The sequence below is a fragment of the Camelina sativa genome, chromosome 11 (genome assembly GCF_030686135.1).
Source record: "Camelina sativa cultivar CO46 ecotype springtype chromosome 11, ASM3068613v1".
Taxonomy (NCBI): Eukaryota; Viridiplantae; Streptophyta; class Magnoliopsida; order Brassicales; family Brassicaceae; genus Camelina; species Camelina sativa.
Window position 1 is genome coordinate 38,225,666 of NC_141890.1, and position 60,948 is coordinate 38,286,613.

At 35.0% G+C, this 60,948-nt stretch overlaps 10 protein-coding genes, 1 non-coding gene and 2 pseudogenes across 16 annotated transcripts; 4 read left to right on the plus strand and 9 right to left on the minus strand.

Annotated features, from left to right (window-relative positions):
- Positions 1 to 2,926: 2,926 nt before the first annotated feature.
- LOC104725284 (uncharacterized) lies at positions 2,927 to 5,140 on the minus strand. Its single transcript, XM_010443912.2, has 7 exons — positions 4,586 to 5,140; positions 4,261 to 4,434; positions 4,083 to 4,175; positions 3,928 to 3,996; positions 3,594 to 3,800; positions 3,357 to 3,482; positions 2,927 to 3,266 (listed from the first exon to the last, which is right to left on the minus strand). The coding sequence occupies exons 1-7, from the start codon at positions 4,826 to 4,828 to the stop codon at positions 3,111 to 3,113; spliced, it is 1,068 nt and encodes a 355-aa protein (XP_010442214.2). The 5' UTR covers positions 4,829 to 5,140; the 3' UTR covers positions 2,927 to 3,110.
- Positions 5,141 to 7,140: 2,000 nt separating this feature from the next.
- On the minus strand, positions 7,141 to 10,142 carry LOC104725285 (protein HEAT-INDUCED TAS1 TARGET 5). Of its 4 annotated transcripts, none has more exons than XM_010443915.3 (4): positions 10,009 to 10,142; positions 8,200 to 8,304; positions 7,657 to 8,027; positions 7,141 to 7,544 (listed from the first exon to the last, which is right to left on the minus strand). In XM_010443915.3, exons 2-4 carry the CDS (start codon positions 8,285 to 8,287, stop codon positions 7,461 to 7,463), a joined length of 543 nt encoding a protein of 180 aa, XP_010442217.1. In that variant the 5' UTR covers positions 8,288 to 8,304; positions 10,009 to 10,142; the 3' UTR covers positions 7,141 to 7,460. The 4 variants fall into 4 exon arrangements, with proteins under 4 accessions (XP_010442217.1, XP_010442215.1, XP_087326927.1 ...); XM_010443913.3 differs by having other exon boundaries at positions 9,893 to 10,039; XM_087470801.1 differs by having other exon boundaries at positions 7,141 to 7,566; positions 9,893 to 10,039.
- A 6,845-nt stretch (positions 10,143 to 16,987) lies between these two features.
- Positions 16,988 to 20,912, minus strand: LOC104725286 (chaperone protein dnaJ GFA2, mitochondrial-like). The gene is made up of 18 exons (XM_010443916.3): positions 20,613 to 20,912; positions 20,435 to 20,525; positions 20,277 to 20,351; positions 20,073 to 20,164; positions 19,897 to 19,980; positions 19,761 to 19,799; positions 19,535 to 19,651; positions 19,340 to 19,384; positions 19,163 to 19,250; positions 19,003 to 19,067; positions 18,835 to 18,909; positions 18,573 to 18,645; positions 18,390 to 18,481; positions 18,230 to 18,301; positions 18,022 to 18,078; positions 17,796 to 17,844; positions 17,539 to 17,605; positions 16,988 to 17,435 (listed from the first exon to the last, which is right to left on the minus strand). Exons 1-18 carry the CDS (start codon positions 20,697 to 20,699, stop codon positions 17,339 to 17,341), a joined length of 1,365 nt encoding a protein of 454 aa, XP_010442218.1. The 5' UTR covers positions 20,700 to 20,912; the 3' UTR covers positions 16,988 to 17,338.
- On the plus strand, positions 20,856 to 23,090 carry LOC104725287 (protein WHAT'S THIS FACTOR 9, mitochondrial). Of its 2 annotated transcripts, none has more exons than XM_010443917.3 (2): positions 20,856 to 21,111; positions 21,272 to 23,090. In XM_010443917.3, the coding sequence occupies exon 2, from the start codon at positions 21,290 to 21,292 to the stop codon at positions 22,556 to 22,558; it is 1,269 nt and encodes a 422-aa protein (XP_010442219.2). In that variant the 5' UTR covers positions 20,856 to 21,111; positions 21,272 to 21,289; the 3' UTR covers positions 22,559 to 23,090. The 2 variants fall into 2 exon arrangements, with proteins under 2 accessions (XP_010442219.2, XP_010442220.2); XM_010443918.3 differs by having other exon boundaries at positions 21,020 to 21,111; positions 21,279 to 23,090.
- Positions 23,091 to 23,164: 74 nt separating this feature from the next.
- LOC104725288 (uncharacterized) lies at positions 23,165 to 24,886 on the minus strand. The gene is made up of 2 exons (XM_010443919.3): positions 23,683 to 24,886; positions 23,165 to 23,478 (listed from the first exon to the last, which is right to left on the minus strand). The coding sequence occupies exon 1, from the start codon at positions 24,854 to 24,856 to the stop codon at positions 23,687 to 23,689; it is 1,170 nt and encodes a 389-aa protein (XP_010442221.1). The 5' UTR covers positions 24,857 to 24,886; the 3' UTR covers positions 23,165 to 23,478; positions 23,683 to 23,686.
- Positions 24,887 to 28,243: 3,357 nt separating this feature from the next.
- LOC104725290 (multiple C2 domain and transmembrane region protein 2) lies at positions 28,244 to 31,976 on the plus strand. Its single transcript, XM_087476485.1, has 2 exons — positions 28,244 to 30,454; positions 30,924 to 31,976. The coding sequence occupies exons 1-2, from the start codon at positions 28,298 to 28,300 to the stop codon at positions 31,884 to 31,886; spliced, it is 3,120 nt and encodes a 1,039-aa protein (XP_087332611.1). The 5' UTR covers positions 28,244 to 28,297; the 3' UTR covers positions 31,887 to 31,976.
- A 3,548-nt stretch (positions 31,977 to 35,524) lies between these two features.
- LOC104725291 (xyloglucan endotransglucosylase/hydrolase protein 20) lies at positions 35,525 to 36,876 on the plus strand. Its single transcript, XM_010443922.2, has 3 exons — positions 35,525 to 35,888; positions 35,988 to 36,181; positions 36,289 to 36,876. The coding sequence occupies exons 1-3, from the start codon at positions 35,607 to 35,609 to the stop codon at positions 36,659 to 36,661; spliced, it is 849 nt and encodes a 282-aa protein (XP_010442224.2). The 5' UTR covers positions 35,525 to 35,606; the 3' UTR covers positions 36,662 to 36,876.
- Positions 36,877 to 37,010: 134 nt separating this feature from the next.
- Positions 37,011 to 39,494, plus strand: LOC104728677 (protein ENHANCED DOWNY MILDEW 2-like; annotated as a pseudogene).
- Positions 39,495 to 39,859: 365 nt separating this feature from the next.
- LOC104725292 (salicylate/benzoate carboxyl methyltransferase-like) lies at positions 39,860 to 41,219 on the minus strand (annotated as a pseudogene).
- A 4,565-nt stretch (positions 41,220 to 45,784) lies between these two features.
- Positions 45,785 to 52,497, minus strand: LOC104725293 (laccase-15). 2 transcript variants are annotated; one of them, XM_010443924.3, is made up of 6 exons: positions 52,308 to 52,497; positions 52,069 to 52,220; positions 51,745 to 51,989; positions 51,510 to 51,638; positions 50,368 to 51,321; positions 45,785 to 46,078 (listed from the first exon to the last, which is right to left on the minus strand). In XM_010443924.3, exons 1-6 carry the CDS (start codon positions 52,386 to 52,388, stop codon positions 45,945 to 45,947), a joined length of 1,695 nt encoding a protein of 564 aa, XP_010442226.2. In that variant the 5' UTR covers positions 52,389 to 52,497; the 3' UTR covers positions 45,785 to 45,944. The 2 variants fall into 2 exon arrangements, with proteins under 2 accessions (XP_010442226.2, XP_019087787.2); XM_019232242.2 differs by lacking the exon at positions 45,785 to 46,078 and adding an exon at positions 50,064 to 50,228 and having other exon boundaries at positions 52,308 to 52,456.
- LOC147935120 (uncharacterized) lies at positions 46,677 to 48,227 on the minus strand. The gene is made up of 3 exons (XM_087476615.1): positions 47,801 to 48,227; positions 47,186 to 47,704; positions 46,677 to 47,108 (listed from the first exon to the last, which is right to left on the minus strand). The coding sequence occupies exons 1-3, from the start codon at positions 48,113 to 48,115 to the stop codon at positions 46,833 to 46,835; spliced, it is 1,110 nt and encodes a 369-aa protein (XP_087332741.1). The 5' UTR covers positions 48,116 to 48,227; the 3' UTR covers positions 46,677 to 46,832.
- Positions 48,303 to 49,328, minus strand: LOC147935121 (uncharacterized). The gene is made up of 3 exons (XM_087476222.1): positions 49,266 to 49,328; positions 48,977 to 49,033; positions 48,303 to 48,879 (listed from the first exon to the last, which is right to left on the minus strand). The coding sequence occupies exons 2-3, from the start codon at positions 49,006 to 49,008 to the stop codon at positions 48,303 to 48,305; spliced, it is 609 nt and encodes a 202-aa protein (XP_087332348.1). The 5' UTR covers positions 49,009 to 49,033; positions 49,266 to 49,328.
- A 6,378-nt stretch (positions 52,498 to 58,875) lies between the features above and the next one.
- On the minus strand, positions 58,876 to 58,982 carry LOC147935122 (small nucleolar RNA R71). Its single transcript, XR_015573386.1, has one exon. It is a non-coding gene; the product is annotated as a small nucleolar RNA R71 (small nucleolar RNA).
- Between the last annotated feature and the right edge of the window lie 1,966 nt (positions 58,983 to 60,948).

A 60,948-nucleotide genomic window follows, 5' to 3' on the forward strand; every position in this document is an offset into this window, starting at 1 on the left:
TGAGTCCATTAGCTAAGGATCGTTTCAACATCATGGATCATGGTAAGCAATTATTGCGGAGTCTTTTCAATGCATGCGGTTTCTGAAAGAGACACGTGAATTCCTCATGGATTTGGGAATTGTGTACATACGTATGAGGGTGTTTTGATGTGGTTTTGTCGTTTGCAAAGTGTCAGAAAAAGAATTACAAAATGTTAAGGGTAGATTCTCACCCCTAAAAAAGGCTCGGCTTAGAAAAGGTCCAAATAATCCCAAAGAAAAGGAAAAATATTTTGGTCTTCTCGGAGGACGTACCGACATAATTACCTTTAAATACAATGTACGGGGTTCGGAAAGAGGATCTGTGAAAAAAGAGAAGAGAGAACGGTTATGAAGACGACAAGCAATCGACTGCTCGCTCGTCCAAGTCTAAAAGTTGACGAGCTCATAGCTCATCCTTTGTCTTTCTCCTTATCACTTTAACTCGTCTAGTCCATTTTGTAACCAGATTTATTGTGCTCTGGCACCGAATTATAAAGACAATTTTGACTCCTTTTTCACCAAACTAAACTCTTTAATTGTGACCGATTTGGACATCAACACAAAGGCAACTATATATATCCAGTATCCATTCGTGATTATGAACAGCATGATCTGAACAAGTCCAACTTCAAGTGATTGACATCACTCAGCGTGCTCCCGAATAAACCATACATAGGCTCCGAATGGTAAAAGCAGTACAAGCGTTGCAGATCGTGCAAATCATGCAGATCATGTTAAACAAGTGTAGATCATGCAGATCATGTTGGAAAAGTGCAGATTGTGCTGATTGAGCAGTTCAAATTATATGCTTGAATGGTAAAAGCAGATCAAACAGTGTAAATCAAATATTAAACTGTAAATTATTTAAAAACACATCTAATTCAGCAAATTTATTTAAACAAATGATAAAATTCTTGTAAAATAAACATAACTTTTTTTTTAATATAGAATATTTTCTAAACAATTTCACAGTTTGAAAACATTAAACACAAATTATCCAAATGCAACAAAAATAAAAATTAGAATAGTTTGCCATTTGATCTCCATCAGTTATAGCCGTAGTCTCCATGTCACCTTCATCATTCTCTAAATTTGTGTCGCTAATATCAGTATGCTCCATTACTTCAGAAAATCTTCATCAAAATAATTTGAAATTCTGATAAAGTTATGTAGTCTCATTGTAGCCATCACCACTCTTTTTTGAACATGAGTGTTATATCTAGGAAACTCACAAAGGATCCTCCATTTCTTCTTCCAAACTCCAAATGTCCTCTCAATGATGCATGACAACGATTAAATAGTTCTTGTTTGTTTCTAGGAGGAGGACCATTGTTGAACTGTGACATATGATACCTAACAACCCCATTCCGTGAAAATCTATAAGGAGCCAAAAAACCTTGTTTATTTGGATAGCCAGAATCAACGACATAATATTTGTCTCCAGGAGGCAAAGGAAATTCAGCATCACTATCTTGTGCCATCGTGAGAATTGTTGTATCGTGACTTACAATAAATCTTATAGTAAATTTTATTTATGATTAAAATAAATGATTTCAAATTTTTTTTAGAACAATATTTTACAAAACTAAGTGAGACTTATAAATAATCTACAAATTAAGTGAGATTTATAAATAATCTACAAAATTATGTGAGACATATGCATATATATTCAGTATAAGAGACTTATATATATATATGTGTGTGTGTACTAAAAAAATTTCATAAGCTTTAAAAGTTTCTGAGAAAATAGATTTAAAATATTCTAAATGATTATCTATTAGTAATTATTGAGTTCATAGCACATTTTTAAATCTATAGTAAAAATAATTATCAATCTTTAAATCTGAGTAAATAAAGATTTATGTATATAAATTTTTCTAAACATGTAATCCTATACAATATATATTCATATTATATATATCTAATAACTAAGAAAATATTTTATCAAAAAAAACAAAGAAAAATATTAAGCACCACCATATATATATATATATATATACATATATACATATATACAAATATAAGATCAGCATTTTGATTACATAATTGGTTGAAAAATAAGACAGTTTACAGTAACTAATATATAACATAAATAGAACTACTAACATATTATATAGCATAAATATATTTATTTATGAAATAAAAATACTCACCTTTCAACAAAAAAATGTGGGAACAAAATGTGATAGAATAGAAGCTTTGATTGTCCTTTAAATTCTGCACAAAAAATAGATGTTACAATAAATAAATAAAAATAAAAAATAAAAAATATGTTTATTTATAAAAAAAATACCTTTGATGGAGAGAAGATAAATGGAAATAGAGTTGAGAGGAATTTGAAATATTTGTTTTGTGTTAGTTGTAAAAGGGAAGAAATGGTGTATTATATATAGAGGATAAATGTGTTGAATCTGTGGGCAAATTTTTTGATCTGCCGATGGACAGCTTCAAAAAACCTGTGGGTGAGTTAACCGATGTTTCTCCTGCATTTATGGCTAAAAGACAAAAAAAAATTAAACTGTCCACAGAACAACTGCGTAACTTTTTAGAAAGAAGAAAAATGTTGAATGGTGTTTTTGAGACAGAGGAACTGTATGCGCAGATCCCCTGCCTTTTTATCAGCCACGCCATTCAATGCCATAGTATGAGGTGAGGTTAAGGCAGGTGATCTGTGAATGAAATCTTGCACATGGATGTACAATCTGGTTTGAATCCCATGCGGCTACTGTCTAATCATTGGTTTATGGTCCACCACACACATTAAGGTTGAGCTTGAGCACAGCTCTACTTTTTGGAGGTGGCCTACCACAAAAGTATCTACCTCGTACCAGACATTCCTACATTCAATATGTTGCATGTAGTAGCGGCCATTTGAATACCAGGGCTTTAAATTTGTATGTGTAGGTTTACCTAAAAAATAAAGTAAAATTTAACCGGTTCAAACATACGTCCTAAATTTGACGGACTTCTGAGTTATCAAATGTCAAATGCTTCAGCAAAAGCAGAGTTTCAATCTTTTAAACTTTCAGAATCGAACAGGAAGTAGAACCCTTGCAGCAACTGATTGTGTAGCTAAAGACAACCGAAAGTTATGAAAATCCTTTCTTTCCTTTTAGATTGATAACAGAGAGCTCTTGTTCAACATACTCTCCTGCAGGTATCGCCGGATATTTGCTTGCCAGTGATGATTCCGCGAAATGTCCCAAAGGCTTCAGCTCCGCATCAGAGGCAATGTGGGCAAACAACTGCAACAAAAACAAATCCTTTTAGATAAATAAAAACCAAAAGAGTTGAGCTTTTCCTGGAAACGTATAAGGAAATTGGTTTTGACTTACAGTCGAGGAAACTCTCCATAGGCTTCGGTTTTGTTCTTTTGCTAATTTGATTGCATCCTTAGTCTTGCTCGTGACAACCACCTCATGCATTCCGGCAATGCATTCTCCAGCAGTCAGCCATTCTATCTGAACACCAACATTTTTTAGCACAGTTAACTTCAATTACATAATTCGAGATGTTTATTTGGCTGTTCACAGATGCTTCAAGTAAAACAGAACGCACTAACATCTCCGTACCTGTTTTCCAGTTTGAATCAAGAGGCATCCTACGGGAACTTTAACCGCAACCTTTTCCCCATTCCTTAACCAAATATACAGACCAGGGAATCTACTTCTTCCATGAATTGTTAGAAAATTGAGGTCGTAGTGGTATCCTGCAAATATCGTCCCCTCCTCATTGTAACAGCTAAGATCACTTCCCGTTGGAGCAAGAAGATGAGGACCCTGAGATTCACAAGAACAACGTACACTCTTCCACTTAAGAAATCCAAACCCATTCCCCCTTAACCATTCATCAACAAGTTAAGCTAACTATAGGACTCTTGCTCCCACAGAAATCTAATAAAGTTACCTGCTTCATGAGTGCTGTAAATGCATCTTTAGGCAAACCAAACCCGATCGCTGCCATTTCAGCAACAACCTAAACAATTTAAGAATCTAAAACCCATCAGCACATAATAATTAGTACAAGCATCAGATTCCAACTCTGTTGTAGCAAAGCCTCACCTCCACCGCAGATATCATCTTATAACCCCATGAGTCCATTACTTCTTTCCACTCTGGAAAACCTTCCGGTATAACAGGCTCAGCGTTGAGCTCCTAAACCAACGCCACTTCCAAATCAATATAAATAAACACATATACAATAGCAAATCTTATTGGAATGTATCACAAAAGATCACACCTTAAACCGTGTGTTAGATGGGCGAGGACCAGCTCTCCACATATATCTCCACTTATGATCTGGTCCTTTAGGAATATGTGGTTTGTATTCATCAGGCATAGTCTTGAATTTTTCTTGCATCTCTTCATCAACCAAACTTCTAGGAACTTCAACTCCCTCCGGCGTCACACCAACCTTAATAAAAAAAAGATTGAAACTTTTTCAAACAACAACACTAAGATGTGTGCCCTAACCATTGGGCTTAACTCAGGTTCTAGAAATTGAATTTGAATGTGATGGGTTACATCAAAGATTCGATTTTTTTTTTTAAAGGGGGAACCGAAACCTGATAGTGGAGATGAGGTCTCTGTTGGAGTCGTTTGAAATCATCGGACTTTTGGAAATAAGTCTCCATCATATCGATGAATCGATCGTTGTCTTGAGCGCTACATCGCGGATCTTTGACAAGGAGAGCTCCGGTTTCTCTGAGGATCCGGCTCACTTCTCGGCACGAATCGAGCAGATCAGTTCCCAAATCGTCGCCGGAGGATTCAAGGTAACGAGACAGATCTACGACGGGTAACTCCATTACCGACAAAAGAGAGGAAGAGACAAGAGTACAAGTCACCACCACTTGTGTCTGTGTGTTGTGTATATATGGCGGGAGTTTGAGATGGAGGACTAGATCTGATGAATGTTAGTAGTAGTAGACTAGACGCCACTCCATTGTTCATTGTATCTCAAGGAGAAAAATGGTTCAGGAAGAGATTGTTTACTTTTTAGAAAGTAAAAAGGTAAATATTTTCTGGATCAAATCTACTTTTTTACCCATTCAATATTTCTGAAAAATGTAGTTTCCGGTGAAATAGAGAATCTAGTTTTCTTTTTTTCAGTAACGCATGAATCAATATGTAGGTTTTGAACTGCTTTATCAAATGGTTTTTGATTTTAGTTTTTTTTTTTTTCTAAAATTTCATATCCTTTTAGAAAAAAAAAATTCATATCCTGAAAATAGAAAATCTAGATTCTAACAATTTTTACTATATTTCAACCCAAAAGAATAAAATAAATAAAAAAACAGCTTTTACTATTTGGTTATAACATTTGGTTCAAATAATCTTATCTTTCACAAACAGTAATCTGTATTTAAAAGTTCATGTCTTTTGAACTCTATATATATTTGTCTCACAACTAACAAATCATTTTTCTTTTAATACAATTTTTTTCGGGATTATCTTGGAACTAAGTAATTTGAATTCAATATCTAATATACAATATTATTCTATAGTTTTTTTTTTCAACCGAACATTAATTAAAACATGATTCCGAGATTGGAAGCCTAATCTCGAGGTAAATAAAGAATTTTGAAACAATATAGTAATATTTAATCAACTTTAAATATCATGGTTGCGTCCTATATGGACGTATTTTTTTATAAAATATATATTTTCAATATTTAGCTATTTAATATTTTATTTTTAGAAGTTGTGTTATAATTTTCCGTTGCTACATTTTCAATCAGGATTAAATATATTTTATTTTGATAATTATTTTATTTAAAAGTTGTATCTATTTATTGTAACTCTTTGTTCAATAGTTCATTTAGCGTCACGTCTCTTCATCATAATATTTTTATGAGAGTTGTATCTCTTTATTGTAATTGTTCATAAAATATCTTATATTTTTAATCTTTAAAAAATATTTTTTTTGCCAGGTTGTCTTGATTCATTATAACTTTTTATTTGATAATTTTTGACATAGTCTTTCTTTTGCCATAATCTTTTTTATCATAATTTTCATTTTTGATTAATTGTTGTGTTTTCGGAGAATGTATGTGTATTGTTTTAGCGCTATTTATTATTTATAGGATAATTTTAATTTTTATTTGTAACCTATATATACTTTCAAGCTATTTTATTACTTTTTTCTTCATAATTTAGAAATTTAAATTTAAATTATTTCATAATTTAGAAATTTAAATTCAAATTTAATTTTAATTTTAATTTTAATTTTATTCGTTAAAGATTTTAAAAATATGTATTCCTCCAAAGTTCGGAGGTTGAGTCCTAGTAACTTTAATATTAAATAATACTAGCATTTAATAGAATTCTGAAACCAATAAATTGAATAAGAATAGAATTTAAAAGCTTTCATTTGGCATATGCGATGTATGATTGGGCATGACTACCGCGATGTGGTGTTTTCACAAACTGTTTACACTTGGTAAAGATGGTGTTTTCTCCTTCGACTGGTTGACTATTCATCTCGACGACATCAAAATCGGCAGGGGGAGTCCTCTACTTACTCTCTATCTCTAATTTCTATGAATGCAAATGTAAATACGGATTATTTGGCGCGTAAAATGTGAATCTCAGCGCATCATGTCCTGTATGCAAAAAAACAAAAAAATTCCTTTCCAATTGGCTCTTTTGAATTAAAATTTTGTTGACAAACAAAAAAAATAAAAGAATTAAATAACACTGAAAATCTAAATTCTTTCAAACTCTATAAAAATCCTACATTTAATAGCCCTCTAATAATAATAGGATGTTATGAGACGTCTCTTATTTAACAGACGAACAGATGGATATTGATGTTGGTTTAACGTGAAGAAAATAACAACCTTTTCATGAATAAAAAGTAAATCACGGATTATGCAATTGAAGTTAGGTGCTAGTTAGGTAAAACCCATGTTTTAAATTATGGTTAAGAGCTAGTGGAGAGTTTTGAGATGGGTCTAGCTTAGAGAGTTTAATCCGAGATTAGTTTTCCTGTATTTTTTTCTTTACGTCGATAGCATCTTCTGTTATCTACATATCTGATTTGCCAAATCATTGCTTCTCTCTGCATACGAGGACTGGACTTTAACAAAACTAAACACACAATTCAAGGTATCTAAGATTAGGAGCTGAAATGACCATCCTTGATGCATGATATCTTATAATGACAAATCCATCATCCAAATTATATGTCTTTTAGAAAGTAGAGATCTCAACTTCTTAAGGGTCTTACATATTAGAAAAAAAGGTATACTGTAACAAATTCTTCCACTAGATAAGATATCATCTTTGCTTAATCGATGGATAGGCGTGGGACACAAAAGTCAACAAGCAGACCTGTTGGCCCTACCATGCGAGGCTGCCCTGCCCTTCCAGAGTTGTAATAAAACATCCTGCTCAAAGCCACTTTGAGTATTATGAACTTATTCTTGTACCATACCTTCACTGTCGCGATGGACTTTCCATAGATCTTCTCGACTCCAAGAATGATCCCATCTCTAAGTCCAACATAACTGGCTGGCTCACCTGACGACCCACAGTAAATTCCCGACCACACAAAACAAATGAACAAATATTAATTATAAATCAAATGTTTGTGATTACTCTCTCATTTTGTCTAGCACTAGCAGAAACTTACGTCTTGTTGAAGTTCAAGGTGTGGACTGAACACATGCAGTTTTGCTCCCACAGGTTGATGCACCAACAAGTCACGTGCTTCCTCAATATCCTTAGGCTCAATCACTTGTCCTTTCATGGAAACGAGAGCAGGTTTGTACGATGATGGGGGTTTTGACACAGATCCCAAGTGTGGCCAATCTTCTGCTTTCGGTATGCCTTTGTTTAACGCACACTCAAGGCAGTCTTTGACAGTGAGCTTGCGCCCGTGTGAGCCAGCATTGTCCACCAAATACTGAGCTGAGTACTCAGTATGGACGCTATCCAGCTTAAGTGCAAGCCGTGCAGAGCTGATCAGATCAGCCGCTACGATTGCAGCAGAAGCAGATTCATCTGCAAAGACAAGGCCACAAATGGAAAAATAAATCAGATTTGAATGTATTCCCATCTTACAAGGGATTAGATAAAAAAAAATGTTTTAAAACCAGCATAGGTACATTTGTTTGCATCAGTTGAAAGCCAAAAAAAAACAGAAAAAGAGTATATTCTAGAGTGACAAGTTTACCGTGCTCTTCTTGGTCATTCACAATCTCTGTCCCTCCGCCGATTCTGAATGCCATTGTGAAACTGGGATCATAGGGGGGGAGTGCCATCTGAAATTACTTCAACCCTGAAAATTTGCAAGGTTCAATGTTAATACATTATGAATGTGAACAGGAAATGGTAAGAGAGTTTTGGAGACCTTTGCTTAATTCCAAATTAGATCAAAGAACTAGCAAAAAGAATGAATTTACCAAAGAATGACTAAACTAAAGGAGGATTAAACGCTAAAAAACCTAACTAGAAGCTCCTCATTTCACTAATCTCACTGCAGAAGACAATTCACAAGCAAAAACCGTAACCAACCAAAGCAAGCTAAATAATTCCCAACTTAGAAGAAAACCCTAAAAGGTAACACGAGTCACACTGCAAAAGAAGACATTTTTATCAAAGAAATAGCAAAAAAAGACATTTTTATCAATGACAAGAAACAGATCAAAGATGAGTTTGTGGCTAAATGAACAAATGTGATGTGCTAGCTTCATTACCAAAGAATGATCAAAGGATTAAACACTAAAAAAACAAACTAAAAGCTCCTAAATCTTTCACTAATCACACTGAAAAAGGCAAAAAGAGGAAATTTGCTTACAAGTTAAATAAAAGATATAGCAAAAAGAAGACACTTTTATCAATGAAAAGAAACAGAGAGATGAGTTTGTAGCTAAACGCCTAAATCGAACCAGTGTGATAGCTTCTTTACCAAAGAATGACCAAACTAAAGCTCCTCATCACTAAGCACACTGAAAAGGCAATGGAACAAGCAAAAACCGTAGCAAAAGACCCTAATACGCAACTAAATCCTCCTCCTCGTTCATTAATCACACTGAAAAAGGCAAAAAGAAGGCATTCTTATCAATGAACAAAAAACAGATCAAAGATGAGTTTGTGGCTAAATCGAACAAATGTGATGTGCTAGCTTCTTTACCAAAGAATGACCAAACTAAACGCTAAAACCCCCATCATTGTTCACTAATCACACTAAAAATGAAATTCAATGCACAAGCGAAAGCCGTAACAAACCATGGCGAGCTAAACAAGTTCCAACTTAGAAAAAAACCCTAAAAGGTAACACTTATCAGCATGAAAAAGAAGACTGACTTTTTCATCAAAGAAATGGCAAAAGAAGACATTTTAATCAATGATAAGAAACAGATCAATGATAAGTTTGTGACTAGATCGAACAAATGTGATAGCTTCTTTGCTAAAGAATGACCAAACTAGCTGAAGGAGGATTAAACGCTAAAACCTAGCTAAAAATCTCCTCATTGTCCACTAATCACACTAAAAATTGAAGACAATACACAAGAAAAAACTGTAACAAACCAAAGCAAGCGAAGCAAGTTCCAACTTAGAATCGAAAGAAGGCATTTTCATCAAAGAAATGACAAAAGATGAAAGTTTTATCAATGACAAGAAACAGGTCAATGATGAGTTTGTGGCTAGATCGAACAAATGTGATAGCTGCTTTACCAAAGAATGACCAAACTAGCTAAAGGAGGATTACACGCTATAAAAAAAAACCTAACCAAAAGCTCCTTATTGTTCACTAATCACAGCAAAAACCGTAACAAAACCAAAGCAAGGCTAAGAAAATCCCAACTTAGAAGAAGAAAACCCCCCAAAGGGAAACTCGCAAAGGAGTCACTAATCGCACTTACAAAGGGGAAACTCACAAAGCAAGCAGAAACAGAGTAATAAGCCAAAGGCAGATCGAGTAATAAGAACATTTTGTATATATATACACAAGACAAGAGAATGGGTAACTCGGGAAAACCCTAGAGAGGAGAGCACAGGTGTCATAATCCTCTGTCATCAAGCGTATCAAGGGCTACGAAAAAGCGCAACTTTTTCTCCTCCGTACAAGCTTTTGCATTCATGATTCACCACTTCTCTCTCTGCTCGGTGTTTTATTTTTTGTTGTCGTTTTCCAAATTTGAAGATAACCGTTAAGCCTTATACGACGTCGCTTCCATATTGGGCTTTATCTTTAGCGGGCTACCTATACCTTCACTTCGTGACCAACAAAGGATATTCTAAACTGGGGAGGCTTCACAATAACCCGAGCACGATGTCGTTTAGTTGGTCTTTTATAAACAACATACAATATCAACTTAACGTGTCTATTAAAATATCAACTTTGGAAGTTCACGAAAATTCCCTAGATCTTTTGTAATTTGGAAAAAAGTATATATATATATATATATGTGTATACAACAATTACAATCAACTAAGTTATGAGTGTATTTAACTATTTGTTGATGATGTCAATGTACAAACAACTGTTTGATCCAACGAAGGAAAGAATTTTTTTTTAGTATCGTCGTTTGGTTTCATGTAATTACTACAGGAGAAAACAAGTAGAAACAAAACAGTTTGGATTAATCATGACAGAAATATTGGTTTTCAGTAGCATTACAAGATATCGTTTTGTATAGTAACTAGATTTTAACTTGTAGTATATGACAAGTCTATAATTTTTTTTTATTTACGATTTATATTCTATTTGCTTGTTAAATTTTGGATGTTTTGTAAATAGAGCAATAACTAAATTTTTCAGCCGCTTGAGCGGCTAAAATGTGAATATTGATTTTTAATCTGCAATACATTGTGTGACCTTTTTTTTTGTTAGATTTAGTTTGTTTTATTTAGTATTTGAGATTCTATTTAGTTTTTTAGTTATTACACTGTAAAATATATTTTTTTAACATGATATCCTGTAAAGTTATTTAGTGTTTGTGATTCTATTTGGTTTTTTAGCATTTAAGCATGAGGTTAATTTTTATTAGTACATATAACAAAATACAATAGTTGACTTTTTTAAAAAAATTATATGAAATGTTTTTATTACCAGAAAAAGTGATCTTCATCGAGGACATTTACAAGGAAAACAGGGATGTAATAGTAACTGGCAAAAGAAACATTGTTTGGTAAAGGTTCTTTGACTAAGCGATTTGCAACTTTGTTATTGTGTCTTCGTGTCCAGACGTATGCTACCTCCATGAAGTTCTGTTCCCAATATTTGACCTCACGAAAACCCAATTGTGAACTCGGAAGTTGTATTGTTTACCTGTAACCAGTTTTGTAATGGTTGCATTATCACCTTCAAAGACTACTCTTTCGTATCGGCGTATCCAAGCTTGTTGCATAGCAAAGCCTGGAGTTCTGCTTCCAAGATACTATTGCATAACATTCCTTTATTGTGACCAGCATTAGCATAGAAACCACTATGATCTTTTATAATCCAACCTGCTTGTGGTTCAATACCATCCAGAAGAAATTGGCAGTCATAATTATATTTAACAAAACTGTCTTTAGGTTGTGTCCAGTGAGAATGTTGTGACTGATGTTGTTGGTGTGTCGTTCACTTTATGTATCATCATACCAACAGTTTACCCATTTCATTGACCACTTTTGTGAGATCTTGTTGCCAAGTATTACCTTTCCTTTTATAAATTAGAAGATTTCTACTCTTTCATATTCTCCATAAAGTCCAAATAAGTAGTTGACGTTCAAGAGTAGTAAGATTTTAGTTGTTGTAACAATCTACAATACCTTAAAAAATTTCCTCAAAACTACTTGTCATACTGGTGATGTTTTGGTTAAGATTTTGGCTTCCTCTCCAAATCGACTGCACATAAAAGCAAGTGAAGAACAAATGTTATGTTGATTCTTCATGTTGACATCATCTCTTTTATTGGGTATCTGCATTAATTCTTCGGTGCATCAACTCTGTACCTGTTGGTAACGCCCTTGAGAGCATTCTCCATAAAAAAAAATATTTTAGTTTTGGGGCTATATCCATTTTCCAGATAGCTGTCTTGAATCTATGTAACCTCGGGGGTGGTCGTATATGTTCATTATCTAGGAAATGTGTATCAAGCCAGTAACCAGATTTAACCGTATATTGCTGAAACGATCCGACCCAATTTTTTTTGTTTTTAATTCAATATTAAACTAGTGATCTCATACTCACTAACATCCTAACCCTAATAAAACACAACGAAATAAACATCAATAAACCAATAACATCAACCAACAATTATCTAACAACCAATAAACCAATAATACTTCCATAGTAACTAAACCCATAAATCATTCCAAGGTAAACCAAGGAACCAACAATCCTAGACAATATTCTAAAGACTCAACTTTAGCAACCTAGCAGAAACCAGACAACAACCAATCGAGCTACTAAAACATCATCTTCTTCATTGCCTTGATTCCATGATCACAATTTTCCTTTACCTGCACCACAAACAACAATTGAGATGCATGAGTATTGTCATAAACAATCAGTGAGGTAATCATCCCATCTACTGGGCAATACACATAAGCAACTGAGAATCCAATGTTTAACAATCAACATAAACAAACAAGGAGAAACAAGTATCAGTGCCTGCTGAAGGGTTGGTGTCGACCGACACTGCTTCTTGGTGTCGACCGACACTGCCTCCCAGCATCGACCGACACCCCTCAACGACTCAAAAACCCTAGCAGTGTCGACCGACACCTCCATCTGGTGTCTACCGACACCTGCCCAAGTCCTCGCGCCGTCAACTCCTTCGTGTCGATCGACACCCTCCTAGTTTCGATCGACACCGACCCCGCATATGCGCTCTGCTCGAAGCCGAGAGTCTGTTCATCGCCTTCCACCACCTCCAAATCGTCCAAGGCTCACCTAGAAGCCACATAAGGCTGTAAAGACCATGAAATAACCACAACAAGCAAGAAAAAACCACAAACAGACATAAAACAAGCAAAACAAAGGAATCTCAGGCTTAGATCAGCCATGGTCATTCACTCACCTCTATAGCAGAAAGATTCTGACCAAAACCAATGAACACAACCTCCTAGAAAGCTTCTAACTCGTTCCTAACACCAGATCTCCACTCTACAGGAACATATCTCCCAAACAAAGCCAAGAACTCTCCAAAAACTCTAAAACCCTCAAGAACACTTTTTCTCCCTTCTGTTTCTCTTTGGAAAGCGATTATGAGTTGCTCCCCACTCTCAAAACTCGAGTTTCTACTTAAATACCTTGGTTTACGGTTTCCCAAACCCAACCGATTCTAATTTTGACGATTTAAAGCAAACCGGTCGATTCAAAAAATTTTGGTGTCGACCGACACCCTCTTGGTATCGATCGACATCCACACCCAAAACCGGCAAATTGGTTCGCGGATGTTACAATAGCCCTGAATCGTTGTACTGCCATCCAAGAAGGATTTTTTACAAGTTAAAGATCTCATTATGGACTAAAGTGAATTGCTTTGTATGATCGCTCATCTTCTTCTACAATAATACTTCGAATCAGACCCTTGTACCAAGTTCTCTGGTTAGCCATAATGAAATATTTAACTTGTAAAAAATCCATAGCAACCCCTTTTATACTCTTTGGGCCCTGGGTGGATGGGTTGGCAGCCAATGTGCAATAATGGACTTATTTCTACCTTTTAGGGAAAAATATTAAAAATACCTCATCTATTTTTTATTTAGAAGTTTAATACCTCGTCTTTTTTGATTGGAAGAAAAATATATCATTTAATTAAAATGTGTGATTTAATGCTCAAATTAATAAATTTTGTTAGTTTCATGCTTACGATTTTTTGACAAAAATAAAAAACTGTTTTTACACTTACTATATCAATTAAAATTTAATTTTAAATGACATGGCATTAATTTATAAGTTAATTTGAATTAAAATTAATTTTATTTAATATTTATTTTTATTACAATTTTGTTTTTATAAAAATACAAATTTTGTTTAGACAATTAAGTATTTTATAAGACCTGAAGCACTTTCAAATCTGCTTTCTTTCTTCGGAATCGTGTATTAAACAAAAATATAGGAATATATGATTTCATGTGATTCAATAAGTTGGTACAATCGATCATTGCCATCAACAACAGACCAACGTATTCATGAATCTGTGATTCCAAAAAAATTAACCAGAAATCTTTATTCAATGGACTTCATATATATCGAGTAACTAAAAAAAAATCAAATTGGAACAGTCATCTCCGCCGCATCACCGCCTATCTGTTCCTCATCTTCTTCTCTTAAAATCTCTTTAAGAAACTTCCCTTTAGATTCAAGAACCAAGATAGTGAAAACAATCCCCAAGAAATTTAATAGCACCAAGCATCAACCTTGTCTTAGCGGGAACGGTGCTGCAGAGAGCGATTAGTGTTTAAGCTTTGGAGACGGTGAAGACTTCGTGGATAGTGTTCATCGTTTCGGCGGCAGGGATCAATCCATCCAATTGCATTGTATATGTCTTTTTAGAATAGGTTGCTGCTGTAATAAGCCATGTTGAGGATGAACCATGTGGTGGTTATGCCAAGGAGGTGGTGGTTGTGAGTTCGTGACGGCGAGCGAGAACAGGAATTAGGTTTGATGAAGATGATTGTAAAAAAATAAAAATTAATATTAAATAAAATTAATTTTAATTCAAATTAACTTATAAATTAATGCCATGTTATTTAAAATTAATTTTTAATTGATATAGTAAGGATAAAAATGGATTTTTATTTTTGTCAAAAAATGGTAAGCATGAAACCAACAAAATTTATTAGTTTGAGTATTAAATCACACGTTTTAATTAAATGATGTATTTTTCTTCTAATCGAAAAAGACGAAGTATTAAACTTCCAAATAAAAAATAGATGAAGTATTTTTAAGCTTTTTCCCCCTAATTTTTATGTAGTGTTTTATATTTTCATATATTGTTTTTGTTTTTGATTTGTTTTTATTTTATTTTGTAAATATGGTCTAGAATAGCACATACAGAAACGTTATTGAAAGATTCGTGGGGGAAAAAGATTATTCATTACCGCCTTCGAAAAAAACTTGAATTCTAATGAAAAAATATTAAAATCTGGGATCCAATTAAAAAAAGTAGTCGACCTAATTTCTTTTTCTTTTACTCTCTTTATCTTAGACATTCTTCTTCCCATTTTGTTTGCTTTCTCTTTCAAATTTTGTTCTTCCTCTCCCTCTCTCTTTTTTCATGGTATCTTAATATTTTAGCCACTCGCGCTCCCCTCTGTCATCACCATCGATCTTTGTTAAAAACCTTAACCTCTCGCATATGTCTCATGGATCTCGCAGTCATGAGGCAAAACCTAGCCACCAAGAAAAGGATTCAGAATTTGATTTTACATTTGAACTTTAGATCTTGTCTTTCAACAAGGATCTCTTCTAAATTTTTGTTGGAAAAAAATAAATTCACTCTCGGTTAACTTCGGTTAAGCCTAAACCAACTATATTAAATCCAATTCAATTAGAATTAGGGTTTGATGACGTCTATAAATTAAGAGGCCCTAAAACAAAAGAGGGGAAGAGGGGAAGAGCCCGAGAATACTCCAAGAGCTTTAAACCTAGCTTCCTTGCCGAACATCAGCAAGATCACCATCACTAACGATCATCACCAATGACGTTATGATAGCCCACGAGATCGTCGTTGTATACGTCACTGATGAGATTGTTGTGATCTAGTATATCATGGTCATAACCCAAGAGGTAGCAACCAAGAGTTGGCAATCACTATCAAGCGACTAAATCTAATGGAGAGCCAAATTATTTATGAAGAAACATCCCACAACGGGTTCTGATATTGATTTATTGTAATTTTGAGCATTAATCAATAAAGATCTCTTTGCGTTCATTCTGAAGAACTGTTCACATACGAATCGGTTAAATGTGTTCAAACAATTTTGTCTTCATAAAATATTTTTTATTTATAATATACTCCCTCCGTTTCAATATATAAGATGTTTTGGCCTCCTTTTTCTGTTTTAAAATATAAGATGTTTTGTAAATTTCCATGCAAATTTTATTATATATTTAATAATCTGTAATCATTATTTATGCAGTCTTGTTTATGACTGGTTGAATCTTTTTAATTTAAATATATATTATACTTTTTAAAAGAGAAATAAACCATCTTAATATTTGTGCTTTTACCTTAAACACACTACATTTTGAAACGGAGGAAGTATTAAACAATATTTTTTTTATCATAAGTTTTATTTTGCTGGTTATGTTTTTACTAACAATTTATGTTTAATATTTATATAATTTTAATCCTACTTACTATTTTTCTCTTTTTTAGATAATTTAAATTTTATTTGTAGCACATACTTTCAAATTATTCTATTACTTTCAAAGTTTTCATAATTTATAATATAAATTTCTACCTATTTGTTTTTTTCAAATATTACACCCGTGATATCGCATGGATCTGACTTTTCTTAAATTTTCATTTGTTTTCTTAACTTTTCTTATTTTGCATGTAAAAACCAAAAACTAAATCTGTAAAACCTCTAAAATCTTCCAAACCAAATCCTATATGATCTCAATGGATTCATTTTCTCTATATCTAAAGAACTGAATTCAAATCAAAACCAAACCAAAAAAAGAATAAAACCGATCTAAAATCAAATTTTGTTGTACAATAAAGATGTATGTAACTCAAAATCAGTCTGAACTCTGAACTGATCAAACCATCCAATTTAGATCTTTAGTTTGAAATTTGAATATCGTCAACCAAATAATGCGTAAAACCGAAAAATTTGAACGGAAAAGCGGATTAAGAAAAGAAAAGAAAACGAATAAGGAAACGTATATAGATAGCCCATCACTGACATCAGCTAAACAATGTACCAAACGCATATATGAACTGGCTAATTCATTGACAAAACATCAGTGATAGACTTATAAGTTATATATTTCTAGGTACGCTACAAAATGGTTGGAATAAACATTTGCGAACTAGATATATAAAATGATCGACAAGAGTTAAAAAAAAAAAAATGAACCGTTTCACAAGTGTATGCACTTGACCTTCGTATCTTATAAACCTCGACACTTGAAGCAAATACTGGCAATAACAGCACACGCTTTTCCTTCTTTTTATCTTCTAGCATTGTAGAACTAGTTAAAAAAAGTAAAACCCAAACAAATACTCTTTATTACTAATCCTACGCAATATAATCTCAATCATGTCTGATTGATATATCCATTAAGAAGGAGGATGATCCATGGTTTAATGATAGAGCCACAAAAATACAGCTTTTTAGGCTTATAGCAGCATTTGCAGTTTTCACTGGGAAGATCCAGATGCCGTGCGCTGCTCGTATTCACCTTGTTCTGCTTTACTGAATTCCTCAAGCAGTTCACGCTGCCTCTGAGTTATATTTCTGCCAAGGAACATAAACAAACATAAGAGACTGCGATGTGGCGTTTGACTATTATGTCATTTGCAGGCACAATTTTACTTGGGGAGGTTTTGATGGGACTTACGCAGGGATGCTGACGTTGAAATGCACATATTGATCTCCAAATCTAGTCGACTTTCTTGCTCTTATACCTGTTTGTATCATAAACAGACGTATGTGATTTAAATAGTAAACAAACAGGAATCTGGTTCGGTATGGATTTGAGGAACTTTTGTTTTGGTTGGTGTCATGCTCTTCATATCCAGTGAGACACTAATTAGCTAAAGTAAAGAAGGCCATATTCAAAAATTTCTCTTATATCAACAGAACAAAAGAGCTCACCTTTATTTCTTAGCACTACTTTATGACCAGGTTGGGTTCCAGGACGGACCTACAACAAAAGAGTTTTCAAGTAAGATTGCTGGAGGAGTTCTAAGACAAGTCCTAAACTACAACAAGTTGTGAACAGAAACCCCCAAACTTTAGATAACTACAATTTAGTTAGCAACCAAAAATCTGATCTTCTTTATCATCAAAGCATTTTAAAAATGTGAAGAACTTTAGATACCTTCACGACAACATCACCAGTGAGGGTTGGAACTTGAATGGTTCCTCCAAGAATGGCCTGACAAAAGATGAAATGGACTTTAGTTATCAAGAAAAAAAACAAAAACGGTAAACGAACTCACAGATACTGCACCAGAACCAAAATAAATGCTGGAGGCAAAAGCGAATGAGATTTTAAAGACAGGATTGTCAAGACCAAATCAATTCACCTGGGTAACACTGAGAACTGCATCCACATGAATATCCGATCCTTCTCTACGGAACACAGGATCTTCACGAACCTAAGGAAGAATACAAACAAGTTACTGAGAACGCAATAAAGTGATTAACCATGAGTGTCATTAGAAAGTTGATTTCAGTAAAAGTCACCTTGAGAGTAACATATAGATCTCCAGGCTGGTCACCTTCAGGATCAGCCCCACCCACCCTTGCCACCTTTAATGTATCACTATTGTCAACCCCTGAGGGATGAAGTAAATGTGAGATCAAAGTGATGAAAACTAACACGATTTTTTTTTTATTACCTATTATAGATGCAAAAAAGAAAATTACCTGGATCGATATTGACTTTCACTGACTTCTGTCCTCGAACCACTCTACCTCCTCTACAGGATTTGCAAATACTCTAGTAATATCAACACAAGAAAAATGATGAGAAATTCACTGGTTACAGAAAGTAGAAACCTACTTTAGGGTCAACCATTAGCGATAAATTAACAGAAATGGTGTCTGTCTTCATGTATATGTAGACACACATACAGGTAAAACATTATACATGATATGAAAAGTGCAATTATCGAAATATATGACATACTGAGAACGTTTGACCAGCTCCACCACACTTCTGGCAAGTTTTTTGGATGCTTAATATACCCCTTCTCATTGTTGTCTGAAAAACGTAACTGGAGCACTTAGAACCACAATTAAACGTAAATTATATAATTACAGTGTTCAAACTAGAGTTTTGTAACATGAGACTGACCACCCCAGTGCCATCACAGGCTTTGCATTTTTCACGTTTGGTACCAGGAGGAACACCTTGTCCACCTAAATGTGAAAGGAAGAAAGAAAACAACAATTAGTAACTTGAGAGTGAGACAATAACAATGTAAATCACATTGATCGACATACTATATGCATACCACAAGTATTACAAGCCAACTCGGTTTGAAAAGTCACAGTTTTGGTGCATCCTTGAACAGCTTCCATGAAAGAAAGATCAAGCAAAACCTTTACGACAGTAAAGAAAGGAAGAAACGAGAATCTATTAATCTTGGATCACAAAAATAATTTCTGGGAGAAAAAGCAGATCGTAATACCTTGACATCTTGACCTCCGATATCTTGCCTGAACATGTTGAAGATCTGTTTTTCAAAAAAAATTAGCGTGCAAACCATGTTAGTTGATAAGTTATCCATTCCCATCTAAAAGGAAACAAGTTTTTGACTATCTTTGTAAACAATAATTTTTTGAGTGGAACCTATTAGATGAAAACCAAGAAGTAAAAGTATTACATCGCCATTGAAGTTCCCAAAGATATCAAATGGGTTAAACCCTTCACCACCACCACCGAAGCCTTGATCATTTGGAAACCCACCACTTGCATTTTGCTCAAATGCTTCATGCCCAACCTGCAGACATGACCAAGAAACTTATATCACATCTGAAATAGTTAATCGAGGGAGCCACGCTAGCTTGCTATAACAGAATTCCAAGGAAATTATTATGGTGCCTATTTACCTGGTCATAAAGGTCACGCTTCTCCTTATCTTTCAAAACCTGATTCAACAAAAGGTCCCAAAACCACAATTCCCTTCAGTATAAGATTCTAACAGATCATCATATAAAATGAAACCGTGTAAAAAGTCAATCTCACTTCATATGCTTTTGAGACCTCCTGGAACTTCTTCTCAGCTTCAGGGTCATCTTTATTCATATCAGGATGGAGTTTCTTAGCAAGCTGTAAAACGAAACAAACAATAGCATCAAACACTGAGAAACCAGAAATTTCAATCAAATGAATACATTCCATCTCAACCAAAATGTCCCTACCCCATAATAAGCCTTCTTGATTTCACCTTCTGGTGCATTCTTACTCACACCAAGAAGTTCATAATAGTCCTTAGCAGACATAAACGTCGAACCTAGTATTCAAAACCGGGCAAAAACATCAGAAAAAAAAAAAAACTCAATTCAACTATACAAAACTGTGATCCTAACAACTGCAAGAATTAATTAAGGAACCTCTGATCCTACCTGTTCCATGAAAAGACCTTGTCGAGCCAAAATCAGTATTAAAACCTCCAAAGCTGATCCATCTCCGATCATGCCCTACATTACAAGATCACAATGTTAAAACCCTCAAATTACACTTGATAAATTCATAAAATTACATTCTTTTATAATCCAATTACCAGATTTTGAAGCGTAATCTCCAACTTTGGCATGATTGCCAACGCCCGTATTCAATCTCCTATAACTCCCAATACATACTCCCCTGAGTTTCTGCAAATCAAGAAAAAGCTAACCAATTTGAAATCAATTGAGACAGAGAGAGATATAGAGAAACAGAGATGAGGAGGAGAACGAAACCTGATTGCCTAAATCTTGTAGAAGCGATGATGAGAGACATCGACGAGTCAACAAACGAAGAACCTTTGCGCCATTGGAAGGAACCATTTTTTTTCTCCCTCAAAGCTTATAAAGGTTCAATCTTTATAGCTTTCTACTCAAATTCAATGGAGTTTATACTGAAGTGGGTGGGGTTTAAAGTCCAAGGGATTGAGACAGAGCAGCCAAAGTTAAAACCCTAGCAAAAACCCTGTTTTGTTGCTTGCTTCAGAACTGTGTAGAAGATGCAATTTCTGTTGTTCGCCACACAATACCGGGTTTGACCTTTTCTTACTCAAACCCACCCGTCATATCCGATCCCACTCAACCCGACCCGGCCCATCTAGTGTCACCCTTTAATGGGCTCAGCAACGGCCCATCGAAAAAAAGAACAGAACTCTTTAGCTGCCGTCGTCTCTGTAACTTTGCCGTCGTTGCGCACCGACTGTGTTCGTCTCACCGAGAAAAGATGTAATTGCAGGTACCATCACGTCGATTCACATACTTTTCATGATATAGATTTGTATTGTTCTTCTAAAATTTCCATAAAACCTCACAAATTGCTTTAATTTTTTACATGAAAGATGCAAACTTTGACCGATTTAGCTGTAAATTTCGAAACTTTAAGCTGTGTTATATAGTACGCAGGTTTGGCTACAATGCGGTGGTTGCTGCAGGGAAGGGTTAGTTTGTGTAAATGTAAAGAAAGGTTTGATTTTTTTCAGCAGAGATGTGGTTTAGTTAACGTAAAGTTGAAATGGGTGAAAGATAAAGAACTTGATGCTGTTGTGATTCGTGAAAAGCATCTTAAAGCTGTGTGTAATCTCGTTTCGGTTATTTCGTCTTCTCCTGATTTGAGACTACCCATCTTCAAGCTTTTGCCTCACCGTGGTCAGCTTGGTTTACCTCAAGATCTTAAGCTTTCTGCTTTTATTCGGAGATACCCCAATATTTTCGTGGAGCATTGTTATTGGGATAGTGCTGGTACTCGTGTTCCTTCCTTCGGTTTAACGCGTGAGGCGATGGACCTTTATTGTGAAGAAGCTGATGTTTTAAGGGTGGATACAGGGGATGTTCTAGTGAGGTTGTGTAAACTTCTTATGCTTACTTGTGAAAGAACACTTCCTCTACATTCCATTGATCACCTCAGGTGGGATTTGGGTTTGCCGTATGATTATCGAGATTCATTGATTCCTAAGCACCCGGATTTGTTCTGTTTAGTGAAGTTGTCTACCGACCTTGTTGGTTTGAAATTGATACATTGGGATGATAGCCTCGCTGTTTCCCAACTGCAACTGAGAGAGGCCGTTGGAGATAATGATCATATGGCCTTCCCTGTGAAATTTACGAGAGGGTTTGGATTGAAGAGGAAGAGCATAGAGTGGCTCCAAGAATGGCAGAGACTCCCTTATACGTCACCTTATGTTGATGCATCTCATTTGGATCCAAGAACTGATTTGTCTGAGAAGAGAAATGTCGGAGTGTTTCACGAACTTCTTCATCTAACAATCGGGAGAAAGACGGAGAGGCAAAACGTTAGCAATCTTCGTAAACCGTTTGCACTTCCCCAGAAGTTCACCAAAGTATTTGAGCGTCACCCTGGTATATTCTACATTTCTATGAAATGTGATACACAGACAGTGATCCTTAGAGAAGCATATGATAGGCGGCATCTCATTGAAAAGCACCCTCTCGTTGATATCAGGGAAAAATTTGCAAACATGATGAATGAAGGGTTTTTGGATAGAAGTCGGGGGCTGTATCAGAGATCTGTTGAGACTCACTTGGGGAAGAACAGTAGCAAGACAGTTTATCCAGTTTGGTCAGACGAAGAAGAAGAAGAAGAAGAAGAAGAGTCGGACAATAATCTGATATCTGGATATGACTCTGATTGTCCTGGAGTTGAAGAACATAAACGCCTGTTTTAGTAGTGAGTACTGTGTTCCAATGGAAACAAATGACAGGCACAAGTTCTTTGTTACAGTGGTACAAAACCAAGACATTGCAGAAGGTGGTGTGAGAGTTAAAAGATCACATTCTACATCTCACTCTAGCAGCCTGAGCTTTCGGCATCAAATGGGGTTCTCCATCTAAAGTCAGTCACTGAATCACCTATGATGTAACGCAACAGACGACATTCTCAAGTGAGCTTTTAGCATTTTATAGCTAGCAAACAAAAGCTGGTTTATTAGTGCCACAACGAGGACATATAGCATTGCACTTAGGAATTGTCATGTTTGACGTGTGAATACACATTTAGTCAATTTGAGTCATGACATGGTGTTTTCGGGAAGATGATTATTGGTCTAAGGCATACATTGGATCGTTAATAGTAAGGTTGTTCTATATTTGTCGTTTGAATTGCTCCCTTAACATAGAACAGATTCAAACCCTGTTGTTTTTTGGTATCTGGTGATATTGAGGTTGTTCTATATTATAAAACCAGATGAATTTTCGAAATTAATTAAGAAAAATAAGTTATGGTTTTCTAACTTTTCATTTTTCAATGGAGTGAATAAACTCAAATAAAATAAGAACACTGATAGATAATATTTTATTCATTATTAATTATCACAACGGTCCTAATTGCTATAACAAATAACTTTAAAAGGTACATTTTGCTTTATACAAAGAAGAATAATACTATATGGGATAAGAACATGTTAATCCATCTGATATGCATGACACAATGTTATCAACAAGTCAGTCGTTTTATTATATATATAAACTCAAATTATGAAGGGATAGCTAAAGAAAGTTGCTCGGATGTTGATGGAGTCGCTGGGTACACGGCGCAAAGCTGTTTCATGGTATGACTATCCTTAGCATAAAAACCGAGCAATCAAATCTAGTGATACAATCATTGTTAGTAACAAACCGAGAAAAAGATTCTTAATGTGAAATTAAACAAAGAAAAAGATTAATCAAATTGTGTAACTTAGAAGAAAAATAAAGAATACCAGGACTTAAATGAGTAACATTAAGTATATATGATTGATATCACATATAGTTAAGGATGATGTTCGAATTAGAAGAAAAATATATAGAATACCTAGTTATGAAGAAACGTTATTTGTGTCTTTGGTACCATTGTACCATGTCTCTTCGGTGGGAGTTGAGAGGGGCATGGAAGTATATGCATGAGAATGATGAGATGGCATAAAAGTCGATTGGTCTCTCATGCATGCCGAGACATAATTGACATTAGCATCACCAGGTAGGTACGGATTATTTGCCCCAAGTATGCTGGTTGGTGCCAGTTTGTGTGATGTGGTGGTAGGCATGTGAAGTGGCAGTTGTTGGGGATGGTACGTTTGGTTATGAAAGAATCTTGATCCACCCTGAGGATACGGGTATGCGCATTGAGGATGACTGTAAGTCCAAGTTGAATTAGGGTTGAATCGCCAATTGTTATTATTGTAGTACTGGCTACAACTAGTACAACTGCCACAATTATTTTTCCCATTACAAATGTATCCCATGTAGTTATTGTGGTTGTTGCTGATCATGTTATTGTGATATTCTTGTGGGTAGCGTTCTTGCGGACCAGGGACGGGAAACAAGACATTTGGCAAGAAAGGGTGATATGTGTTGCTTAAGGATGGCTTGCTTTGTTTGGAGAGACGACTTTCTTCCATAAGCAACATGGAGCGAGCTTCAGTGAAAGAGGGAAATGGAGACTTGTGTTTGATTACATTGAGGATGTAATCATACTTCTCTGTGAGACCGTTGAGTAAGTGCATGACTAGAACACGATCTGATATGGGAGAGTCAACGTTTGTCAAAAGGTCTGAAAGTGACTTCAACTTTTGACAATACTCATGTACAGAGAGATCACCAATCGTCATTGTGCGCAATTCATTTTCAAATTGAAGTGCACGAGCCTCCTTATTATCACGAAAGAGATTCTCTAGGGAAATCCACAAGTCTCGAGCTGTGCACCCGACTTTAATGATGGTGTCTAGAAGTGAATCAGTGATGGTTCCATATATCCACATCTTAACAAGTCCATCACGTTCCTTCCACCTTTTCTCGGTCATTGGAGTCAGTGACGAGGATCCATCGATGTGACCAAGGACACTAAAGCTTAGGCAGTGAGTCTCGAAAAGTTCACGCCACACCTCGTAATTCAACTTATTCAAATCAAGAGTGACAAAAATATAGGCACGAATTTGGGTGATTCCGAATGATTTTTCGTACGCAGCTAGAGTAGTCTCAGCCATCATGAAACAAGGAGATAAACAAACAAAATAAAAAAAAAAGGAATTTGCTGGTAGAAATATAATAAATGATAAAATGAGAGAGGAGGTGTTTCACAAAAGAAACAAAATGAGTGTAGGTTAAGGTTATGATACCATGTAAAAGAATATACAACTGTTTGGATCTCTTTTATTCGTGTACATGATCAGTATATGGAATCTAGGTATATCTTGTATAATAACTATCTAAGATACACAATATATGCATATATATATATATATATATATAATCTTATTAAAAATACACTAAAATTTGTGAGAGGATTTTTAACTAAAAATAACTATCTTATAACAAATTGAAGAAATTATTTTTGTTCATTTAGAGATATTGAATATAATTTATTTGTTGTAATACGTATACTACCATTTTACCATTATAACTGGTTCCAAATTATATAAACAATAAACCAGGGAAATATAAAATAAAATAAACAATGAAATTTTAATATTTAACTAAAAATGTTAACTTCTAATCTCTATGTTTCATAGAGAGTGCCGTTTTAGAGTTATTTTTAAAATAATGTTGTTTCACATTTTCAATACGACTTTTGCAACTAGTTTTCAGGTTTTCTCCTCATACAAAGCTAATATTCTTTGTATTTAAGTTATTATGATTTAGGTAGGGATATATTAAATCGAAGTATGTTTGTATATTTAATTATTTTAAATATCTGTGAAATTGTCAAAATTACATTCTTACCGAAGGCGAGGGATATATAAAATACTTAAACTCCTCCTATATATTAATTTTAAAACTTAATATTGGTGGTGAAAAAAATATTGACCAGATACATTTTTTGACTTAATCTCAAATATACATATATACAAAGATTTACATATTAAAATTTGGCAACAGTATCCATATTTTTTTTGTTATAGCTTAACACTAAAAAAACCTCATTAATAATTTTTTTTCCTTCATATATTCACATTATTATGAGCAAAGGTTTACAAAATCCAAAATATGAGAATTATTGTTTAAAATAAAAGATGATAATTATTACAGTATTAGCTACAAAATCTCTATACTATTTCTTGGCAACAATATACACATTATCATGAAATGTATAAAATGTTTCCGTATAAGAATTTTTTTTTGCAGAATTCAAAAGATGACAATATTTATTAACCAAAAACATTTTATTTCTTGGTTTTATTTACAATTTTAAATTACATTAGTTTGGCACATTTATATATTTTTAATGATTTTTAGATAATCCTACTATTGGAAGTACATATATAGAACTAACCTTATCCCTTATCAAAATTACATCATCTTGTTACCACAAATAAATATCTCAAAGAACAAATAAATAATAATCATCAATGGTAAAATTATCAAATACTAATCTCTGCAATTTACTTACTTTATAAAAAAAGAAAATACATCAATACTTTTCAAAATATTTAATAACCAATCAAATTGAAAAAAATAATATTTTATATCTAACTTGCCTTATTAAATTTTAATTAATCATTATACTTCACCTCTCATCTTTCTTTGTTCTATTTTTTGTGTGAAACAAATAGTCATCACATCATGCAAATAATAAAGAGAATTTGTTAGAAATACTCTTTTTAGAATATCCCTTTTCAAAAATACCCTTTTTTAAACATTTTTATTTTTACTCTCTTTTACACAATTACAATATGTAAAATTCATTGTTAAATATTTTTTTAGGTTTGGGTTCTCTAAATATAGTTTTGAGGGGTTAGGGTTTAGTATTTAGAGTTTAGGACTTAGAATTTAGTTGTTTTATACATAGAAAATGGGTATTTTTGAAAATGGACAACATGAAAGAGTATTTTTAAAAAGTGACATAGGAAAAAGAGTATTTTTGAAAATCTCCCCATAATAATAAAAAAAGTAGACTTATTCCTCCATATGCCAAGATTTGAGTTTTTTTAAAAAAAAGACAAATTCTTCAATCTGTTTATTTTATACTTAATAATTATGATGGAACCCACAACTCAGAAAGTAAGATAAATATGTAGTTGAATTGACAATTGCAAATAATGTGTAGAATTGAATTTATGTTGTAATGCAATTGCAAATATGTGGGATAAATGATAGATTTTTATAATCGGATTTGCAAACATGTAGAGGTGTCAAACCTTATTTAATCACCTCACCATATGATTTTAACACTTTCATTTTTTTTTCTACCGTCTATCATAGCTCAGCTCTTAATTTTTAATTCGTGCGTCTATCATAACCCATTCCATCATATGACTTGGGAACTCTTAAATTATTATTTTTATCCTTAATCAAATTAAAATGTTAAAGAGGTAAATTTTCGTTAATATGTTTAATTTAAACCAAATTAGAGTTTTTTTAATATTTTAATTTTTGAGCTCGTAAATATTGATCATATTCCTATTTTTAAGAAAGATCAATGTTAAAACAATTTTTAAAAATTTCATGTTTAAATATTAATCTTATTATATATAATTATGCATATCACTTAATGAATAGATGAAACCGATTACAAATATCAAAATTTTGATGCATGTTAAGTATATGTTTCTACTGTTCAAAGTTTTTTTTCCTGTATTTCATTAGTTTGTTCTTTTTTGATAGAATATATTTATAGACTACCACTAATCTTTATATTCGATGTGAATTTTTGACCCATTAATACTTTTTATCTATTAAAATTATAATTATATATGACCAAATGTTAATATAATATGATTTTAAGATATAATAATTATATATTAAATATTGTAGGACCAAAAAAATATTTTAATATCATTTATTATAATTTTTATTTTAACATCAGTTTTTAGATAATAATAAAAATATTTTACATTAGTTTTGATAAATGATACGAATATTTTATATCAATTCAGTAAAACTGATTTAGAAGTAGAACTTACATCATTTATGTTTTGTAAGTGATATAAATTAACATTGATTACACCAATTAATGCAAATATTTACTTTGCATCACCACTTTCTAAGTCATTTTTAATTGATGCAAAAATTTAACATTATTTAAACCTGATACAAATATATAAAATGAATGATGTAAACCAACCTCTCTTTTTTTTATATAGTGATTATGCAAAAGGATTGATTGCTTTGAGCTTTGCATAGAAGTAAAAATTAATAAAGCCTTTTCCCCGCATTTGCTCGACTTGTAATCATTTGTAGCTTTATACTTTTCCTCCGTATTCATCTTCCTGTAAAGGCAAAAAAAAAAATCCTACAAAAACTTGTACCTCAATAAGAGACAAAAGCAGCTTCTTTATAATCACATTCTTTACTTCAGCTCATAAACAAGCTTCTTTCGTGCTAAGTATAATTAGAATAAATACCTTTCTTCCCCAACAATTAGGCTTCTCTCCTCTAGATTCTTCCCCTTTTAAACCTCCCTTGCACTCCAAGAACCCAAGAAACCCACAATGAGAAACATCAGAAAACTGGTCGTGCACGTGGTTGATGCTCAATATCTTATGCCCAGAGATGGCCAAGGCTCAGCAAGTCCTTTTGTAGAAGTTGATTTCCTTAATCAGTTAAGCAAAACCAGAACTGTACCCAAAAGCCTTAACCCTGTTTGGAACCAGAAACTCTACTTTGATTACGACCAAAGTGTGATAAGCCATCACAACCAACACATTGAAGTCTCTGTTTACCACGAAAGAAGACCAGTACCCGGTCGAAGTTTCCTCGGCAGAGTCAAGATTCCTCTCTGTAACATTGTTTACAAGGACGACCAAGTGTACCAGCGCTTCACGTTGGATAAGAAATGGCTTCTCTCTTCTGTTAAAGGTGAGATTGGTCTCAAATTCTACATTTCATCATCCGAACAAGACCAAACCTTTTCTCCTCCTCCTCTTCCTACTAAACCTTACACTAGCCCAACGAAAGTGTCTGCCTCTCGAACAGAAGAAGATACTGCTGGTTCTGAAACAGAAGACTCTCGAGAGAGTTTTGCATCAGCAGACCAAGAAGATCTTACTGATTCGTCCAGCGAGTGTGTGGAAATAAAAAAGATTGAAGAAGTTAACGAACTAGTTCAGAACCTACATAGACAAGAAGTTTTGTCTCGGCCAGCACCAATGCATTCCATTCGTCTGCGGTTTCGTGAAAACCCACATGAAGCCAAGAAGCCGCAATCTCGTGGAGCCAACCAGATTCACCCTCAAAACACCAATCACTTGCAGTCATATGGTGACACTGACCTAGATGACTTTAAGGTGAAAGACATGAACCTGGATCTTGGAGAGAGATGGCCAAACCCAAATGTTGGAGAGAGATTTACCGGCACTTACGATCTTGTGGAACAGATGTTTTATCTCTATGTTCGAGTTGTCAGAGCTAAAGAACTTCCACCTGGTTCAATCACTGGCAGATGTGATCCTTACGTGGAGGTCAAGCTTGGGAACTACAAGGGAAGAACAAAACATTTTGATAGGAAAACAACTCTTCCTGAATGGAACCAAGTTTTTGCTTTTACCAAAGAAAGGATTCAATCATCAGTTCTTGAAGTTTACGTGAAGGACAAGGACACGCTAGGTCGAGATGACATTCTTGGGAAGGTAGTGTTTGATCTGAACGAGATCCCAACAAGGGTTCCACCAAACAGCCCATTGGCTCCGCAGTGGTATCGATTAGAAGACTGGAGAGGAGAAGGCAAAGTAGTACGAGGAGAGATAATGCTTGCTGTGTGGATGGGAACTCAAGCAGATGAAGCTTTTCCTGAAGCATGGCATGCCGACTCTGCTTCTGTTCATGGAGAAGGCGTTTTCAACATCAGGTCTAAGGTATATGTGTCTCCTAAGCTATGGTACTTAAGAGTCAATGTTATCGAAGCTCAAGACATGATCCCAAGTGACAGAAACCGGCTTCCTGATGTTTTCGTCAAAGCTAATGTCGGAATGCAAACCCTCAAGACCAACATATGTCCCATGAAGACGACAAATCCACTCTGGAATGAAGATCTTGTCTTTGTAGTTGCTGAGCCTTTTGAAGAGCAGCTAGTGATCTCTGTGGAAGACCGTGTTCACACGTCAAAAGATGAAGTGATTGGCAAGATCAGCCTTCCAATGAACGTGTTCGAGAAGCGGTTAGACCACCGTCCAGTCCAGTCCCGCTGGTTCAACCTTGATAAGTACGGTACCGGAGTTCTTGAGCCAGACTCAAGAAGAAAGGAACATAAGTTCTCGAGCCGGATTCACCTACGTATCTGTCTTGAAGGAGGATACCATGTGATGGACGAGTCAACAATGTACATAAGCGACACAAGACCTACAGCTAGACAGCTGTGGAAGCAGCCGGTGGGAATGTTAGAGATTGGGATTCTTGGAGCAAAAGGGTTGGTGCCGATGAAACTGAAAGATGGTAGAGGAAGCACAAATGCTTATTGTGTGGCTAAGTACGGGCAAAAGTGGGTGAGAACGAGAACCATTCTTGATACATTAAGTCCTAGATGGAACGAGCAGTACACATGGGAAGTTTATGATCCTTGTACTGTCATCACTCTAGGAGTTTTCGACAATAGTCATTTGGGTTCAGCACACTCCGGAACGGCAGATTCTAAAGATGCAAGAATTGGAAAGGTAATCTCTTTCTGTCTATATAATCTCAGGGTGGCAACTAGCTATTAACCTTTTTACAGTTTACTTCTTCTGAAAGGAGAACTAATTTATTTATTTATTTTTATTTTTTTAGTTCGGTTTCCGTGTAAAAAATTTTCAAAATGATTTTAAGCAAAATCTTAGTAATAATGATACAAATAAGCAAAAAAAAAAATTAATATTATAAATTTTAAGTATATATGAATTTCTAGTATAGAATTTATTACAATTTAATAATTTTAAAATTAACTTATTCAGTTTCGATTTGGTTTAATTATTTTTTGTGGCTATATGGTTTAAAATTGGGTTTCGTTTTTGTTTCTAATATAGTATAGCATTTTAGCTCAGTTTGGTTATTATGGCCACCCCTACCAGGCTACCACAGTCATACGTAGAGATGCATTATATATGTTTCACTTCTAACTTTGTGGGTTCGAAACCTTTGGAACAGGTTCGTATTAGGCTGTCTACACTAGAGGCTCACAAGATCTACACACATTCATTTCCGCTTCTTGTTCTTCAACCTCACGGCCTCAAAAAAACAGGCGACCTACAAATATCTGTCCGTTTTACGACCCTATCATTAGCCAACATCATCTACAACTATGGCCACCCGCTTCTCCCAAAAATGCACTATCTTTTCCCTTTCACGGTCAACCAAGTAGACGGCTTAAGATACCAAGCCATGAACATTGTTGCAACCCGCCTTGGTCGAGCTGAGCCGCCACTAAGGAAAGAGGTCGTCGAGTACATGTTGGATGTAGACTCTCATCTATGGAGCATGAGGAGAAGCAAAGCCAACTTTTTCCGCATAATGTCGCTTCTCTCGGGTTATTTCTTGGTCGGGAAGTGGCTTGAAGATGTTTGCAACTGGAGATACCCAGTTACTTCGGTTCTGGTCAATGTCTTGTTCTTCATTTTGGTCATGTACCCTGAACTGATTTTGCCCACCATGTTTCTCTACATGTTCTTTATCGGATTGTGGAACTTCAGGTCCAGGCCGAGACACCCTCCTCACATGGATATGAAACTCTCATGGGCCGAGGCTGTTGGCCCTGATGAGCTCGATGAAGAGTTTGACACATTCCCAACGTCTCGGTCACAAGAATTGGTGCGGCTGAGGTATGACCGACTCAGAAGCGTGGCAGGTAGGATTCAGACTGTTGTTGGAGACATTGCAGCCCAGGGAGAGAGAATTCAGTCACTTTTGAGCTGGCGAGATCCCAGGGCTACAAGCCTCTTCATCTTGTTCTGCTTGGCTGCGTCGGTGGTCCTTTACGCAATGCCGTTCAAAGCAATATCACTGGCTAGTGGGCTATACTGTCTAAGACACCCAAAGTTTAGAAGCAAGTTACCTTCTCTGCCAAGTAACTTCTTCAAGAGATTACCGTCTCGTACAGACAGTCTTCTTTGACCTAAACTCTTTCTTGTATTACAAATAAATGACTTTGTTAAACTTTTTCTTCCACTCTCAATATACAATAATTAATGTTACGAACAGAAAGTACCCAAACAAATGATAATATAAACGTCATAGAAGCAATGTTGTATTCTAGTCTTTTCCTACGAAACAAACAAGGGAAGTTTACTCTAATAGCTTAGAAAAGTTAAGAAATGACTAGATTGTCATTTTTTTTTTTTTTTGCAAATTTTAATGACATATGAACTGTGTTAGGAAAAAATAAATTACAAGTGTGCTATTAAAAAGCGATATCATGTATCTGTGTTTTACACAACTGTTTAAATTCCCGCTCATATAATTTAATTAACGGTAGATATATTTTTTCCGACAAAGTTATATAAATATTGGCAGATTTATTCGATAGAGTTTTATAATTAAGTAGATTAATTTGGCAGAGAAATATTAGTGATGACAGACATAAAAAAAGCCGGCAGAGTTATGGTTATCGGTAGATATATTGGATAGATATATTGTAATGATGATAGAATTAATCTTTTTTTATAGAGATATTAGTATAATGGTGACAAATATAATAGGCTTATGTCGAGTAGCAGTTTTGTTTGACAGATTTATATAGTCATTATGGTAGACATATACACTGAGATAGATTTATATGACAGATATAGTTAAACGCGATAGTAGATATTTCCATACGGATAGACATAATTAAAAGCGATAGAGTTATGAGTTAACGAAGTGGTAGACATATTTGTTACTGAAATAACAAAAGTTAAGTAGAGTTAAACATATAGACGTGATAGAGTTAATTGGTTTGACAGATTTATACTATTGCTGTTTTAGGTAAACATGTTGTGTTTTTTTAAATATTGGGTTTATATACTATCTTAATTTATAGTAATATTTTAAAACAAGATAGTGCAGTGGTTAAAGTCTTTTATAAATGTGTTTCATGACTATGGTTCGAAGCTTAGCGGTTGCCAAACATTGATTTTTTATAGCGAATTTTGGCTTGGTCGTAGCGTCAATACCGGAACAAGTTCAGATTAGCTGGCTTCGCCGAATTATTTACTGAAAAAGTTCAAAAACCTCCTCGTTTGAAGCCACCATTCCAAAGATCTGAAAGTTAGTTCGAGTGGAGGAGACCTAAACCTAGGCAGCTCAAACCAATTCACCACCCACCGTAAGAACTAAGAGCCAAGGATGGCTATGGCCTAAGGATTGACAAGTCATGTAATGTTCTGAGGATCAGAAGAAGAAGAGACAATAGTAGAAACAAATGCCATCTAAATTTTAGATCTTTAAATTTAAACAAAATAAATTCACACAAAAATCCACCGGAGATATAACAAGACAAAACCAACAACCGGTGTTGACAAAACCACCGAGGTCGAAAACATAGCTGGCCGTCAATGTTAATGGAGCGAAGATCCACTGTAGACAAAACAAGATAAAGGTGATTTTTTTTACTTTTTATTTGTTATTTATTTATTTTTTAATTGTAATGGCATGATAGTAAAAAACAAAAAAACAAAATGCTTTATAGTCTTTTTTCAACTTATATATGTTATTTGAGTAAAAGTTTGGTTGGATGTGCTATTAGAGTAAAGTGGCAACTTTTATGTGTTGTTTGAGTAATTTTCTCAACAAACAATGTCAGGTTTGTACGTAAAACAGTAACCAAAGATAAAAAGAGTTTAAATATGAAACGAATATGAAGGCTTTTATTTTTATTTTTATTTTTATTTTATCAGACTATTGCTTTGAACCACAAAAAAGAGTGTCTCCTATATCAGACTATTGATTTATCATAAATCATACTATTTTGAACCACAAAAAAATCTTAAAACTAATATAATGGCTTTTTATTTTATTTTATTTTATTCAAAATGAATTGAATTCAGATATCTTTTTTTTTTCTAATATAATGCATTTTCCGTAGGTGTTTTGCAAAATATATCCTGCTATGTAACGATACTACTATATATGTCATTAAATTTTTACAAGTTTTAACATAGATATGTGCATATGTCTGATTATATGTATTTTTGTTTTCTAGATTTAGGATAAGATAATTAACACTATCTTTCGTGTGTTTGTTCCTAATATATGTTTGTTAATTAATAAAAAGAATGCTTGAAAGTTGTTGCATATTTTTACATAGAGATATATTATATAATACATAAAATGATTAGGAAGAGAGTAGTGGGAGAGTGGAGACCTTTAAAGATTTTAACCGACAAAATTTTGCAAATCAAATATCTAAAACAATAATGCTTTCTTAATAAGAATGATTAATGGTCAAAATAGTCGGCAAGTATTGCAAGTTTGCAGGCCATAGGAATACTATAACAAACCATAGGATGGACACTCACCGAGTATGTGGGTAACGTAGCGGAAGAACACAACAAAGCTCTTCAACACAGCTAGTATAATAAAAACGATTAATGCTCCTTATCCTCATTGATTTCAAAACCTTTACAGAATTGTAAATAAGAAACGATAGACATCAAATTATTGAAACTCTTAACACAGTAGAAAGAAAGGACGTAAAACCCAAAAAAGTTAGATGCTACATACACGTCGAGAAGTTGAGTTTTCCAAAATATGCAACGATTTATTTGGCTTACTTTATTCAGTTACGTTTTTCAGGTAAAGCAAATGAATTTAAATATTGTGAAATATGATTATTATTTTTGGTTAATTAAAATTTCATTTTTCCAAGGTATAAAATACTATATTTAGACCATTGGATGATGTATAGGAAAAATAAGTAATTTGAAGGTAGATGTTTATAGAACTAGCCATTTCCTAAATTTTCTATAAAAACCACTTACATTACGTATACATGCTTCAAATCTTAGCTTCGTAAACCCAATTCTGATTTTTCTGTAACCTATATATATATTCTTACATATAGTTTGCTAATTCAAATGTATTTTTGTACGAAAACTGACTATAAACAGTAGTTTTGCTAATTCAAATTATTTGGAGGAAATTGTGAGACTGAAATCGGACATTAAGTTTTTTGACCCACAAAATTTTGGAAATAAAATATGTAAATAAATCATGCTTTCCATACAAATATGATTTATGGTCAAAGTCAGGCCCGGCCCACAAGGGAAGCAAGTGAAACCAAAGATTCAGGCCTAAATTTTAAAAATCTTTTTCATTTAAAAATCTGTTAAACAAAAAACTTTCTTTTTAAGAATATGTATAAAGTTTTTTTTATTTACATGGCTTTTTTATTTGTAGGATATGTAAAATATCAAGTGGTGATAAATGAAAAAGACACATTTTTTTAATTTTGCCTATGACCCTCTTTAATGTTGGGCTGGTCAAAGTAGTCGGAAAGTATAAGACAATCCATAGGGCACTCATAGTTGCATGTTGTATGTTACCATTTTACGAGTATATGTGGGCCTGATTACAATTTACAAAATTAACATATAGTAAGGTCATTATTAAAAACGCGACAAATTAGTGTTTCTCATTTGTATTTAATTAACAAGTACTGGAAATATATTTTCTTGTTTCACTTTAAAATAACCAATAAAATATCAAAAAATGAATATATTATCAACCCCACTAGAACTATATATTTCTCTCTCTTTTCTTTTTCAAAAGCCTATATATTGTAACGTCCCTTACCTTCATTTTCTCATCATTCATCCATCTAAGGGAGTATAACTTACTCTTTCAAAAATCAACTAAATGACATCTTTTTATGGTAGATGTTTAGCGTTCTTGGTCGTCTATCTCTTTGCGGCACAATATGTGAGCGTCTATGCTGGTAGCTTTCACAAAGACGTTCAAATACATTGGGGTGATGGCCGTGGAAAGATTCTCGATAATACCGGCAATCTTCTTTCTCTTTCGCTCGACAAATTCTCTGGTTCCGGTTTCCAGTCCCACCAGGAGTTTCTTTATGGCAAAGTTGAGGTTCAAATGAAACTTGTACCTGGTAACTCTGCTGGAACTGTGACAACATTCTATGTAAGTAACATATAATTTTAAAGCATTTTTTTGCCATGTTTGGCTATTTACCAAATTTTGTATATTTAGACTACAACTTGCTACGATGTCTTTGTGTAGCTGAAATCTCCTGGAACTACGTGGGATGAGATAGATTTTGAGTTCTTGGGTAACATAAGTGGTCATCCATATACTCTTCATACAAATGTTTACACGAAAGGCACAGGAGATAAAGAACAACAGTTTCATCTATGGTTTGACCCAACTGTTCACTTTCACACTTATTGCATCGTATGGAACCCCCAGCGGGTCATGTAAGTGCAGTCTTTAAATGGAGTTTAGCCCCGTTGCACATAGTATCATCATCTTATATTTTTGGATCATTAACGTAACATTTTTTTTTTGGTTGATCCTTTTTTAGTTTTACGATAGATGGTATTCCGATTAGAGAATTCAAGAACTCTGAGTCTGTTGGAGTTCCATTCCCAAAGCACCAACCAATGAGGCTTTATGCAAGCCTATGGGAAGCTGAGCATTGGGCCACAAGGGGAGGATTAGAGAAAACAGACTGGTCAAAAGCTCCTTTCACAGCTTTCTACAGAAACTATAATGTGGATGCATGTGTATGGGCTAATGGGAAATCATCATGCTCTGCGAATTCCCCATGGTTCACTCAAGTACTTGATTTCAAAGGAAAGAATAGAGTGAAATGGGCACAAAGAAAGTACATGGTCTACAACTATTGCACCGATAAAAAAAGGTTTCCTCAAGGTGTTCCTCCAGAGTGCAGTTAAACAACTGATTGTTTGATTTGCGAATAAGTCATGTGGCATTGTTTTTGTAACCTAAATGATCTTAATTTATAATTTTGTAATAGATAAGTATTCGCGCTACACGAATATTACTTCTCTATTAGTAAGTTTTTTTTTCTTCCTCTTTTTCAGTTGTTTCATTTATATATTATTTGTATGTGTGATTTGCATTTAAGTTAACTATTTACTTGCTTCAATTACCTTTTGTTATTCGTAAAGTGTCTTTTACAATTGTAACATTAAAATATGAAAATTAAATAAATGCAATATTGGTTTTAATTTATATGATATGAGCTAGTTGACCCAAAATTTGGATATTGACAAAAAGCGCATGACTGGTTCTTTGTGAAAATATAATTCCTTAGGTTCAGTTTTTTAAAAAAAAGCAACTAAAAACTTCAATCCTATGGAAATACTACAATATGGTAGTATATTCGAAGTGTCTTCTTCCGTACAACCGCATTCTTATATATTGTTTGTAAGGTTTTGAATATTCTAAACGGTTTAGAGTGCATTTAAAGTAGACTTTTGTCTGCATAATGTATGGCGTTTCATAACATTTTGAATATGGCCCATGAGATAGAAGGTTCTATTCTTACTCCAGCTAGAGACCACTTAATTTTTCCTGATATATCTGGACAACGAAGAACACAAAGTCACGGGCTAGCACACTTCAAAGAGGATGTTCCGAGTAGGGAGAAGGATCCGAAGCATCATGAGGGTCTGTGTACTCGTCTTGGTATTTGTGACCCTTATAAGGAAACAAAGCTAGATTTTAGTTTTCAGAATGTGGAACAGAGGTGATGTTCTTTTTGGCCACTATACAAGAAATTGTTACATTATTAGTAGTTTCAACTAATCATTTTATTTTTCTGTTAAGACACGGTGATGGGTATAATTGATGAAGTGGAATCCTCGTTTGACTTTGAGGAGTTCGTTAAGTCTCGCCGGCCAAACCATATAAAATCTTATCACTCAGGACATGATATGAGTAAGAACATCACAACAGGATTGGTTAAGTCTCATGTCAATGTATGTCACTGCGATTGTGTTTAAATCATAGATATAATTTGACTAGCAGCGTTGTCTCCCTGAATCTTAACAACTGTTCTGCAGGCCGCCCGGGCTGCCTTAAAGATGTTTGAAGAAGGGCGTGACAGAGATGCAAGAGCTATATTTGATCCAGATATCCTACTTGAACTCATGAAGCATAAGGTTATAACCGTAATCCTTTTATCCCTTAAAGTATACTAGAAGATTGTATGTCATTCTATGAGAATCACTTAGTTTTTGGGTGACGAGATTCCTACACGTAAAAGAATTTTCATTAAGGGAAAAGGTTTCACAATATAAAACATTCATGTTTTTGATATACTGCAGAGGAAGCTTGAAATTTATCTTTCGCCTTTTCTCCATGGTATGCGCTACACATCATTTGGTCGTCACTTCACAAACCTAGAGAAGCTTAAAGAGGTGAACTACATATATATATATATATTGTTTTCTTAACTCAGTTTTACCTTGATTTATAGAAGTGTACTAGTTTAGCGATGCTTCGGAGAAATCGATTTAATAGGAATTAATAATGCAGATTGTAGAGAGGCTCCACTGGTATGTTGAAAATGGCGATACGGTAAGTGTGCTATTAATTCTTTTAATCAATACCTCTGCTATTAGGCAAATTATCATATATAACATTCTCGATAAACTCTCTCCGTGGTTTCAGGTAGTCGACTTTGGCTGTGGCTCTAATGACTTCAGTTGTTTGATGAACGAAAAGCTTATGAAAACGGGGAAAACATGCTTCTTTAAAAAATTTGATCTCATTCCACCTAAGGTACATCACCCACTCTTTTACTCTTCTGTTTGAAGCTTTTTCTAAAACATAATGTTCCCATGGCAGAACAACTTCAACTTTGAGAAGAGAGATTGGCTGAGCGTGAAACCAGAAGAGTTACCTGATGGCTCTCAATTGGTAAGAAAGCAAATGTAATCCTAAACTTGAGTTGCATTTGTTGAATTCACTGACTGAGTTTTCCTTTTGTCTTGGGATAAAAACAGATAATAGGATTGAACCCGCCTTTCGGTTACAAAGCCAGTCTTGCTAACACTTTCATCAGGAAGGCCCTCGAGTTTAAACCGGAAATTTTAATCCTCATCGTACCACATGAAACAAAAAGGTATATATGTATATATAGCAAATACACAGTCTTATTCATTGACAAACATTTCATAACTCTGGGTTCCTCTACATAATGGGGTCGATTTGATTGCTGATTATGAGTTGATTTGGGAGGACAGAGATTTACTTTATGGCATGGTACGTACATGTACAAATGACTCCAACTATCGTTTTATATTATGATTAGCTTTCAATCACACTCTTTCTTCTTGCTCTGCAGTCGTTCTACTTGCCCGGGTCGGTAGATGTGAATAATAAAACGATAGAACAGTGGAATAATATACCGCCACCTCTTTACCTTTGGAGCCGAAGGGACTGGGGTAGAAGCCACAAGACTAGAGCACTTCAACAGGGTCACATAACGCAGATGCAACAGTCCACCTATAACGAGTATTTTCACCACGTAGAGACCCCTCGAGGTGATGCTGATAACGGTATGGTACAAGACATGGAGATATCCCCTGCCCGAATATATCCACGCAAAGATCCGTTAAGGTGGTGCTGACTCGGAGTGTGAGAAAAGAAATATTACCACATGTTTAGCTTTTGAAATATTATGAGATGAAACCTTAGTGATGTCTATGAAATTATGAAATTAGTATGGAGCGATGAGCACATATTTTCAAAACTTTATATTTATCATCTCAGCAAATGAAGAGTCGTCACTTATCGTAGAGTCACTGCTAGTTCCTGCTTCCTCCTCTGTTTTTGGGGTAGCGTAACTGCAGCCAATTTTAAGTTCGATGGATCCTGAGTAGCCAATTGTTCTTTAATATATATAGTGTAATAAAACTATGCTCTCAAAAAAAAAGAAGATAAAACATACAATTGCGATAAATAAAATAGACAAATTCTTGTAATCAGACAGACACATAGACTTAAATAGAATAAAGTATAAACAGCCACTCATTGGTTCTATATCACCTTATTCATTATTACCAGCAGTAAAACGAAACCATTTCTTGACCCAAAAGAAGAAAAGAAACAACCAAACCTTTTTATTTTCTAGTCAACGACACGACAAAGTTGATGGTTGTTTTGTTGCAGCCTCTTGAGACAATGTAATATTGGGCTGCATTATGTGCGTACTTCTTAAACAGGCGGTCGATAATCGCATCTCCAAAATGAGCAACCAACATCGGTTCCGTGATTGATCTTTTCCTGTTTGCCATCATTTCCCCAAATCTTAGTCGACATGTTTCATCGTCAGCTTCCCCACTATCTTTGTTGGAACTACATGTTCATGCGTCTCGATTTTGTTAATCTCGAAAGATCCTTCGTTTTTGATAACTTCCCTCACCTCTTCTTCACCCGCATCGTAGAACGGCAAGTTGAATGAATCCACCTCTGATTCTTTTACAACACCCTGCCATAACAAATTGTGACATATAACTATTCTCTAGCTACTTAACAATAATAATGATATATATATATATATATATATATGATATGAACTTCAAGTATATAAACTTAGATTTTAAAAAGAAAAAAAAGAAAAAAAAGATCTAGTTTTAGTGATTATACCTCAGAGACTAAGTCGAGGAGGGAATCAGTCAACAAGGACCAATAGTGACAACTCACTCTATAAAGAGGATCAGAAACATTTCTGCCTTTGAATGTGAGAACCATGCGTCCGTTAGGCATCACTTCTTCAGAACGTACTTTTAAGAATAATGTAAAGTCTTTTTGAAACTGATCCAAGTAACCCTTGGACACATTTAACGGGCAAGGACTTCTAATATACACGTTCTTCTTGTTATCCTCAATCCCTTCAGGGACTTTAGAGAGCCAATGGATACTACAAGCTGAATGAACAAAATGAAGAGATTTTCTCGGGAAAACCCTCGAGTAAAACGAACCAGGGACTCCTGAGACAAAGCACCTTCCATAATCCATCTTTAGCTTCTCTTGGAAATAAGAGGCCCACTTGAAAGTCATATTAAAATCATTCATTGGAAGATCGTTCAGACAACAATCTATTTCTGGTGGGCATCGATATTTTTCCTGATACAAAGTTATGATCGTCTTAACGATTTCAGACATGGCCATGAAAGTGTTTTGTCCGGAAGAACAGCCCAACTCAGCCACTTTAATGCATTCAGGAAAGGCCAAATTTACTAATGTTTCTCTCATATTCTCTACCACCACGTTTGTGCTTTAGAGAAAACCGTTTTCTGCATAGCCAAGTATACCAAAAAACCATATAAAGATAGAATCTTGTATGTACGTAGGTTAAGTTCCATTCTAAATTTTGTCACAGCTTAATAGCTAGATGCATGATTAGATACTAACCTGATGACCAGAATTAGTAGCATAGCTATGTTCTCCATTGCCTCCTTTCATACTAACAACATTCATCAAAGAGTTCCTATCATATAAATATAAAGAGGTGTCATTAAAAAATCAAGATTAGGACAACATGCATATAATACTACAAAGAAAGGTTACAAAGTAATTAATTTCTGTTTAAACTCGTGTACCTATTTTATTAGCATTTTACTAATACACCGAAATTTGAAGAACATATATAAGAAAACAATTTGTACCTTGGTGGAGAAGACATGATGTGGAGAGAAATATATTTCGATCGATTTCTTACAACATCAAGATATGCTGCTACCCTATGTTAAATTAGATCAAGATCTGGTTTCTAATGAGCTAGGAGCCATACTATTTATTTGTAAATCAAGCGTCATCAATCTCACAATATATTTTCAATTTTATGTTTTTAATTGAAAAATTATTTGTAATTTGAAATTAAAATATCTAAGTTATAACGATCAAGTGGGTCAAGTGGACTTGATTCTCGTTGATATTAATTTCTTTTGCTATTAGTTGTTTATAGATTATACAATTTCCTCTATTATAGTTTATAAAAAGACCGCATGCATGTGTAATAGTTAGTATACGTCATCATGCCCTTAATTTTATCGTTATATGAAAAAATGTAATTAGGTACAAACGTTTCTCTCTTGTTAATTACTAAATAATGACTCGATTAACGTTAATATATCTGAATAATTTACACTCGTACAACATATGTCTTTTTGGCTAGTTATGACTCATGCATGTCATGTCATGTGATTGGGACATGGTAACGAGAAGCAATTTGTCACTTAACCTGGCATCCATAATGGTCTTTCTTTATTGTCTAATGGCATTAGGACGTAATAGTATAGTTTTTTTTTTTTTTTTTTTTTGATGTTGTAATAGTATAGTTTCATTAGATAAAATAGCATCTTTTATATAAAAATAGTGTCCTAAAGTAAATTCATATTCTCATAATTGAAGTCATAATTAAATATGTTGACCTGAAAGAAGACATGACGTGTATATATAAAGGTTAGGTTATTTCAGCACTAGTAAAGAAAGCTGAAGACAAAAGAAAACAAATCAGATTCTAGATAGAACTGTTGATATCAAAGATGTGTTGCATTAGGTTACCTCTCAGGTAAGGGAAGACTCACTTATGAATCCAGATTGTTGTTTTCTCCACGTATTAATTTATGGGATTACAAGACATTATGGAAAATGTATTATAGGAAGCATGCATGTCGTCTACCACGATTATATAAGGGAGTTCATGGCAATATATTCATCTCTGAACCATTTTGTTAAATTAGGGTTTTATCGTGTACTTCTTTTAGTAATGGGTCTAACTTACTCCCAAAAACTAGCTAAAAAAAAGAGGTTCGCTTCACATTATATATATTGCCCAATGATTTAGTTTTCTTCCGACGTGGCGTGGGACTCTAACAGCTTCCAACTCACCAATTGGCTATGAGTGTTACTAATATATGTGGGTGATTCAGTAAGTGAACAAGGTAAATGATGACATCATGACAATAATCAAATATAACAAAAGATAAGAAAATATCTAGATAATCTAATTTCAAGGAAGCCATAGTATTGGATTATTGTGGATTGTTTTTAAAAGACTTGAGCATAGTTTTCTCACGTACACTACATATTTTTTGTATAAAAGTTGGACATGCTTTAGGCGAGACTATCGTAATAGTCAGATTAAAAGAAAACTAGAAAAGTAAAGAGTTAAAACAAAAGAAAAATAGAAAACAGCACACTTGGCAGCATAAACTAAAAAACAAAAGCAAAAAATGAGATGTGCACATATGATCATATACAAGCAACTATATCTTCTAGGTGGATGTAAAGGTCAGTATACATTGTCGTAATTAGGGAGGTTAAAAAAGGTTTTTAAGGTCTGTCCAGCCCTGACTCTGTATACATTAATCCTTTTAAAATCTTGAATATAAAAAAAGTCCTGTAAAATTGATATTAAAGGATTGAACCTTCCTTAACCTTGGTTCTGTAACTTTTTTTTTTCATTTTATTTCAAAACTCAAATCCAACAGTTCTAAAAATACAAAAACTTATCAATATCTAAAACTCATGCTATGTAAAACAGTTCTAGAAATTCAAAACTCAAATCTACTTCAAATCAAAAGAAATCCTAATGCAAAATATAACATCGATATGCTTCAGATTCTTCTGAGTTTCTGACTGTCTTCAAATGCTTCTAAGATTCTTCAGTTCAGTTCTGCTCTGTTCCGATGCAACATTCCTATAATGCAAAATCATAACTTCATAAGAGTCATGAAACATAATAATCTATTGAAATCTACCACAACAAAGTTCACAAGTTATTGAAATCTAAACAAGCTTGCGGCAAAATACCAATCTTGTTATGTGTTAGACTCTCCAACTCCTGCTATTTTTGTATCATTATTATCTTCATCATCAAAATAATCTTCAATATCTCCTAAATTATCATACAAGTTAGTCAAACAATTTAAAACATTCTCGCAAAGATGACTTGAACAATTTAAAACATTGAAATTTTACTTTCAAACTCAGCAAATCCACGCAACCAGTTTCTAGTGCAAACTAATACTTGAACATTTTTGGGAAGAAGTCGGTTTCTGTAAGGATTCAACACTCTACCAAAGATGACTCTGATGCTATAGTGGTGATTGGAATGCTGAGAACATCAGATGCCATGGAAGCTGAATCACCATATCAATGCTGATTATTTTTCCAAAAACTTAACACTTCCATGTCGGTAAAAGTCTTCATCTCTAGTTTAGGTTCATCCAAATAGATCTCCAAATTTGATTTGGGGTTTCTTGAACTAGACTTGAGGCCACTTTCAAGATCAAACAGATCTTATGATATGAAATACAAACAAATTAGTTACAATGATGTGTGAATATGATAATGAACTTATAATCTTAAACATAGAAATATACTTACATCATTCAAATCATCCTCAAGTGGTGATTTAGAGAGAAGCTCATCTGGAGTAGGTGTTGTTGAAGACTTTGAAAGACTTGCAGATTTAGTATTGTATTCTTCATAAAGCTGAACAAGATTCTTCCTAACAATTTCAACTTTTTCCTTGGAAGTGCTTGAATCGACCTTTTCATAAGCTGACTCAAGTATTTGCAACTTCAATCTCGGATCCAAAGCTGCTCCCATAGCAAGAATAATACTGTATTGATTCCAATACTTTGCAAACTTCTTTCGCATCATTTGAGCCATTGCTTTCACATAAACATCATCACAAATAGAATATTTCTTCAGCAACAACTCAATTTTCTACACTTAAATGAAATAAACATTGGCTGTTGGATACTTCACTCCTGAAAAGTATGTGGTGATGGTATGAAATGGTTTTAACATGTCACATATCTTCTCACCTCGATCCCATTCTTCCTCTAATGATAATGAATTGTAATATCTCTCATACAAAATCAAAATACCAAATGCTTTTCTGAATTTTAAAGCTCTAGCCAAAATCTCATATGTTGAGTTCCAACGAGTTGCAACATCCAAAAATAACCCAGCTCCACTTTTGATTCCTAAGCTCTCAACGCATGTTGCAAATGATTCTTTCCTCGACTCATAATTTTTTACAAATTTGACACTATTTCTAATATTCTCCAAAAGACTACTGGCTACATCCAACCCTGCTTTCACTATCAAATTCAGAATATTCGTTGAACATCTCACATGCAAAAACTTTCCATCACACAACAGCCCATTACCAAGACGATGCTTAATAATCTTCAGCATACTATCATTGGCTTTAGCATTATCTAGAGTGATAGAAAAAACCTTCTTTTCTAAACCCCACATCTTTAAGCAATCATAAATTTTCTTAGCAATTTCTTCACCATTGTGTGGAGGTTTGAAATCACAAAAAGCCAAATCTTATTGATTAACCTCCAGCTATCATCAATGTAATGTGCACTAACACAAATATAACCCATGACTGTATAACGAGCAGACCACAAATCCGCTGTTAAAGACACTCTGCCTTGGTATTTCGAGAAAAACTCTATCAATTTTGCTTTTTCTATCTCATATCTCTTATACACATCAGCTCCAGCAGTTTTTCTAGATATATGTTGACAGTCCGGATTGAGAAATTTATCCCTAGCCCTAACCTTCTCATATTCAACATATCTAAAAGGCAATTATGATTTATGATGATCTCGGACATCATCTCTCTATCAATTTTGTGATCATACTTAGGCCTATCCACAGATAGAGGTTTATTAGGACAAAGACCTAGATGGTGAGTCAATGTTGATGTTCCTAATGTCTTAGTATCTACTACTAACTTAATACCACAATGGTGACATCTAATCCTTTCTTTTCCATCTTCCTCTATTCCTACAGAAGTAAATTCTAGCCAACATTTAACTCTTAGTTTTTTTGGACGTACCGGTTGAATGCGTGGAATCCTTCTCGGAGTTCGTTTGTGTTGTGGCCTAGCTGATTGTGGTGTTTGTGTTGGTTGAGTCATGTTTTGTGCTTGACTTTGTCCCTGAGTCATGGTTGCTTGACCTTTGGTTTCTTTCAAAGTTCAATGGAAAACAAAATCAACCCATTATTTCCCATAGTAGTAACGATGAATATTATTGAGAAAATTCAATTGTGGATTTTGTTTTTAAATCTAGTTAAGTACATCGATACAAATACAATATGATAATGATTTACATATACTCAAACTGGTAACACAGTTGAACCACCAATTTGAGAGAAACGACAGGTGAAATATTAATGACAAGGCGGCAAATCATCTGGTGGAGGCAGCATCTGTTGATTTGGCCATATTCCATTCTTAACAATGAACACAACATTCATACCCCACGTTTGATGTCTATCGAAGTGACAGTGCATGAACCAAACCCCTACAAAACACAATTCCAAAATTATAATTACCATCTTCAAACCTAGAGATTATTCGATTTTATTTATTTCGATTAATATATATTTTGGACGTTGGATACATTATCGATCGATTTAATTTAATTTTTATTCTATTTTCTATCACTACAACAAATATGCACATTGTTAACCAGAGAAAAACGCTATCATAGGTCTTTGATAGCGTTTTCATGAGCGCTGTTTTAGGGCACTGTTATTATATGTACCCCATATACAATAGCACTTATTACGTATGCTATGTTATAAAAATATAACATAGCTTTAAGAAATTGCTATATTATCAAGATCATAATTTTGAAAAAATTTATACAACATTTGTTTTTTCGTGCTATGTTATAGTTTTATAGCATAGCTCTAATAAACTGCTGTATTATCAAGATTATAATTTTGCAAAAATTTATACAATATTTAATTTTTCGTGCTATGTTATACATATCTAATATAGCTGTTGCGAAATGCTGTTTTATCTTGTTTACTGTGCTATGGTATATTCTTTTATCATAACGTTTACCTGTACTTTTATAGCATTTTCTGATATGTGATTATAGCACACATAACCTGTTTTATAAAATCTCATAAAATCTGATTAATAAACGTCTCAGATCCAAAATACATAACAAAAGTCTCAAGAACATCAGTTTACCATCAAAGTCTCAAGAACATCCAAAATAAACAAGCAATCTCAAGTACTTAACATTACACAATAAAACCATCAGTTTAAGACATAATGACCTTGTTCTCTGGCCAAGCAATGCAGGAGCTAAGTGCATCTTCAATAATCTCTATTTCATCGGATGGCCTCCAAACTTTTACATTTTTCACCTTCACAACATCTATCCACACTTTAACTGCATTAGAACCCAAGCGAGTAAAGTGAACCTTATGTTCTGGATCATTTGTTCCCCATCGTCCTTCAGCCACAACCCTATTCTTTTCAGTTAAATCCATCAACTTGCACTTCTTATTCTCCTTGGAAATAACTTTATTAATGCGCTGCCATGTTTACAATATAAACCATCAGTCATCATATAATTAACAAAAACAACTTCATAACATATGAAAACACTTACTGGAGACTTCCTGAGAGGAGACTGTGATGGTAAAGTATTCTTTATTGGTGATATTGGACCCGTTGCATCATCAACAGGAGACTCAGAACCAGATGCAGACTTAGAAGACATAGATGCAGATTTGGCCTGCGATGCAGCCTTTGAAGCTGTTGCTGAAGTTTTGGACTCTGTAGCAGACTTAGAAGCTGTGGCTGCAGACTTGGCCTTTGATGCAGACAAAGAAGCATGTGATGTAGCATTCTGACCAGTTGGAGTTGAGGGATTTTCAAAATCAACCTTACTCAGGGGCCAAGATACGTAAGCCATCAAACAGTCCTCAAGAAATGACATTTCAGCTGTAGGTCTCCATAGTGATGTATCAGGCTGCTTTACTGAATCCACAAATACTTTAACTGCTTTTGGTCCAAGAGGAATTCCGTTAACCAACGCACTTGGTTCTTGTGTCTCCCAACGCCCCTCAGCAACAATGACGTCACCCTTAGACAAATCCAATAGTTTACATTTGTTTCCTTGTATACCCTGTTAAACACAATCAGTAAACAAATCCAATATAATTAATTAGCATTATAGACAGGGGTAATACATTGCTAACACATTGCTAGAAATTATAAATACCATAGGGGCAATGTCTTCCATTTGGATGTTGTTGTCTACCAGTCTACACTTATCAGTTGGCCATGCGATTATATGTCCAACAGCTTCTTTCATATGAAAGATCTTTTGTGCAGGTCTCCATAGAAATGCATCTGGTTTATATGCAGCTTCAACTAACACTTTGAGATCATAAGGGCCAAGACGACAGTCATTCACTATGTCATCCGGATCAGAAGAAAGAATCCGACCCTCACCAACATTTTCATCAATGTCAGACCAATCAACAAACACACACTTAGGATGTGCTCTTTTGTTTACACTCTGCAACAATTTCATGAGCAACTAAGAATCATAAACGACACTAAGAAGAATCACTTAGCTGATATGAAAAGAAGTAAGAATATGTTACTCTTGCAGCTGAGTTTTCATCCATTTCAGCTTCTGGTCTCTGTAACATAAACAAAAATAACATCAATTTATATTACTCTAACTGGCTGATGAATAGTAGAGAACTCTTAAGTATCTAACCTAAGAGTTCATTGAAGACATTACCATCTGGCAACATGCTTGGCAATGTCTGAAGCAGTTCATTGAAGCTCTTATCCGACCAGCCATTATGTGTCTTAATCCTAAACAAAGTCACAATAGCCGATAACTTGCTGTGGTTTGAACAGCTAGGGTATAGTGGGGTTTCAGCATCCCGGATCTTTGCAAGGAACTCATCCTCTTGTTGGTCCTCACCCTCTGCAATCTCACTTAAGTCGCCCACAGGTTGGTCAGCTAAGTCACCTCTAAAAGCCAACTCTTGATCAAAAAATTCAGCAGCTTTATATAACTCAAAAACTTCCTCATTCCACTGAGTTGGTTTACTTTGAAATTCATCTACTGACTTCACATCTCCATGATGATACCAATCACTATGCACCTTGTATGCCTCATCCATCCCTCTTATTACAAGATGCTCAACCACAACACTGTTTAACTGTCGTACTACATTACGACAGTCTTTACAAGGACATATTATCATTTCTATGTCACCTAAAGCCGCAGACACATCCCTTACAAATTTCCAAGCTCCACTTTTATAACCAGGATCAGCTCTTCAATGGATAATTAAAGAAAAAAATCATAACTAAAAGAACATCTTAAAGTATCCAAACCCAAAATAAAACCTAATTATGAAATATAATTCCTTACCTGCATAGATGCACCCATGCCTTGTCCAACATTATATGTTATAATATAAATTTTAACCTTTATAGATAAAATAGAGATACATATTATACAAAGCTCACATTAAGCAACAATTCAGACAATACTGCACTACTTCAGACACATACAGATGCTCTTAAACCAATATCTAACTGTGTAAAATCTCACTAATCTAATCACTATTTATACGAATCAGACTCAAAGGACAAAACATAGCAATCACCAATATTCGTGTGTAATAATAATGTTTAACTATTGGTTGAGTGATACTAACCTGTTGTGTGAGTACAGAGAAATGAGAAGCTTCAGTTCCCCAACATTTCAATCACCAACACTTGGGAAAAAAAAAAAATCGTTCAGTTTATGAAGGCGCAAATACTCAAATCCAAAAGCTATTTTTGAGTCAAATCTGTAAATAATCGAACCCTAACAAAACAGATGGATTCGAAACTCCACATTCTCAAAATCTGTAAATAATCGAACCCTAAAAAACAGATAACGAAATAAATCTAGATAAATCGAACCCTAACAAAACAGATAACTAAATCTGACCCTTATCGAAATCAAAAGCTGTTTGAAATCACAAATAATCGAAACAAATAACGAAATTAGGAGGAAGAAGAAAGACATGCCTCAAAAATGGATTCGAGCTATCAATTGCGATGGATATGGAGATTTAGGGCGAAATTGGGGCTTTTCACAAACGGCGAAATTGGGGCTTTTCACAAACGGCGATAAAACTGAAGAATTGATAAGAAATTTAGAAGAATTTGAGCACACACAGAGAATTTAGAAGAAGAAATCTTCTTAGGTTGAGCTTAGGTTGTAACGAGAGAGAGAGAGAGAGTGTGTCGAGTTTTTGGGTTTTTTTTTTTATTTGGCGATTAAGTGAATAATTTCACTAAGTATTGGCGGACAAAAGTCACTTTTGTTTCCCGCTACATAATTTTCCTATCATAGCGTTAATAAGATGCTATTAAAAAGTAAGCGAAAAAAAATCTCATCTTTCATAGCAGTGACGGAAAATGAGCTATATCCGTCTGCTATCAATGTACATATTTGTTGTAGTGTATTCAATAATAACTTTGCGTCTATTCGATTTTCGTATTGTTTTCTCGTATCTATTCCTTTCCCGGTGGTTGTAACATTTTAGTTAAAAATGTTGTTTAGTTATGTCTTTTGGCTCTTCTAAAAACATCTTCTAGCGTGTCTGACAGGCTGGTAACAACACCACAATCTAAGCAACAACCACACAGATTCAAACTCTAGTCAAAGCTTAGAATATGACACTTAGGAAGCCACTACGTTATCAAGTACTATCTTGTCTCTTTATCCAGGTTCTATGTAAAGATTATGAATTAATGTAAGGTACGTACCGGGATTGACAGCTGCGAATCTGATAGCGATCCAACCATTCCTAGGCACGGTCATTGTATTTTTGTATGGTGGGTCGTCGAGATTATACCTTGAGGACGGATCTTCGTCACTTATGTTATAGTTCCCAAGCCCTACTCCAACAACAAAGAAGCTGAAACCATGGAGATGCATAGGATGATCAAGTCCACCACCAACCAAACTAGTCCCTTGAATAACAAGCTCAACCACTTCCCCAAACTCAACTACCTTTACCTCGGTCGCGAGCCTCGGAGTTTGCAAAAACAGCGGTTGATTTTCCGCGGTGAAATTGAAAATCAGCGGTGGAAAGTCCGGAAAACGCGTTCCGTAGACGCCTTTAATGTGAAGGTAATAAGCTTTTAGTATATCCACGTGACTTGGTGTGACAAATGATATGTTGTTCATACTCGCTGCTAATCTTGAACCATTTGGACCCGCGCAGGAGTTTTGGGGACACCTGAGAAGATTTATTGAAATCGTCGTGATTATCCTACGGGAGATTTGGACGGGAACTTGTCCGGAGAATAGGCTTTTGATCTTGGTAAAGAAGCCGAAAGCTGCTGATGTGTCATTGTAAAAAGGAAGGTTTGGGTAAGATCCAGAAAACAATGACGTTTTGGTTTTTGATGAAGAAGTGTAACGTAAGACTCCAATAGTGGTGGAGTTGTTGAATGTGATATTGCCAGTTTGGTAAGCTCTAGCCGCCATGTAATAAGTGTTTTCGGGGTTTTGGTCCGCTTGTAATAACACGTCTAGCGTTTCGCCAGGGGATATGGTGATATAATTAGCGTTTAAAGGTTTCGTGTAGTGTCCGTCAGCCCCGACTACTGTAAGGGTGTGGTTTGCGATTGCGAAGAAGAGAATTAGGTTCATCGCCGCGTTTACCATCCGGATGCGATAGGTTTTGCCCTCCTCTACCGCGAGATGGAATGTATCTGTTCATGTAAAATTAACATAAATTTATTTAGTATGTTAACAAATTTCATAACGAGTAACACAACTTGTATAATGAAATACAATAATAAATATAAATATAAATATATATATATATATATATATCACATCACAATCAATGCCTTTAATTCACAGTTCATCTCCATATACGTAATTTAAAAAAAAAAACCTGATTTAGAGCAAGGATACAAGAAACCAGGATGTCCATTGATGGTCAAAGCATCAGACACATTAGGAGCACCTCCGGTCCTTATGAACTCCTCCACCACTTCTCTCACATCCTTCTTCCACCACTCCCCTGTCCAGTTTTATGACATTACTTTACTTGTAAGAAAAAAAGCAACTTTGTTTATAGAAATATAGAAAAGACATCTGAAAATATGTATATTTTGTCCATCAATTACCCAAAATTAAGGGGACTTCATGGTCCGCCTCTAGGAAAGGGAGAGGTTCGGCGAGCAAAGGATATATGAAGATAAGACCGTGTACAGTGGCACGTGTCCAAGAGCTATGCGCGTGCCACCAAACAGTCGTGTCTTCAATGGAAAATATGACTTTGTATGTAAAATCTGAACCAGGTCGAATCGGGCATTGGGTGATGTATTCAGGACCATCTGACCATGGGTTTCTCGGCTGCTCTACACCATGCCTGTATTTTTAAAATACAAACACATTCAACCATGCATAGTTATATACTTGTACTTAAAGAAAAAGGGGTTTTAAATTACCAATGCATAGTGATATTTTCGCTAGCTCGGTTACGAACGGTAACATAAATGGTGTCTCCTTTGTAAGCCTTTAAAACCGGTCCAGGAAACTGACCATTAACGGTTAAAATCTTCTTCGTGCTACACAGTTTCGTATATGGAACTTCCTTAACCTGCCATTAATTAACTTTCAATAGTTTTCATCAGTTCGAGTTTGTTTACTCTTGCCTTATAATCGATTAACTGATTTTTAAACTTACCGTGAATGTGTAGTGATGCGCAATGCAACTGTTGTAGAAGAAAAGAGAGATTAAGAAGAAATTGAAGAGGGAGTGTAACATTTTGAGAGGATTTTAGTAAATTAAGTATTCTGACTGAAGTTAATCAAAGAAGAGAGATGCGTATATATGTATATTTAAACAAGAAAAAAAAAACAAAAAGTAGAGAGACGTCTTTCTCAAGTTAGTTAATTTCGGATTTAAGATTTACAAAATATATTTTTGGAAAGCAAAAACCATGTAACTAGCTTACGTCTCTTGGTCCTATTTGACTAATGGGTTCACATTGTCCCAACAAATATGTAACAACTTTTTTCGGTCGAACGGATCTTTCAAGTTAACGAAAACTTATAGTTAGTCTAGATTATGATTTTTTTTAAAAAATGTTATATTTTATAGTAAGAAACATAACATCAATCCAATAGTTTTTGAAGACTTTTTCTACTTTTTAGTCAAACAACATCACTTGTATATATATATGAGTTCGGTTAGGCGAAGCTTTACTTTGTTTTTATATATATCCAAAACCAAAAGTATTCTCAAATTCGTTACGTTTTGTGTTAATTTAGTTTCTTAATTACGTGTACAGTTTACAGTTTGTTTAGAACTTATCTTCTGAATTGCCTAAGCGTGACTAATTAATATATACCACTCAGTTATATGAAAATTGAGTTATCATCCAATTGGTGAGCTACCATTCCACCAAAGCTCTATGTACGTACCATTTTTAACTTGTTTTTTTGGTAACCAATCTTGATTAGATTTTAGACAGTGTGATAGTTTCTTCGTGTTAAACTTTAAAACATGTTATTTATTATTTTAAGTATAACCATAATTTTGAAAGTTCACTAGTTCTGGATGGTCGATCTGATCGTCTTGACTTTGAATGATCTCATCCAAAAATATAAGGTAGGACTGTCTCAACTTTTATGAAAATCTTGTTATAAACTATTTTAAAAAACTAATGTTTCACTTTGAATTATATTTTCCCGTTTAAAATTTTATGAAAACAGTTACATAATTTTTTTTAACTCTACTATAAAATTTACTTCCATTCTAAACTTCATTAACACATTCAGAAATTTGAAGTACAATAATTTTTATTTTTTTTTTCTGTTAAAAATTTGAATTAATAAAAAAATTCATAGTATTGTTTTGTTTTTCTACTATTTATTTTTATTTTTTATATTTTACTTAATTAAAATTTCTATTAATAATAAGTAACATAAGATAAAAAACACAAAGAAAAACAGCACAAGATAGCACACAGATTATTATTCATTTATTAGATTATTATTATGTATGAGTCTCATGCATGGGCCAAGGGATATTGTTCTTCATTCTAATTCCCTTCTTGCTCCAAAAGGAAGGAGAATGCTCCAAGGAACAAAGAAGAAAAATTGTCTGGAGCTGGTCGGAGTCCGAGAATCTCTGCAATAACATTGTAGACCTGAACATTCTCGAACGACGGCACTTTCTTTCCCCTCTTAAACCTTGGACCATATCCAATAAAGATAGATCTGACACTACAACAAATATCTACATTGATAGCAGTAGAGAAATGCTATAATACGTCATTCATAGCTTTTTCACAAACGCTATGTTAGGTCAATGTTATCGTAGGTATCACACATAAGATAGTGTCATATAAGTATGCTATGGTAGAGTCTTCTACCATAGCAATAACCAAATGCTTTGTTATCAGATTTTTAAAATTTTTTAAAATAATGTTATAAGTCATTTTACACGCTATGTTAGGAGTTTCTAGCATAGCTATATTATAGCTTTAATGGAATGCTATTTTATATAATGTCATATGGTTTTTTTTTTCCAAAATTTATTAATTAAATTTATTTTTCATAAAAGAATCAACATACATAACTTTAACATTACATTAACCAAAATAAGTCTTACATAAGTGCCACCAAGTCTTAAACAAAATAAAACTAACATTACAAAGAACAACAGAAATAAACTTTACATGTACATGTAACCCATCCAAGCCTTTCTTAGCTGCTCACTTTGCCTTGAAACAATCTAATAAACAGCCACTAGTTCACTTTGAATGTATGAAAAAGACTTATTCTTTATGTTCTTCGTACTGTAAGACAGACCAAAATGCAACAATAAATATGCTTAGTTACTTTTTCACTAACTGGCAATAAGCAAAAAGGTACAACAGATAGTAATCCATAAGCAACAATTCAGTCTTTTTGAAACACTTGTTTTCTCAGGGTTTACTTATGCAATGAATGGATGATGTAATCAAACAAACAGACATAAGTATGGATGATCAGAATGTGTGCAGGGTGTTTCAATACCCTTATGTAGTTGTAGCATAAAGGATGTCAATCTATAAAGTGTGTATTGCATGCAATCAAGATGTAACAGGGACTCAAGTTAAGCCAAATATGAAAATGGTTGATTTCTAACAATCCTAAGACAATAATGTAAAATGCAGAATGTAAACAATGCTGAATGTAAATTAAACAAGAGCAATAACTAGATAAGAGCAATGAAACAAAACAGTAAAGATGCAGGAAGTAAACTAAATGAAACAAAAATGAAACAGAAAGTAAAATGAAGAACCCGAAGGTGCTCGATCAAGCACTCGACCGTGTGTCTGGTGGAGTTGAGCAATACAAGTAAAAGATGCAATCTTGACAACTTTAAACAGAACATAATGCAATGAAACAAGATAAGATGCGATAATAAACAATCAAATGACAAAGAATGCTTCTAGAGATGGATTCATGGGCTGGTGTTCAAGCTGTGGCTATCTAAACTGGTTAACAAACCTCAATCAAATATTAGCTATCTCTAGACACTGATCTTAAGGACTCACTAATCCAATCTCATGACAGAAGTGATCAAGTTTAAGTAACATCCTAACCCAACTCTCATTAGTGAAACCATACTAAACAGGCATTAAGGACCAGACCATTACTTGTCAAAAATCACCTTATACAACCAATTTCTTGGGAAAAGCATGATAATCTCCAGTATTAGCTTTATTTAACAACCTAAACATTGGTATGATGCAAGGAAGCTTAAGATCTGTTCTTACCCTCTCAGATATAAGAACAGCTTAGAACACATCTAACCCATAAGAGATATGTAAACAATCAAGCTTTACCAATCTAAACAACCACAACCTTAAACCAGCCTAATCCATCTCCAGAATCCTAACTCACTACTCAGATGGACAAAACATGATGATGATGAACATAAACCCAGAAAATGAAGAAACTAGCATGATAAGATAGATGAGATGATGAACAACAACTTAATATAAAGAAGCAAACTCAGATTCTTAATATCCAGAAAGTTATGAGACTTACAAGATATTAAAATCTGAGAAAAACAGTAAATAAAAGTGGCAAATGATATTAAAAAGCTAAAAACCCTTAAGGGGTAAGAACTAAGGTTTTTGGTGGCTACAGATACTTTTTTGCCTAAAGAGGGTCTCCTGGCGGCCATGAGGTACAAGGGATATATATAGTGAGGAGAGGAAGCCCTGATTTGGCTAGCTGACAAAATAGAAAGTCGGCTCAATGCACTCGACCACAAGCGGTCGAGTGGTCCATCCTTCTGCTCCCCACCGGTTGAGTCCCTGAGTAGGACACGGTCGAGTGCTTCAGTAGCACACGGTCTAGTGCACGAGTAGTGGTGGTCGAGTGCTTCACGCTTTGTTGGTCTTCTCCTTGATTCAACTCCTATCTGCTTCAATGGTTGCACTCCTCTCATCCCAAATGCTAATTCCATGCTTCTTGAGTCCAATTCACTTATTTAAACAAGAAATAATGCAAATGCAATGCAAATCCTACTCTAATGCACAAACATCCCTTAAACTATATGAAAGTAACAAAACAAGCTAATAAAACATGTAAAAGATGTGAATAAACTATGGTTAAACAAGGTAAAATATATACATATCACTTTTCTCAATTACACATACTTACAAGGTGTGTAATCACTTCACAATAGCTACCAGTGTGGAATTGATGAGACTTGAGCTTTTCACGCAAAACCTTGTGGTTGTATATCTCTCCATTGACCTGACATCGTGAGCACATTTTATTTACTATTCAGATTATACAATTGACAAAGGTCTAAAATTTGACATTTCTTCACACATGATTGACATTGTTTCAAGTACCGTGACAACGATGGTCTTTTCTTGACATCAGGTTAGACTCTCTAGAACCAAATATACAAGGCCATAAATATTGCCATAAACTGACATCAGGTTATGGCCGTATTTATGGCCTTGTATATTTGACATCAGGTTAGTAATTTGACATCAGGGCCGTATTTATGGCCTTGTATATCCGGTTCATCAAGATGCAGAGTCATAAAATCCGGGATTTTGCTCTCGGGAAGATTAAAATAGCTCAAAATTGTATCGACTGTTTCTTTGAGAGGAAATGAACCATTGAAAGGCGTTTTACAAAATCATTTTGGGCAGGTGATAGAGTTGCATATGAGATAATGATCCCAGGTGTGGGTTTTCATGAAAAAAAAGGAGCTATTGTGAGTGAAAAGAAGACATGTAAAGCTATGTGACATAAGGCTTATTGTGAGTGAAAAGAAGACATGTAAATCTATGTGACATAAATCCTTACCGCGAACTCAAGGAAGTATCTCTCTTGTTTGTCCCGCATCACACATGTCCAACTGTAGAAGGGATCTTCGAATTTGTTTAGAAGAATTTTAGTAATCTTCCGAACAAGTTTCGATCCTTTGTCACGAGTAAACCTTCATACACATGAACCAATAAGCCTTCGTAAGTAGGTTACTTAAAAGCTCCATTCACAAAACATTTACTCACCAAGACAAAAAAACACAATTGCAAAAAACACCATTGCAAAAGTAACAATACGCATACGCACGAGTAAACCTCTATACACATGAACCACAAGAACTGAGATCAATACATGAACCATCAGTTAATGAGTCAAAAGAAACAATACGCATATGCACATTCATAAAACATTGACTCACCAACACAAAAAACACCACTGCAAAACATTGACCAACATATTTCTCTTCTAACATTCACAAAACACCATTACAATACATGAGAAGAGAGAAAAATCATACCATTGGGTGTTCGGTATTGGTGTGGGAGAGAGGACCGTGGTGAACTTATCCCTGTTTGGCACCAGAAGCAGGGCATTTAGTGCCCGAACCACGTCCTCCTGGAGTTCCGGCAACACCGCAGCAGTTTCTTCTTTGAAGTTGTTGCCTTGAGATGATGGATGCGATGGATGACTACGAGTCTAATGACTAAGAGTCTGAGAACGTTGGGTTGGAGAAGGCGGAGGGTCATCTTGAAGAGTTGCATGAGTTGCTGGATTGTAGTTAACTTCTTCTAACAGAGACCGACGTACTTGAGGTTGAGGTTGGCGAGTAAAGGAGCCCTGAAATAGTTGTTGAGGCGGAGGATAGTCCCGGATCTGGGCAAAATGGGGACTTCTTCTTCAGGTGTCTGCTGCGGAGGAGGAGCTTGGACTGCCGGCGTGAAGTCGTACTAACTGGGTAGATTGGTAGGCCGTAGTCTTGACCCTCCGGGAATCTGAGAAACATTACGAACAAGTTTTCTCTTTCTTCCTCGATTAGGCATATTAGAGTTTGATAAGAGAGATTGAAGATTGATAAGAGAGATTGAAGATTCAGAAGAGAGATTGGAAGAAGAAGAAGATGAGTTAGGTGGCTTAGGGTTTTGTCGAAGAGAGTAAGAAGAAGTAGGTTTTGTCATAAAGAGTATAGGAAGAAGATGGGCTTGGAAGAAGATGGGTTAAAAGAGTGTAATTGGATTTGGGCCTAGCTTAATTCAATTTTAATGTTGCTAGCCCACAAAATGTTGTTGTTAATTCAAAAAAAAAAATGTTATTAACATATATCCATCCATATAAACATTTTATTTAAACATAAAACAACAAATTTTAAAAATAATAATAGTAAATAATATTTTAAACATAATTAAATATACTATGCATATGGTTACACATTGCTTTTATACATATATAATGGTTATATCTTGGTTGAATGGTTTATGCAATAATTTTTATATAATTATTATAAAAGTTTAAATTTTGATAGTTTAATATTACAAGTTCGTCATCTCACTAATCATCCCGAACTAGTCACTATGGAACAACCTAATGGACCAAATCCGCGACCGCGAAACATTGGTACTGGGGATGCACCGAACACTCACACTCAGCGTGCCGGAATCGTCCCTCCCGCCGTGCAGAACAACAACTTCAAAATCAAAGGCAGTCTGATCTCCATGATTCAGGGAAACAAGTTTCACGGGTTGCCTATGGAGGATCCACTAGATCATTTGGACAAGTTCGACCGTCTGTGCAGTCTCACCAAGATCAACGGCGTGAGTGAGGATGGTTACAAGTTGCGCCTCTTCCCATTCTCCCTGGGAGAAAAAGCTCATCAATTGGAGAAAAATCTTTCCAAGGGATCAATCACCACTTGGGATGATTGCAAGAAAGCATTCTTGGCCAAGTTTTTCTCCAACTCCAGAACAGCATGTCTCAGGAATGACATTTCTAGCTTTACTCAGAAGAGCGCAGAATCATTCTGTGAAGCCTGGGAGCGTTTCAAGATTTACCAGAGCTCGTCTCCACATCACGGATTCAACAACGAGTCATTGCTGAGCACTCTATACTGTGGTGTCCTTCCAAAAATCCGCATGCTGCTTGACACTGCTTCTAACGGTAACTTCCTGAACAAAGACGTTGATGAAGGTTGGCAATTGGTTGAGAATGTCGTCTAGCCTGACGGAAACTACAATGAAGACTATGACCGCACAGTTAGAGGCGACGTTGGGTCTGAGGAGAAGTACAAGAGGGACCTTAAGAATGTCAATGACAAGCTTGACCGCCTCTTGCTAAGTCAGCAGCACAATGTCCACTTCGTCTCTGAAGACGACCCCTTTCACGTTCAGGATGGGGAGGGTGAGCATTCTGAAGAAATCAGCTACGTTCAGAATCAAGGTGGATACAACAAGGGTTACAACCCCTACAAGACGAACCCCAATTTGTCTTACCGGAGCACCAAAGTTGCAATCCACAAGATCAGGTGTACCCTCCACAACCGCAACAACAACGCCAACAAAAACCTTTTGTGCCTTACAATCAAGGATTTGTGCCTAAAAAACAATTCCAGCAAGGTTACCACGCTCCCTCAAGACCACCGCCAGGATTCCGCCCTTAACCAGTTCAGCCTACTCCAGCCCCGGATCAAGAAATGAAGCAAATGATGCAACGACTTCTTCAGGGTCAAGCTAGCGGTTCTATGGATACTGCCAAGAAGTTTGCTGAACTTAGTCAGATGATGGAATGTTATTACAATGACCTGAACGTCAAATTCAAAGCTCTGAACTCAAAGATGAGATATATGGAAGGCCAATCTGCTTCTACTTCTGGACCTAAGCATGGCCAATTCCTAGGGAAGGCTGTTCAGAACCCCAAGGAGTTTGCCAATGCAATTACGCTGAGAAGTGGGAAAAATTTGCCTCCAAGGCAAGGAGTTCCAAACGTCACTGAGGATAATGAGGAATTAGATGGGGAGGATTTTTTTCAAGATGAAGCTCAGATGAAGAATCCAGTCGACGCAATCAAGGATCTGATCGAGCTAGTGAAGCAGTCCGAACCTGAAGCTGTTAAGGAACCTGTTGTTTCTGATGACAAACCTGCGAGGTTCATCCCTCCACCATAAAAGCCTCTTCTACCATTTCTAGTGAGGTTTAAGAAGCAGCTTACCGAGAAGTACAAAGCCTTGTTCGAAAAACAAGTCAAGGAGATTGAGTTGAGGATGCCATTGCTGGATGCATTCGCACTTGTTCCTTATTACCAGAAATTCCTCAAGGACGTAGTGATGGAGAGATCAAAAGAAGTTCAAGGTATGGTGGTACTAAGTCTTGAGTGCAGTGCAATCATCCAGAAGAAGGTTGTACCCAAGAAGCTCAAAGATCCTGGATCATTCACTCTAACTTGTTCCATTGGACCTATGTCTTTTGATAGGTGTCTATGTGATCTTGGCGCTTCAGTTAATCTGATGCCATTCTCTGTGGCCAAGAGGTTGGATTTTACAAGGTTTAAGGGTTGCGACATATCCATCATCCTTGCAGATAGAACAGTGAGACTCCCACAGGGTATTCTAGAAGACTTACCTGTCAGGATCAGAGATGTGGAAGTGCCAACTGACTTTGTGGTTCTGGAGATGGATGAAGAACCAAAAGATCCTCTGATATTAGGAAGACCATTTTTGGCGATTGCTGGAGCCATCATTGATGTCAGAAATGGCAAGATTGATCTTAATCTGGGCGACGACTTCACCATGAAGTTTGACATCAAGGATACTTTGAAAAATTCCAACAATAGGAGGACAAGTCTTCTACATTGAAGAGATGGATCAGTTGGCTGATGAGTTGTTGGAGGAATTAGCTGAGGAGGATCATCTCAAGACTGCTTTGACGAAGGATGGAGAAGAAGGGTTCCTGCATGAGGAGACCACTTGTTACAAGAATCTATTAGACTCCCACAGAGAAACGGATGGACAAGAGGAGTTCGAGCAACTATCTGACATATAGGAGGTATGT

Excerpts from the sequence above, each read along its gene's own strand:
- LOC104725290 (XM_087476485.1), top strand. The coding sequence starts at position 28,298 with ATGAGAAACATCAGAAAACTGGTCGTGCACGTGGTTGATGCTCAATAT. Across the intron at positions 30,455-30,923 it reads AAGATGCAAGAATTGGAAAG|GTTCGTATTAGGCTGTCTAC; the intron begins GTAATCTCTTTC and ends CCTTTGGAACAG.
- LOC104725284 (XM_010443912.2), bottom strand. The coding sequence starts at position 4,828 with ATGGAGTTACCCGTCGTAGATCTGTCTCGTTACCTTGAATCCTCCGGC. Across the intron at positions 4,435-4,585 it reads GACCTCATCTCCACTATCAG|GTTGGTGTGACGCCGGAGGG; the intron begins GTTTCGGTTCCC and ends TTTTTTATTAAG. Across the intron at positions 3,997-4,082 it reads AGATGATATCTGCGGTGGAG|GTTGTTGCTGAAATGGCAGC; the intron begins GTGAGGCTTTGC and ends TAAATTGTTTAG.
- LOC147935120 (XM_087476615.1), bottom strand. The coding sequence starts at position 48,115 with ATGAAATTGTTGCAGAGTGTAAACAAAAGAGCACATCCTAAGTGTGTG. Across the intron at positions 47,705-47,800 it reads TGGAAGACATTGCCCCTATG|GGTATACAAGGAAACAAATG; the intron begins GTATTTATAATT and ends TGTGTTTAACAG. Across the intron at positions 47,109-47,185 it reads CTCCTCTCAGGAAGTCTCCA|CGCATTAATAAAGTTATTTC; the intron begins GTAAGTGTTTTC and ends TAAACATGGCAG.
- LOC104725285 (XM_087470801.1), bottom strand. The coding sequence starts at position 8,287 with ATGGCACTCCCCCCCTATGATCCCAGTTTCACAATGGCATTCAGAATC. Across the intron at positions 8,028-8,199 it reads GAATGACCAAGAAGAGCACG|ATGAATCTGCTTCTGCTGCA; the intron begins GTAAACTTGTCA and ends TTGTCTTTGCAG. Across the intron at positions 7,567-7,656 it reads ACCTTGAACTTCAACAAGAC|GGAATTTACTGTGGGTCGTC; the intron begins GTAAGTTTCTGC and ends TTTGTGTGGTCG.
- LOC104725287 (XM_010443917.3), top strand. The coding sequence starts at position 21,290 with ATGCGGTGGTTGCTGCAGGGAAGGGTTAGTTTGTGTAAATGTAAAGAA.
- LOC104725286 (XM_010443916.3), bottom strand. The coding sequence starts at position 20,699 with ATGGTTCCTTCCAATGGCGCAAAGGTTCTTCGTTTGTTGACTCGTCGA. Across the intron at positions 18,079-18,229 it reads CAGTTCTCAGTGTTACCCAG|GCCATTCTTGGAGGAACCAT; the intron begins GTGAATTGATTT and ends ATCTTTTGTCAG. Across the intron at positions 17,606-17,795 it reads AGTAGTGCTAAGAAATAAAG|GTATAAGAGCAAGAAAGTCG; the intron begins GTGAGCTCTTTT and ends TGATACAAACAG.
- LOC104725291 (XM_010443922.2), top strand. The coding sequence starts at position 35,607 with ATGACATCTTTTTATGGTAGATGTTTAGCGTTCTTGGTCGTCTATCTC. Across the intron at positions 35,889-35,987 it reads GAACTGTGACAACATTCTAT|CTGAAATCTCCTGGAACTAC; the intron begins GTAAGTAACATA and ends GTCTTTGTGTAG. Across the intron at positions 36,182-36,288 it reads TGGAACCCCCAGCGGGTCAT|TTTTACGATAGATGGTATTC; the intron begins GTAAGTGCAGTC and ends ATCCTTTTTTAG.
- LOC104725288 (XM_010443919.3), bottom strand. The coding sequence starts at position 24,856 with ATGATGGCTGAGACTACTCTAGCTGCGTACGAAAAATCATTCGGAATC.
- LOC147935121 (XM_087476222.1), bottom strand. The coding sequence starts at position 49,008 with ATGTTGGACAAGGCATGGGTGCATCTATGCAG. Across the intron at positions 48,880-48,976 it reads GCATGGGTGCATCTATGCAG|AGCTGATCCTGGTTATAAAA; the intron begins GTAAGGAATTAT and ends TATCCATTGAAG.
- LOC104725293 (XM_010443924.3), bottom strand. The coding sequence starts at position 52,388 with ATGTTACACTCCCTCTTCAATTTCTTCTTAATCTCTCTTTTCTTCTAC. Across the intron at positions 52,221-52,307 it reads CGCATCACTACACATTCACG|GTTAAGGAAGTTCCATATAC; the intron begins GTAAGTTTAAAA and ends AATTAATGGCAG. Across the intron at positions 51,990-52,068 it reads GAAAATATCACTATGCATTG|GCATGGTGTAGAGCAGCCGA; the intron begins GTAATTTAAAAC and ends TTAAAAATACAG.